Raw genomic sequence first — 69,450 nt, forward strand, 5'->3', positions numbered from 1 at the left:
TTTGACTGGCCCAGCCCCCAGGGTCAAGAAGAAACACATGTGGCTTTTCCTCTGCGAGAGGGGGCGACCCCATGGATGTCTGTGTGGGTTTGGGGGCAGCACCTGGACAGAAGCCCACAGGCCTCCTACAGGCCAGACTTCGGGGGGTCGGGGCTCGTGAGCAGGAGGGAGCCTTCGTGGGGAGGTTTACGGGAGCCTTAGCTCAGCTGGGGTTGGCAGACACCCCCCATCCCACCCCTAGCCCCTGGATGCCTGCGCCCTGCTGAGCTCTAGGTCTGATTCCCAGCCTGCAGGTCCCAGCCAGCAGCTCACGGGACAGGCCCTGAGCCTGCTTCATCAACAAGTGTGCGCATTTGTGGTGGGGACTGAGGATGGGAGTGGGGGCTCTTTCGGTCCCTGCTCTTCCCCGCTTCTGCCTTTCCCGGTCCTGGGTGGTTCTGTTCTGGGCCAGGGACAAGACCCCAGGGGGTGAATCTGAGCTGACTGCGGGGCCCTCTCCCAGGCCCCTTCCTGTATACTCAGGACACATTGTGCTGAACGGCCCACCAGGCTCCTGCTTTGCGTGGGGTCCCAGCCGTCAGGGCCTGCAGAGGAAGGCCGGGGTTCTGTCCCCTTCTCAGCCTGCGAGCTCTCCAGCCCCACTGAGGGACAGACCCCGTATGGTTGGAATAAATCCACGGAAAGACCTTTCCAGATGAAAGGGAGTGTGGCAGATCAGAGCAGCTAGGAAGACAGACGTGTGAGGGAGGCAGGTGCCCCGTGGACGTGGGGTGCCCCGGTGCCGTCTGCCCGAGGGCAGGACCAAGGTGAACCCCTCCCTCCCCCCCCCCCCCCCACCGCAGTGCGAAGCTTGTGCATCCCCACACATGGCTGGGGCTTGGGCTGGTGGGAGCTTGCTCGTGTGTGAGCAGAGGTCTGGGGGTGGGGAGAGACACCACACACACAGACACACCACACACACACACACACACCCTGAATTGGTCTGGCTCTGAACCGTCCGGCTCCCTGGCAACCCAGAGGCTGTGCAGCCTTTGCACCGAGTGAGGCCCGGATGCTGTTAGAGACGCATGGTGACCGCCACCCCCGCAGTGACACTCAGACAGGGAGTGACACACTGCCAGTGTGGCTGCCGGGACACCTGCCAGGCCATGGCAGAAAGACAGGCAGAGGTCGGGTGCACCGGGGGCAGAGCTGCCCCCGCCCAGAGACCCCTTCCTGTCTGTGCTCCTTCCCGCCAAGGGACACTTGCCGAAGCCCCCCCACCCCCCGGGCATGCGGGTTGTGAGGAGTCTGGGCCACCTGCTTCTCTGCCCAGGACCGACACTGCACGTGCTCGGCTTTGCTGGTCACTGGCACCCCTTGTGCCACGGTGAGTCACCCCCGCCGCTGACCCCCGTGCTGCAGAGACCGTGCGTGTGTGGAGGCTGGCACAGGGCAATTTCCTGTCGTTTTCCAGGCGTCACAAAATCTTTGCCTTTTCATTTCCTCTCCTTCCCCCTCCTCCCACTTAATGTCCACATGGTCCTGACTCCCTGTGGCTGCTAGAATAAGGGTGGTGGGCTGCGGGGGCGGGGTGGGGGGAGGCAGGGAGAGCAGGGCAGGGGCAGGCGAAGAGATGGGAAAGCCGGGGCCCCTGATGCGTCTCGCGGCTCTGCCCAGAGCTCAGTGCTCCCTGCTCCCTGCATCCCTTCCCCCGAGGCGCCTTGTCTGGCTCCATCTGAGCATGCCCGCCACCAAGGCCACTTGTGGATTGAAAACCAAAGTGATGGTATGCCCTTGGGGACCACCAAATGGTCCCTTCACCCCTTTCTCAGCCACCTCGAGTGTCTGATTCTCTTTCTACCCAGCAGGGAGAGAGGCAGCAAGAAACTCGAACTTGCTCCTTGTTCCTAGACAAGGTGGAAATTTCAGAGCGTGGGAGTGTGAGCGGGACAGGTCGAGGAGCTGAGGTGTGTGAGGGCAGGAAGCAGCAGGGGTGCTTCCTGGGGGTGGTGGCAGCTTTCAGGGAATACCTGGATGCTTTTATTCCAGCTCCAGGCGTTGCCCTAGCTAGCTTGCCTCACCTTCCCACCTCTGTCAGATTGGCTCTACACAGTGTGGCAGAGAAATGAAAACCCTGCACTTGCTCAGACACCGCTCTAGCCCAGCCCCTTAGGAAGACCCAGGGGCGGTGTGGGTTGGGGGGGCGGGATCTGGGTCATTCCAGCTTCTGCCTCTTCCCTGGGTCTCCCATTTCCTGTCCCTGACTCGGTTTCCCTCTCCCCGCGGCCGCTGCCCGTCGCTCCAGCGCGCATTCCCTCTCCCTGCCCGGAACTGAGCAGTGTGCAGCCACCTGTCTCCCTAGCTCCTCGCACCCCTCACCAGCCTCTGGAGCAGGGCGCCCCAGCCTCACCTGTCTGCCCTCCCCAGTGAACTGCCCGCTGAACCCACCGGCATGGGCTGAGGCCCCGCACTCTCCTTTTCATCCCGGGAGCTGGCGGTGCCCCCATAGCCCGAGTCTCCTGCTCAGCTCATCCACCAGGCAGCCGGACAGCACCGGAATCTCGGACCTGGCTGTGCACCCACCTGTGTGCATCCAAGCCCGCTCGCTCTAATGCCGGAGCCTGAGGCCCCGGTAGCGCTCGTCAGCCAGGTCCCTGCCAGGCTTCCCTGCTCCTGCCCTCTCCTCTCTCTGCCTCCCACTGCTGCCCATGGTGCTGAACCCCCCCCATCCCTCCCTTCCAGCCTTTGTCCCCTCCCTCTTTGTCTCCTCTCCCCGCCCCCCCTCCCCGGAGCTCTCTATACTAGGGCACCTCTTAGGACAGGTGTGTGGATGTCCCGTGTGGAAGGGTTTGGAGCATCACCCGAACCTTGGACCGTCCCTGCCCTCAGCCCTGCACCCCCTGTGTGTAAGACTCAGCTCTGTCAGTGACTTGACTTCTGTCCCCGGCTGGGTGTAGGACCCCAGGCTAAAGAAGGAGAAGATTTGGACCCTCAGTGGGAGCAGGAACATAAGCAGTGAGCCGGAAACAGCCAGGACAGCCCTCAGCAGGCTCTGGGCTCTGCCCTTTATGAGTCTATGCCTCCCAGGGGTTACCGGTGCCCCAGCGGTGCCCCTCTCCCCCTCTTCCTGGAGGCTGATGGGGGTGCCAGCCACCCCCTTTCCTACGTTGGGAGGGAGAGGAGGAAGTGTGGGAGTGGTTTCGTCAAAGAGTGAAGCCAGAGCCAGGGAGGTGCAAACCCCTTTTCCTGGCACCTGGCTGGAATCTGCCTGGCACCGTGCAAGGGGGCAGGGGTGCCAGCAGAGGTGCCCAGTGGGAGAGAGCAGGAGCTGGACCCTGGGTTGTGGACACCATGGAGGGGAAGGGAAGGAGCAGTGCTCCCGCTTGGGAGAAAGAGAAAGGTCAAGAGTGGCGTGATGGAGGATGTGGTGCTCCCCAGGGGTCCCGGGGTGAGCCCCTTCCAGGGCCAGGCCGTCCTGGGCTGGGGTGCTCGGGAAAGGGGCACCAGGAGGAGGCTGGAGGGTCTCGGAGCCTCCCACACGGAGCTGCAGAAGTGATGGAGCTTGGTGAGTCACCGCAGGCACAGGGGTGGGGGATGACGCCCACTTCCTGCGAGAGTGTCACCTCGACTCACGGCCCAGCTGCCCTGGGGCCTTCCACCCGGTGCTGGCCTTGGGGCTGCTGGTGGGGGGCGCAGAGCCCCCAGAATTCAGGCATCTGCCACACGCCCCTCCCTGCCAGCCTCACATCCGGGCCTCTCCACCAGCTGACCTTCAAGTGTTGCTCCTTACCTGGGCCTCGATTTCCCTGCAGGAAATTAGGTGGTCTGGAGGCACATGTCCCATCACATCGCAGAGCTGGGAAGTTCTCCGTTGGGTGCTCTGGGCCGAGAAGCGGGTGCAGCCATCCCCATAGGGTGGGGCAAGGATTCCCCTGGTTGCCACCACCCCCAGGGCCGAGAGGAGGACGGCATGTGTTTTGGGGCCAGTGTCACTGCAGACTTGCGGTGTAACCTTGGGGAAGACACAGCGATCCCTGTGCTCAGCCAGCCCAACTATGGAGGGAGGCTAGTGCTGTTAGCCGCCTCGCAGGTGTGGGGCAGGCGATGGGCAGGAGTGCACGGTTAGTGTCTGAAGGAAAGCTGGCATACGGGCTCCTTCTGGAAATATTGGGGGAACGGGCTCCCTGTAGTTTCTTTTTTCTTTTCTTTTCTTTCTTTCTTTCTTTCTTTTTTTTTTTTTTGGCTTTTTTTTGGGTCACTCCCAGTCATGCACAGAGGTTACTCCTGGCTCTGTACTCAGGAATTACTCCTGGTTGTGATTGAGGGACCATATGGGATGATGAGAATCAAACCCAGGAGGCCGCATGCAAGGCAAATGTCCTACCCGCTGGTGCTATTGCTCCAGCCCTTCTCGCTGTATTTTCTTGCATCAATTTCTGGGTCCCTCCAGAAATAGCTGTGAAGTAGCTGGTTGTTCCTCCCATCCTACAGATAACCACATCGAGGCACAGGAAGACAAATGTCTTACCGGAGTCCCCAAGGCTAAAAACGGTCACATGTTGGTCCTGGAGTCCAGTTACTGAATACATGCCAGGATCTTGTGCTGTGTTGTCCTCAGATCGCTCGAAAATGCAGAAGCTGGTGCCTCCAGGGACGGGTCAGCCCGTGCTCCTCACGGGATGGGAGCACTCCCACCAGACTGCAGGGGCCTGTCCCTGCCCCCAGAGAGAGCCACCAGAGCTGGCAGGGGTGCTGGCGACTGGGATGGGGAGATGCTGGCAGGGCCGGGAGTATGACCCAGGGGACACAATCCTGTGTGTGGCCCCAGGAGGCCCCGTGGGGAGCTGTTGGGCAGGATGGTGACAGGGTGGCTTTAGGGTTGAGGACATCACAGGGGAGGATTCCTGGGAGGTCCTGACTGCTCATGCTGCTCTTCCTGGAGGGACTGTCCAGCTGGGCCTGATGTACCCTGAGTGGGGGGAGCCAGCCTGGCATGGGGTCCTGAGGAGGTACCCCAATCCCTCAGACATCACTGGGGCGCCTGTCCTGTCTGATGTCATTGCCCAGGTGCCTGGTGACAGAGTGAAAGTTGGGGGGGGGGCTCTGATCCCGGTCCCTTTAATCCTGACGGAGTCTCACCTTTGGGTAACCCCACATCACACACGGGGCCTTGTACTGGCACCTTCAGCAGGTTCCTGGGGCACCTGTCTGATGTGGGGGGTTTGTTTTCTGGAGGTGGTCACACCCGCCGATGCTCAGGGGTTATTTTTGTCTCTGTTCTCAGGATCAGTCCTGGCAGGATATGGACTACCAGGGACTGAACCAGGGTCGGGCACAGACAGCCTACCCGCTGTGCTGTTGCTCTCCTCCCTGACATATGCTTATGTACTTGTGGGGACCACATTGGCAATGTTGAGGGTCTCCTGGCTCTGCACTGAGGGGTCACTCCTGGCTGGGTTCTGAGGATTCTCAGGGAACTGAATCTGGTCAGCTGAGTGCAAGGCCGTGTCCTCCCCCCTGTGCTACCTCCCTGGCCCTGAGATGTGTTCATGCATGTCTTACGTATGTCTGCTCTGCGAGTCTCTCTCTGCCTCACAAGCGTGTAAGAGAAGCACAGAGAAGGCGCGAGCAAGAGACACTCTCAGAGCACAAGCCCCTGCCTGACCCTGCAGCCATGCTTGGAAGCTGGAAGCCTCCAACTCCTCCGGGTCGGGTCAGCTTGGGGCTCTCGGGAAGGTTCAAGCAGAGGCCTGGTTTTCGCATACGAGGGTCCCACCCGTCCTTGTGGAGGCTGGCTCGGGGATCTGGGGTGAGGCCTATCCTGCAGGCAGCAGCTCGGTGGAGGCTGGAGTTGCAGAGGTGTTGGAGCCGGCCCTTAGGAGCGAGGACTGCCTGTCCACTCCAGGCTCCGGGCTTGCTCCCAGCTCCTGCCTCCTCTGGCCAGGTGAGGTGTCTCTATCGTCTTGAGGAAGCAAAGGGAAGCTGGGGCCACTGGGGCCGAGGGTCTGGTTTGTGATCGGAACCAGATCAACTGGGTGAGAACCGGGACAATGGAGGTGGCACTGGAATCCTGGAATCACCCACATGTGCTAGACAGAGACCCCCCACCCCTCGACTTCATGCCCGTCAGTCTTGGCCAGAGACTGCCTGGTCGAGCGCCCTGACAGGGTGAGGGGTGGCCGGGTTCCTGCTGCCCAGGCTGGCCGCCCCTGGAAGTGATATAGGTAATGCTGGGCCTGGGGCCCCTGGGCTCGGGGGGTGGGGTGGGAAGGGGATCCTGGCAGGGGGTCTGGAGACTGACCCCAGCACAGGAGACACCGGTCAGCGCCCCGCACCTGAGTTTAGCTCATACCCGAGGCCTTGTTCCACATCTGTGAGCCTAGAGCGGGCAGAGCACGGCCCCTGCCCCCAGCCTGCTCCCGGCTGCTTCTTGTGCTCCTTCTGGGGTGATCACTGCCACCAGCTCATCTGGAGCTGTCAGGAGCTGGGGAGATAGGTGTGCGGGCAGGACCCGAACACAAGGCTGGGCCTCTCGGCAGCTCTGCTGTGTGTGTACTGGGTCCAAGTCAGGGCTTGCAGCCCCTCCTCCCCCTCTCCCCGGACTTGGCCCTTGGGGGTGGGTGGTTGACCCCACACAGGCTGACTTTAGTCTTGGTAGTGATGGACTCGTGGTCGTAACGATCTTTGAATCACTGTGTAGTATTCCAGGGATGGCTGCACGGGGACCTATTAGCAGCACCCGCTTGATGGATGCTTTGCTGCCCCATTTTTTTTTTTCCTGTTGATGCTATTTTAAATGGTGCTGCAGTGAATGGCCTCACACGTGCTGCTTTTGGTACAGGCACAAACATTTCTCTAGGACACGTACCCAGATGCGGTGGTGCTGGCTCAAAGGGAATGTGGGCGCTTGATCCACTTCAGAGGCAGGCTGCGTGCTCCCTCTGGAATGGACCTGAGCGGTCGCCAGCCCCCCACTGGACACGCTGAAACCTATCTCCAGGCTCACCCCGGCCCCCGGGCCCTCCCTCCTCAGGGCTATCGCCCTCCCCATCCTCCTGCAGCCCCCTGCAAACACTCTTCACTGATTTTTCTATGGGTCATAGGGAAAGACTCAGACCTGGAGGTCAGGTGAGCATAGGAGGTGGGTGGACGCAGTCAGCTGAGTCCCGGGCTGCCGTGGGGCGTCTTGGCTCCTGGTGCTGGCTCAGCGATCAGGCCTCCCTGAGTGCTGCCCGCTGCTGAGATGGGCCCTGCCTGAGTCCTGCTACTGGGCAGGGCACGAGGCGCCTTCTGGGCCGGAGACACCGGGATGTCCTCACCAGAGGGCACACACGTGCCAGTGGGGCTCTCACCAGGACGCAGACCCGGGGAGGTCACTGGCTGCCGAGCAAAAGCTGTCTGGACTGTTCTGGGGGCGGCTGGGGGCTGAGTCAGCCAGATCCTTCCGTGCCCCCAGCACCTGGCACCTAGGAGGGGCTTATGCTCATGGGACGGAGAGCACAGACCTGCCAGGGTGAGGAGGGCTGGAGGGGCTCGGAGTCTCCCAAGGGCCCTTTCCGCCCTCACAGAGCTCCTGCTTTGCCTTTCCCCAGCCTGTGAACACGGCGGACTGACCGGGTGCCAGGAGCATCATGGGCCGCGTCGGCCGAGCCTCGCTGGCTGCTGTCCTCCTGCTGCCTCTGGTAAGGCCCTGAACCCTCCCCACGGTCACCTGCACCCCCGCCAGATGTTGCCACCAAGTGGCCCGCCTGGTGCTTCCGTGTAGACCAGGAAGGGCACCCCCTCCTCAGTCCCTGTGCCCGTTTGTGGCCATCCGGGCGGGGGAGGTGCCGGCCACCAAGTCCTGGGAACGGCCTGCACAGCCGCCTGCAGCTCTGGCCAGGGCTGCCCAGGGCTCCTTTGATCTCCGTGCCCAGCCCACCCAGTGAGATCCCAGCCCGGCCCCTGGTGAGTCTCTGAGCTGGGACTAGGGCAGGTCGTGGGCCTCCCCTCTACCGACCGCAGGTGCTGCTGCCCTCAGAGCTGGGACAGTAGCTGGGATGCTGTCCCACCAGGTCACCACATGCAGAAGCCTGCCCATGGGCCCCTCACTGCCCAGTGTCGTCCAAGCGGGATTGAATCCTGCCCACACCCACTGGGGTACCTTCCATGCAACCACCCTACCCAAGTGGAAGGGGCAGGATGTGACTATTACAATGGGCTTTGAAGTCCTTGGTCCAAGCTTTGTGCTGTGTGATCTTGGGCGGGTGTGGAAACTTTCTGAGTCTGTGTCCTCTTTTTTTTTTTTGCAAAATGGCCCTCCCGTTGATCGTCGATTTGCTCGAGCGGGCCCAGTAACGTCTCCATTGGAGACTTTGTTGTTACTGTGTCTGGCATATTGAATACTCTCGGTAGCTTGCCGGGCTCTCCGAGAGGGGCGGAGGAATCGAACTTGGGTCGGCCATGTTGGCCGCTTGTAAGGCGAACGCCCTACCGCTGTGCTATCACTCCAGCAAAATGGGGCAGGTGTAAACAAGCATGAGAGGTGCCCCTCCCCCAGGGGATGCATTGCAGCTGGTCTGCCTTGGAGTCCCCAGAGGAGGGAGGGGGATAATCTGTGTCCCCTCGTTCCCACCTGTGGCTCGACAGACCTCCTGGGTTCGAGTTTGGACTGACAACAATGTCAGGGACCACCGGGCCAGCGGCCTCTGAGCTCAGTGCTCAGTGTCCTGTCTCGAGCTGGAGATAGTGCTGGGGACAGGCACACGTGGTCGGCCTCAGTGCCATCTCTCATACTGTGTGCCCCCCCCCCCCCCCCCGGTACCACCAGGGGCCGTTCCTGAGTGCAGAGCCAGGGCTAGCCCCTGAGCCCCACGGAGTATGACCCTGACATGGTGCCATGCCCATCACGTTCCCCCGATTCTATAAAGCTGCTCTGGGACAGAGCAGCGCGTGCCTGGCAGAGTCACTGATGTTAGAGATGGAGGAGCAGTCCCCGGGGAGGACTGTTCTGCTGGGGGTATCTGAGACAGGACACCTCCCCGCTGCTTCCAGGACACTGCTCTGGAGTCTGGTGGTGGGATTTGGCTGCCGCTCCTGCCCCCTCCCATGCCCTCTGTGCCCCCCACAGGCCGCTGCCATGCACTCGGACTGCATCTTCAAGAAGGAGCAGGCCTCGTGCCTTAAGAAGATTCAGCGGGCAAATGACCTGATGGGCCTCAACGAGTCCTCGCCGGGTGAGTGGGGGGCGTGCGCATTCCCGGGTTGACTGGCCTTGGGCCCTGGAGCTGTCTGCACAGCCGCCGTCCTTGGGCCCAGGCTTCTGGGTGCTTCTCTGGAAGCACCACGCTGGGTGGCAGGAGGCACCCACTTCCGGCACGGGGCTGACCTGGGCTGTGGCTGAGCCTGGCAGTGGCCACTCAGTTGCTGCCCGTGGCTGAGTCTCCGCATGCTCCGTGGGATGGGGGCTTCCTGCAGCCTTGTGGGCAGCTCAGACGGCTGCTGTGTCCTTGTGCTGGACGGTGCCATGTGCTGGAGGACACTCAGCAGCCTTAACTGTCCGCCGTGAGAGCGCCCAGAGTCCCGCATGCCTGGGCTGACCCCCAAAGTGTCCCACAATAGCTCCAGATGTCTCGGGGGGCTGTGAACCCTCTCCCCTTTTCCCTTGCCATGCAGACAGGATGCCGGCATCTTCTCAGCCCCGTGACAACCCCCTTTCTCCCCCACCAGTCCCCCCGGAGGTGTGCATGAATAGCTGGGAACTCCTCGGGACAGGGGACATTCCTGGAGACCATGCAGGCTGCGGGGATCCATGTTCCCCGCCGGGCTTCCCTGCTCCAGGAGCTCATCTGAGCACCATCTGTTTAAACGCCTGAGTAATCTGCAGCCCAGTTAAAAGGAACGGTCCCCCTGGGCCCGGCTCCCTGGCCAGTTAGCGAACATTAACTGGTAATGGAGCTGCTCTGGCCACGCTGGCCTTTTCTTCCAGTGAAGTGGAGCTGAAAGAAGATTCTCTGGAAAGGTGGAAGGGAGCAACACCCTTTCCCTCCCAGGGAGGCATGGCCCTGTAGTTTAACGCATGGTCCATTCACTTTTCTGCTGCAAGCTGCTGGGCTCTGGACTAAGTCCTTTTGCCTCTGGAGCCACGGCCATGCCAGAGAGCAGCTCGTGGGGGGGCAACTCGTGACCTTGGTAGGGCGTGAAGGACGAGCTGGTACCGTCCCCCTTCCCATGAGACTGCAGTTACCCTGTCACTGCCGGCTCATACCTGGCTTTTCAATAAGCTCTGAGGCGGTGGCCACCTTGTATGCGGTCCAGATGCCTTTCTGCCAAAAGCTGCTGGGTTTCTAGATTTGTTTCTGAGTCTCTGGGATCATGGCCATTAATTAGCTTGATCAGGAGCCAGAGAGGCCTTTCGTGAGCGATGACTTGGGGTCACGTTGGGGTGGGGAGGACAAGCCCGACTCCACACCCATCCCGTGAGGCCCTGTGTGTCTCGTCACTGGGGGCCCAAATGTGACTATCCAGTGGCCTCAGAAGGATGGCGGCCACTGGGCCACCAGGGAGAACAGGCCAAGGCACGAAACCTATTCCCACCTGGGTTGGCCCAGCACTGGTAGCCTACTGCAGAGACCGGACGCATTTCTACCTAAAGCCTCTGGGTTCCGAGATTCGTTTCTGAGTCTCTGGGATCATGGCTGTTAAGCAGTTTGATCAGGAACCAGAGAGGCCATGCCTCCAATTATATAGCTGTGCCGGAGGTGGTTTGTAGGTGTGTCTCCCACATACCTAACCTTTGTCCGTTTACTTTCTTGGTAAACTATGCCCCAAGTTTTTGGGGTCTGGCCAAAGGCACAATAGCAATTTTGGGGTATCTGAAAGTCTGACGGTGCCGTCAGGCTGCTGATGCACTCGCTTCACAGGTACAGATTGACCTGCTGGCAGCACCATACCCCCAAGAAGTCCAGATCCTTGGGTCTCAGACCTGGCTGCCTACCTGAATCACTGGCTTAAGACAAATTTCTCCAAGCTGTATTCCAAACCCATTTAGTTAGGAGCTTGGTCAGTTTTGTCACCTTGATTGGAATTCACCCTTCTCGCCCTGCCCCCGTCATTCCCAGGAGAAGACAGATTGAGAACCCCTGAGTGGGTGCTCAAGTGGGTACTGGATAAACAAATGACAACTGAAGATGGATGAATGCAAAGAACATTCTGGACTGAGGGGACTGTGGGGCAAGAGATGGAGGCACTGGACCTGACTCTGGGTAGGGAGAGACATTTTCCTGCATTCCCCCCTGAATTGCAGAGGGTGGGGTGGCCTCAGAACATGGCGAGGGAGAGGTTGCGCCTCAGAACAGGTTGTTGGTTCCCTCTGCTCTGGAGCTGGAAGACAGGACAGCACCAGCATGGCATGGTCCACTGAGTGAGCTGGTGACCCTCAGCTTCCCTCGGGGCGCCACCTGTCTCTCCTCTAGTGCTGACTCACCCCAGAACATGAGCCCAAGTTAAGGACTTTTGGCCTTTGGAAAAGTCACTTGCCCACTCACATGCTCACCCATTCATTAACCCTCTCACACTCACTCACCCTCTCCTCTACTCACCCCCTCATTCGCTCACTCACCCTCTCATCCACTCACCCACTCATCCACTCACTCGCTCACTCATCCACTCACTCACTCAGTAACTCATTCACCCTCTCACACTCACTCTCTCATTCACTCACCTACTCATTCACTTACCCACTCAACCACTCGCTCACTCATCTACTCATTCGCTCGCTAACTCCCTCGTTCACCCTTTCACACTCACTCAACCTCTTATCCACTCTTTCACCCTCTCATCTATTCACTCACCCACCCTCTCATCCACCCACTCACCCACTCAATCACTCACCCACCCACTCACCCACTCTCACTTGTTCACTCTTACTTCCTCACTTTCACTCACACTCACTCTTACTTGCCCACTCACTCTTACCAACTTTCCCACCCACTCACCTACTCATCTTCTCACTCACTCACTCACTCACTCACTTGCTCGCTCGCTCGCTCGCTCACTCACTTGCCCACTCATTCTCCATCACAGACTCTCAACTTGCTCATTCACTCGCTGGCTGAGCCTCACTCCCTTACTCCCTCTCTCCCTCACTCTCACTCCCTCTCTCTCACCACAGCACTCCCTCACGCCCTTACTCTGCCCGCCCTCCCTCCCTCCCTCCCTCCCTCCCTTCCTCACTCCCTCACTCCATCCCTCCTTCCTTCCTCACTCCTCACTCATCACTCCCTCACTCTTCACTCCCTCACTCCTTTGCTCTTCACTCCATCACTTCCCTCCCTCACTCCCTCACTCTCTCACACCATCCCTCCTTTTCTCCCTCACTCTGTCACTCTTCACTCCCTCACTCTCTTACTCTTCACTCCCTCACTCCCTCACTCTGCCCCCAGCATGCATTGGCAATGAGGCCTTGCCTCTGTGGAGTGAGAGCAGGCCAGAGGCCCCAGAGAGATATTCGCACTCAGAGCCTGGGCTGCAGTTTCCAGAGGTCTGGCAGCAGGGAGAGGCCGGAGCTGAGTGGAGGGCAAAGCATGGCTGGGCTGGATGAGTTCAGGAAGACTGCAGAGAGGAGGGGATCTTCCCACTGTGCCTGAGGAGAGAGGAGAGCAGGGAGGGAAGAGACCTGCCTGGAACAGAGAGGCGCTGTACTGCCCATGACCTGCCGGTGGGTGTTCCCCTTTACTCTCCCTGTTCCCTGTGTGGCGGTGTACAGAGGCAGAAGGCAACCGTACTGTGAAAGGAGGAAGCCGTGTGCCCAACTGGACCCGCTCCTTGGTCCCTTCTTGCTCTCAGCGTCAGAACTTCCTCACCTACACTGTTAACACACCACACGAGTTGAGTTAGATCAGGTACAGCCAATACTGTTGCACGCTGACCAGCAACACAGTTTCCATTGGGTCTGGAGAGGAGAAAGCACCCGTTCTGCCTGGGAGCTACTATCAGTGGGGGCTGCACGCTCTTCCTGTGTCTGCTGGTCTTGCCTGGGCACTTGGGCTTCGGCCCCCATCCCAGGGCTGTGCACACGGGTCCACTGACCCATGTCCAACTCTGAGCGAGTGCCCGGTGAGGGTGCAGTGCCATGGGCCGGCCGCGTGTTCCGGCTAGACCTTGTGTTGTAGCCTGAGCCGCAAGTGGTTTGGAAAAGGAATGAATGAATGCAATGAGGCTTGACCGTGACTCGTGGTTGGGGGCTTTAGGTAGAAGGTTGGTGCTGTTTGGTGACCGGAAGTACTCTGTGGAGACTTTTCTTTTGTTTCTATCAATTCAGATTCAGATTGGTTTCTTTCTGCATTGCTGGCCTTGGGTCATTGTTTTCAGGCACCAGTGGTAGCTGCTGAGGCTGAGTGAGGGCTGTTCCTGGTGCTTTGTCCTCCTCTGATGGCAGCAGCCTGGGGCAAGACCTGTGACCACCCCTCTTCAGAAAGGAGAAGGCAGAGCCACAAGGAGATTCTGTATTGGGCTTGAGCCTCGTAAGTGGAGGAGGTGCAAGCTGGAACCAGTCTAAGCCCGGTCACCAGGCTGCCCCGCTTTGCAGAACCACTAGCCCTGAGCGCCAGCCCTGCTCCGAGCCATGTGGCTTCAGGAAGGGCACTCACCTTGGCTTCCTTGTCCGAGGACCGGAGGGAGAAGAGCATCTGCCACCCAGAATGATTCAGGCAAAGCGCGGAGGACGGCGAGCGACATTTGCCAAGTGTACCTTAAGATGCTTTGCAGGTTGGGAGCATGGCCAGGCCTCCCATTTTCTGCTCTCTCTGAGTTCTGGGGAGGTCTAAAGTCAAGCAGGGGGTTTGGAATGATAGTACAGCCGCTAGGCTATTTGCCTTGCACGAGGCCAACCTGGGTTTGATTCCCAGCATCCCATATGGTCGCCCGAGCACCGCCAGGAGTAATTCCTGAGTGCATGAGCCAGGACTAATCCCTGAGCATCACTGGGTGTGATCCAAAAAGAACAAATAAATAAAGTTAAGAAGTTTGGGATTTTCTAGAAGGACTTTCTGGAAACACAGAGCTGGGCTTGGCAACCAGATCTGGGCTCCATGGGGCAGCTGGAGAGACCCAGGGAGGCAGGGGGAGGAAGCAGCAGCAGCTGGGGGTGGTCCCAGAAAAGGAGCCGCGACTGCATGGACAGGAGCCGTGCCCCTGCCAGGGACCAGGTGCTTAATCATGACCCTCAGCTCCCCGTGGCCTGGCCCAGTCCACTTAGACCTTTCCAGCTGGGCCAAGCACAGTTGCCTCCGCCCTACACCCACTTGGCAAATGAGACTGTGCAATTGCTGGTTCCTCTGGGACCTGCCCCATAATCAGGGAGGTGCCCTGGATGGTTCCAGAGTCCTGGTTTACCCACCTCTGGCTTTATGGCCCAATTGAGGAGCTTTCCCTGCCCCTGACTCCCCCATCAGAGAGCCTCGCTTTCCCTGAATGTGAGGATTGCAGTCCTAGGTGGAGGAGGCTGACAGAGGCTGCAGAGACATCTGGAGGGGAATGTGCAGAGGCCTGTACTTTTCGTGGCCTGCACACAGGTCAAAGGGCATTGGCGTGTGTGGAGGCCAGGAGAGCAGAGGCCACAGCGGCTACTGACGCTCCTGGCTGGCTCCAAGGTGGGAGCCGAGACGCGTCAGCAGAGCCCAGGGGACCCGTTCTTGCCAGCCAGGGGGCTCTCTGCACTCCCCTCTGAGGCTCATGTCTGGGAGGCTCTATCCCTGCTGTGGTTCCCTTGACCCAAGCCATGACCCTTTCGGGCCCCCTGGCTTTTTGGCTTCGGAGTGAACCTGCGTCAGCAAAGGGGCCGTCCTCGTCTCTGCGTTAGAGCCCTAGAAACCTCTCAGTGCTGGTGCCCAGGCCCCGGCACGGTCCCAGTCAGCATACGGAGATGCAGGGGGCATGTGGGGGAGTGTGACAAAGCTTCCAGATGATTCTTAAGTGTATCCAAGTGAGAAGCCCTGGTTAGGCCTGAGAAGAAACCCTCACCGGTGCTCACGTCACCCCAGGCCATGACCCCCCTGGGCTGGGGCCGCTGCTCGGCACTCTGGCCCTGTCGGAGTATGAGACTCGGCAGCTGTGGACAGCTGTGTTGGCAGTGGTCCTTCCTGCACCCCTTCTCACCCCTCCATGGCCCAGCGGTCACCTGGTTGCCCTGAGACTGAGAAAAGGAATCGGTTAGCTCATTCCCGTAGCTGTGACTTGTGACTGCAACTCTGCAAGGACTTGTTGCATCCCCGGTGTTCACCTTCTTGCTGTGCATCTCTTTCCTTTTTTGTTTTTGATTTTTTTTGGGGGTCACACCCAGCATTGCACAGGGGTTACTCCTGGCTCATGTACTCAGAAATTACTCCTGGTGGTGCTCGGGGGACCATATGGGATGCTGGGAATTGAACCTGGATCGGCCATGTGCAAGGCAAACGCCCTACCTGCTGTGCAATTGCTCCAGTCCCATCTTGTTTGCATCTCTTTGCCTTTAAATCCAATGAAATGATTGCAGAGGATGCTCAACTCTTAAGAGGAGAGGTGTGTGCTTGGCGCTGGGCCTGGCTGTGTGTGTGTTGGGAGGGTCCCAGGCATGCAGCAGCCGGGGCAGAGGTCACCCCAGGATCCTGGGGAAGAAGGAAGCAGCTCTCTGACCACTTGCTTCAGCCAGGCTGAGCACCACGTTTAGGGAGGAGGCAGGGAGGGCTGAAACTAGATCTCGTGCCTTTGCGTTTCCCCAGAACCCCGAATGCTCCCTGGGACCTAATACAGCACTGACTCCAGCTCTGTTGAAAGACACAGAGGGGGTGGCCGGGGTGACCGGGACTGGCCGAGTCAGTGAGCGCCAGGGCCAGCTCCGGGACGAGACCCAGGGCCTGGCCAGGAGCGCCTTTTGTATTGTGGGCGCTGGTGCCCAGAAGAGGCGGAGCGGGGGCCCCCTGTGCGTGGGAACCACAGTCCCGGCCCATGAGCCGCCCAACCCTGGGGCCAGATGAGCTTCTGGTTGGTGCCTCTCGGCTTCTGGAGACCAAACAGGGTGGGGTGCGGCCTGCAAAACCCCTGCTCCAAGGAACTCCTGCCCCTCGTTTGACACCCTGCGCGCTGTTTGCCTCCAAACTTGTTTTCCTTTATAGCAGTGATTCTCCAACTTGGCCTGGCCTCAGAGCCTTCCCGGAAGGTTCCTAAAGCTGCAGACGGCCGGGCTGATGGTTTGTGCCTCAGTGGGCCTGCCTTCCTGGCCCATCCCTGAACTTCAGAACCACCAACTTCCCCAGAGGGAGCTAGATAACGAATCTGAAGGCTGTGTCCTCCCTCCTTCCCCTGCCCATGGGGCCCGACTTCTGTGCTTGCTTTCCCAGATCAGAAGCAGGCGCTGGAAATGAAATTTCAGGACATGGAATCATTTGTCTCCCCTCCTGGATTGTCTGTGAGTGAGGGGCATGCTCTCACAATACCCAAGCACCCCCAGGCCGCTTCCCTCTGGGAGGATTGGGCCTTTGTCTTGGTCCCTGCGGGGTTTTGAACACAGCAGAACTGGACAAAATCATTGCCATGACAACCTGAGATTCGCTCCTGATTTGGTTCCAGCCCAGACTAATAGCTTCTGCGCTCTCTCCCTCCAACCTGCGCAGTGGACTTCTCCCTCCTGCCGTTAGAGGCCACAGCCTCACAGAGCTGTGCACCTGATGTATGCAGCGTCTTCACAGCACGAGGGCACCCCACCCCTGCCCCCACGCCCCCCTCAGGAGGATGTGATGTGGGGCTGCATCCTATGGAATGGGGGAGGGGGGGAGGGACAAGGTGGACTGGCGATGTGGGGCGTGGGAACAGAGGCCTGGTGGGATTAATAGCAGCGTTTCTGCGGGCGACCGACTTGCAGGTCCTTGAGACGGAAGCTCTCTCGGCCTCGTGACGGCCCCTAGTGTGCTCAGTCAGCGCCTTGGAGCTCTGCCGTGGCGTGGCACTGCCCTGTCATGTGTCTTGTGCTTCTGACCATCCTGCCTCTGTCTTCTGGGCGGGCATCTGCTGAATCCTGGCATTCCTTTAGCACTGGCCTTCTTTTCTCTTCTTCCCTTATCCTTGCCCTCTTGGGGGTGGCCCCGGCCTCGGGGTTGCCATAGCTCCCCGAACTGCCCACTTCCTGTTCTCAGTCCATTTCTGACTTCCCTTCCGGACTCCAGACTTTGGTCTTACTTGCCTGTTTGACATCTGGATCCACTTGGCTCCAAGCACCCGCTTAGAGGAAGCACGTCCCCAGCGAGACTCTGGTGATCCCGTTTGGCTCGTTCTTCCCACCATCTGCCTCGTGTCCAGGCTCACCCCCACCCCCAGCAGCGGAGAATGGCTCAGCCCGACCCGTTCCCCCCCCCCCCCCCGACTGTTCTGTCCCCCTCCCCTTCTCTGTGTTGTGACAGACGAACCTTGTCTTAGACTGATCAGAGGACACTCATTGTGTGTGCACGGCCCAGGCCAGTGGGCTCATAGGCTCGCAGCCAGCCCCAGCCCCTGAGCGTTCATTCAAGGGGACCAGGCAGTTTGCTTAACACTTGCCCCTCGAGATGTGTGGGGAGAGAGAGGAGAAGGCTGTTCCGAGGGATGCTTCAGATATGCACCCGCCCCTGGAAGGAACTCAGGCACGTGGGGTGCTTACCTCCACCAATTGTGGGCACACTCACTGGCCAACTATAGCCAGTCCATCCCAAGCTGGTGAGTCCTGCCCCCGACTCCCATGGGGAATCCCTTCCCGTCTTGGCAGCCAAGATCCAAAGCCTGTCCCAGCCCCCCACTCTGATGGTACTATCCCTCTTTCCCTACTGTTCATCCCATCTCCAGAGCCAAATTGGACCCTGGGAGCTCCTTCTTTTTCTTTTCTTTTTTTTTGCTTTTTAGGTCACATCCGGCAATGCTCAGGGGTTATTCCTGGCTCATGCACTCAGAAATTACTCCTGGCGGTGCTTGGGGAACCATATGGGATGTCAGGGATCTAATCCGGGTCAGCCATGTGCAAGGCAAATATACGCCCACTGTGCTATTGCTCCAGCCCCTCGTGGGAGCTCCTTGTCTTAAATCCATGCACGGGGTCAGAAGAACACCCTCCTCCCAATTTCAGAACCCGTGACTGTTTCTCAACATGGCAGAGGGATTCAGCAAATAGAATTCAGCGACGAATTTTATTTTGGTTGCGGGGGTCCCTAAATCGGGGGCCTGTGAGGATCGGCTCTGCATCTGGCACCATTGGGAATTAAGCCCCTGGCCTGGTGCTGAAATTGGGTGCCTTTGAAACCACCGACCCATCGACCCACCGACCCGGAGAAGGGTTTCAAGATGGGGAGAGTCTCCTGGGTTATTCAGGAGGGTGTGACAGAGTCAGGATCGTTAGAGGAGAAGGAAACAGGCGGGAGGAAAAGGCCACATGAGGATATGATGCCGCTGGCTTGGAAGATGGAGAAAGGCAAACAAGGCATGAGTATGGCAGGAGGCCATGAGTGTGGCGGGAGGATATGAGTGTGGCGGGAGGCCATGAGAGTGGCAGGACGCCATGAATGTGGCAGGAGGCTATGAGTGTGGTAGGGGGCCATGAGTGTGGCAGGAGGGCATGAGAGTGGCGGGAGGGCATGAGAGTGGCGAGAGGCCATGAGTGTGGCGGGAAGGCAGGGAAACCTGCAGTGACAGATGCAGAAGGAATGCAGACCTTGCACACACCTTGATTGGAGCCTGGCGAGACCGCATCATACCCCAACCTCTTGTTTGTCTTGGGGCACACCTGAGCCAGTTTGAGCCACTCATTTATTCTACTACAGTGGGGAAGCCAGACCCCATCCATGCTTGCACCCTGACCTTCAAGCAGGAAAACCCAGATCTGGACCCTGGAGATGGGGCAGGGATCGGGCATATGCAGGGCCCAGATTCCCATCCTGGTTCAGTTCTGGGCACCACAGGGTCCTGGGGCACCAGCAGAGGGACCTTGGGGGGAATTCCAGGCATTGCCTCCTTGGGTTCTCATTGAACTGCCAGCCTGGTTGTCTGAGACTCACCGGTGTTGGCCCTGGCCCCCACCCCTCACAGTAACCCTTCAGAGCTCCCGAAATCCCCCCAAGAAACCCCCAGTCCTTTGGCTGCACATGGGGAAGGCCTGACTCCTGCGCTCCCGCCTCTGACTGTGACTGGTCACTCTAGACAGCATGAGTGCCAGAGGGAGGGAGAGAGGAAAGTTAGGGGGGAAGGGAGGAAGGGAGGATGGGGGAGGAGAGAGGGCAGTTTGAAAGCTTTTGGTCCATAGGCTCTAAACTTGGGCAGGAAGGAGTCTGGAATGTGGGGGATGGAGCGGTGGGAGCAGGAGAAGTCGGTCATTCTCGGGTTGGGGGCCCACAGCTCTCTCCCGAGCACCAGATCCTGCCCTCGGCACTGGGAAAGGGCTCTGAGGATCCGGGCTCTGTGGCTGGTACAGCGAGAGGGACCTGGGTCTGGGGGGCCCTCCCTGCAAGGATTCCATGCAGAGTACGGAATGTTTAAAAGCAGCATTTATTTTAGAAGGTGGAGAAGCAAGCGCCATGTCAGCCTCGTGTCCATTTAAGGAAAAGAGTGTGTAGAAAGACACTCCCATGGGCAAGCGTGGGGATTGGGGCTGCCAGTCTCTCCAGACTTGCTCAGACCCATCTGGACATCCCCCCACTAACTCAGCTCTGGTACCTGCGGTTACCTCGACTCCATGGGCGAGGGCCTCAGTCCTGCAAGTCTTCTCCAACTTTGCATACCCACAGGCCTCCCTCTACTCTGTCTCACTGGGCTGCAGATTGGGGCTCCCTAGGGCCTGAGCTTTGGTAATTTGCCATGAAGGCTCACAGAATTCAGGAAACACATTGACAAGTTTACTAGAAGAGACATTACAAAGGCTGCAAATGAATGAGCCAGGGGAAGAGGCCCAAGGGTGATGTCAGGTGAAGACCGGTCCCTGAGGAGTTGTGGGGTGCACCACCTTCCTGGAACAAGGGTGTGTTCACCAGCCCAGAACCCCCACCCCACCCCCACTGAGTGTTTCCAGATATCTTCATCCAGTGGGAGGGACTGGGACTCACTCAGGTTCTGGCCTTTCAAGGTTTGGGTTGGGGTGAACATTCTCACTCTTGAAATACCAGGTTCGTTTTTTTGGGTCTGGGGCAAAGGGGCCATTAGCATACAGTCAGGTCAAGGGACTTGTGAATACTGAAAGCCTCCTTGATACTCATCGGTCAGGAAATGCGTGCCAGGAACCAGGAAATGAGACCTGGTATCATTAAATAAATATGCATATATTTCTATATGTCATAATGTATGCATCATGGCACTCTGGCGCTGGGCTCGGGGGTCCAGCTGGAGATTTCCTTCCTACTTCCTGGGGTTTCCCCAGATTCTGGAGGGGCTGGGAAGGCAGCCCGGAGTCCCAACTTTGCCACTCAGACTGGAGAGTGACCTTAGCGCTGTCTGAGCTCATCGTGCACGTGGGGAAACTGAGTCAGGACTGGCATGGTGGCGAGGTGCCCAGTGCTGTGGGGAGCCATGGAAGGTCCCAGGGATACACACCCTGTGTGTCCCTTCCCGCCCTGTGGCCCTCCAGGAGAGATGCAGCCCTGGCATGCTGGAATGGAACATGGGGGGGAGGGAGGCTGAAGGAATAGTAAACAGAAGGGCCTCCCTCCCCCTGGGGCTCCTCGTCTCCTCACACCCCAGCCCTACCCTCCCTGCACCCTCCCCTGCCTCTCCGCCCTCAGGACTGTGCTTTCCCTTGGACTGTGCTGACCTTGGGCACGGCTGCTGGCAGGAGCAGCTGAGGTGCCAGGGCCCCGGGGTGCCCTGTGAAGAGAACGCTGTAAGACGCCCCTGACGGCTGCCTTACTATGGGGGACAGGAATGGCCTGGGACCCACTGCTATGTCCCAACAGAGCCCAGGTCCGGCCCTTCTCTGTGTCTCAGTGTGTTACCTTCAGATGCCGGGGACCCGCCCCAGATGAACAGACCCAAAGCAGTGGCGCTGGAAGGGTTAAGAAAAGAAATAAGACAGAAAAAGCCTGGGGCCAGGGCTCCCAGCCTCACCCACCGTCTATCCTCCATGGACAACATTTATTGCTTAGACAGGGATCATCAGAGGGAGAAGAGAAACATCCTTTGGTTTTGTTTTTGTTTTGGGGGGGTGGGGCACACCCGGCGATGCTCAGGGGTTACTCCTGGCTCTGCACTCAGGAATCACTCCTGGTGATGCTTGGGGAACCCTATGGGATGCTGGGGACCGAACTTGTGTTAGGGCCTCTCAGGTGTCTGTTGGACCATTTGCCTGGGTAAGTGCCTACTATCTCTTAGTCTGCAAAGAGCTCATGGCCTGGAGTAGAATCTGTGGCCTGGGGGAATTGTTAACTCCCGATTTTCAGAAAGAGCCTAGGAGTTTGTGGGAATGTTCAAAATGTAGGACTGGACAGCCAGAATGGAGCTGCTCATAGCACTGGCCAGGAGAAACAGAGGCTCCCTCTTCCCTAAGCCCTCAGCTAGGAGGGAGGGAGGGAGGGGCTGCAGAGGGCCACTGTGGAGGGATGGAGCCAGTGAGGTGCCCCAGCATCCCCGTTGAGATGCCGCTTGGGGGTTGGCAGTGCAGCTGGATCTGGGCTAGCTGCAGGGAGGGATTGTTCTGACCCCTTCCCTAGGGAGAGCAGGAGCCGGGCAGGAGCTGTGGGTGTGACCTCTGTCCTGGACTCCGAAGGGTGGGCCAGGGGCCCAGGCAGGGCAGCTGCTGACCCCCACGTGGTCAGGGCACGCCTGGTTGGGCAGAGGCATTTCAGTCGCGGGTTCAGGGTATGACAGGGGGATGCTGAAGCGGGCACAGAGGCTGGCGGGGTTGGGAAGGAGATGGCGCAGCGTGCACAGAGGAGCTCAGGGCTCCCCCAGGGTAAAAGTCTAGGAGACAAGTGTGACAAGATCACCATCTCACAGGCGGTGACACCACTCAGGGTCCTGCTTCCTCGACACCTCCGCTTCCTTCTGCCCCCCCTCCCTCCTGGAGCCCTGACTGTCCAGTCTCTGCAGACAGTGTTCGGCAGCCCTCTGGCCTGTGCGCTGCCCTCCTTGCTTATAGGAAGCTCCTTGGAGCCCAGGGGGTTCTACACTCCCTGCAGGACGCTGAAAGGGAAGCCTGGGAAGGAGGTTTGGGGGCCCCTAGGGGCATCCCCCTGCCTCCATCTCCCCCTGGGGAGCCACTCAGGGCTTCCAGGGCTTCCTCCTGGCTCTGCTCTGGGGGATCCCTCCTGGTGGTGCTTGGGCCTGAGCCCGGCTGCTGTGTGCAAGGGTGTTTTCTCACTCCAGCAACCACTGTTCTTGGAGGTGACAGGGAGCCTCGCCTCACCTCCCCTGGCGTGAAGGGGGGCTGCACCCCGCTCACTCCGGCCCTCCCGCCCACAGGCTGCCCTGGAATGTGGGACAATATCACGTGCTGGAAGCCGGCCCAGGTCGGGGAGATGGTCCTGGTCAGCTGCCCCGAATTCTTCCGCATCGTCAACCCTGACCAGGGTAAGCCCCCACTGTGGGTCCAATTCACCCCACACCCCTTCCCCCTGTGGGTCTAACCTCATCCCACCCCTTCCCCTTGCTGGTCGAACCTTGCCTCCACTTCCTTCTCCTCTGTGGGTCTAACCTCATCACTCCTGGTCTAACCTCACTCCCACTCCCCTCTCCCCTCCTGGTCTAACCTCCTTCCTCATTCCTCTCTCCCCTGTGAGTCTAACCTCAACCCTGCTACTCCTCTAATCTCCTCCCCTCATTCCCCTACCCCGTGGGTCTAACCTCTCCATACTCTCCTCTCCTCCTTGCTGGTCTAACCCTCACCCCCACCCCCCGCCCCAGTCTTGCCTCTCACCACACCCCTGCCCAGACACCAAGGGCGCAGGTCCTGCTGGTGGATGGTCCCAGTTTCCATGTGCCCAGCCCTGGGGAGTGAGGCCACAGGGACCCAGTAGTGCCCTCAAGTGTGGCTCCAGGTTCACAGACAGCTGCACCTCGCCGTGGGCGGTGCAGGGCTCTCAGATGTGCCCCCCTGGGGACCTTGTGTAGGACAATTGGTCCCTCTGTCCCCTCTCCTGGTCTGCCTAGTGGGAGTATGGCCCCGTGACCAGGGGAGTCCCTGCCTGCGTACCGGAACCATCTCAGTGTTCTGTAGTGTCAGGGATGGTCATTCCTAAGAAAGAAAAAGAGAGGGGGAGGGGGGAGAGAGAGAGGGAGAGAGAAAGAGAAGGAAAGGGGGAGAGAAAGGGGACCAGGAGCAGGCTCAGAGGGCATGAGCGTGAGCTCCGCGTGCCTGAGGCCTGGACCGTGGTCCCCCAGCTGCCTCTGGGGGGTCATTCTTGAGCACCACCAGGCATGGCCAACCCTCGCTGCCCCAGAATAAAGAACCTGGGGAAAGGTGCGTCAGCATGTCTGATCCATCCGCGTGACCCTCTCCACCTCCTCCTTTCTCTTTCGATCCTTTATGGAAGCTTCTTCCTGTCTGCTCTGGGCCAGGCGCTGGGCACGGTTGCTGCTGCTTTCAGCCGCGACACGGAAGGGCAAACGAATGAGAGCTCAGGAAGATTCCCCTGGGACTCCATCCCTCCCGACAGCGAGGGAAGGTGTCGCTGACACCCGCTCCTAATGGCTCATTAGGGCAGCGCCTTTCAGCATCTCCGCCACTTGCCTCCGATATTGAGCCGAGAATGAGAGGATGGCATTTCTTCTGGAGCTCCTGGTTCGCAGCCCGAACCTTGTGTTCCTTTGCTTCCCTCGTCCCCCCCTCCCGTCCCCCCCCTCCCCCAGTACTCACCCCTCTCCACGGTGCCCTATTATGAAGCAGAATTCAAGGGGTTTCCAACCTCCTGAGCCCCAACAAGGCCTGTGCAAGTTAGGGAGTGAGCTTGGCAGGGAGGGAGTGACCGGCAGGGCCCAGGGAGGGCAGACCTGACTCCCGTCTTCTCCGTGCTCACCCGCCTTTCCTCTCTCTCTCTGTTTCAGCCTGGGAGACAGGAACCCTCGGTAAGAGGCGCGTGGTGAGATGCTGGAGCTCCGCAACTCAGCTTGCCCGTGGGGTGGGGGTACCATGGGGGCTTATCGGGACCAGGTTCCTATTCCCTCCCCACCTGCCACCCCCTGCACCCCTGCTTGGTTATGTGAGAACACAGGAAGACAGAGAGATGGAAGATGCCCCCTCTTGGCTCTGGAGGACTGGAAAGAAAGCCTGTCCAGCCATGTGCCTTTGCACATGCCAGGGAGCCAGGGAGCCATGTAGCTCATCACGCAGGAGGTCTAGAGGTGGAATGTGTGTGTACTGAGTTCACGTAGCTCATCAGCCCTGAGGTCTGGAGGTGGAATGCATATGTACAAGGTCAGAGGAGGCTGACTCTGCCGCATGTGGGCTGAGGAAGAAGTCAGGGAGACTTGTTGGGAGGGGGTGACTTTTTACTGATACCTAGGAAGCTGGATTTAAAAAAAATATTTATTTTATTGAATCACCGTGAGATATAGTTACAAGCTTTCATGTTTGAGTTTCAGTCATACAATGATCAAACACTCATTTCTTCACCAGTGCATGTTCCCCATCACCAATCTCCCCAGTATACCCCCCATTTCCCACCCTCCCCCTGCCTCCATGGCAGACAATATTCCCCATACTCTCTCTCTACTTTTGGGCATTATGGTCTGCAACACAGATACCAAGAGGCCATCACATTTGGTCCTTTATCTACTTTCAGCACACACCTCCCATCCCGACTGATCCCTCCAACCATCATTTTCTTAGCGATCCCTTCTCTATTCCAGCCGCCTACCCCCCCCACCCCCCCACCCCCACCCCCGGCTCATGAGGCAGGCTTCCAACTATGGAGCAATGGAAGCTGAATTTTTGAGAAACAGTAGGAAAATGGAGAGCCAGTTCTAGCAGCGGATGTAGTCCAAGGGAAAGAAACAGGTGGGAATACAGAGGAGGGATGGAAGGAGAAGACAGGTCTGATTCAGTGTTTGGTGTTCTGAGTCCCTCTGATGGGGGTGCTTTGGAGCGTGGAAAAGGGGCTAACACCCGGGAAGCCAGGATCTGCGCGACTGTCCCTGCAGGGCCTTTGTTTGGAAGAGCTCGTCATCCTGTCCCTTCTCCCTTTCACTCCCACCCACCCTGAGGTGTCTCATTTCTACTTCCTGTGGTCCAGGGAAGAACTGAGTCATGGGCTGTCACCGGAGCCAAGGAGCGTGGGCTCAGGAGGTGTGTGTGTGCTTATGTACGTGTGTGTGTATGAGTGCGTGTGTGTGAGTGCGTGTGTGTGAGTGCGTGTGTGTGAGTGCTTGTTTGTGCACACGTGTGTGCATGTGTGCATGTGTGAGTATGTGCATCCCTGTGTGCATGCGTGAGTGTGCATATATGTGCATGAGTGCGGCTGCATGTGTGCATGTGTGTGTGTGTGTATGCACGTGCGTGTGTGTGCATGTGCACGTGCGTGTGTGTGCATGTGTGTGGGGTGGGCCTGGCTGAAACTCACCCACTCTCGTACCCCAGCCCCAGTAGCCGTGGCCACCTGGGCAGGAATAGCAGGGACAGCTCCCCCGAGAGCTGGTTCCAGCCGCACCCTCTGACTCGCGTCCTGTCTGCTCTGTCTTGCAGGCGAGTACGATGGCTTTGCAGACAGTAGCTCCTTGACTCTCTCAGGTAAGGGATAAGCCGGGAGACTGTGGGTTGGCGGCAGGGACAGGACGGGTCTTTGTTGCTGTGCCTGTTGGGGGCCCTGGCGGGCCGTGGCTGAGTGGTCTCTGCCAGGTCGGTTGGTCAGTTGCCTTCTCTGATGAGGTCATAGACCCTGGCTCTGGGAAGCTGCACTCAGGGGTGCAGACACTTCCACGGTACGCTATTTTGGGGAGTCACAGGTCTCTTGCAGTTGCGCCATGGACTCTGCGTAAAGGGTCCATCAGCCTGTCCATGGCCCCTGCCTGCAGAGCCACCTGCAATGCCCCGACAGTTTCCGACGCAGACCTGTGGAACGGTGCTTCTCACACCTGGATCTTGATCACGGGCACCCATGGGCTGGTTACAATGTGGGCTTCTGGGCTCAGCCTCAGAGAGGGTGGCACAGGCAGGGCGTGGAGAGTGCATTTCTAGCCAGCCCACTCAGAGACCCTCCGCCCTCAGCATCTCTGCCCCCGGAAGCTGCTGGGACCCAGAGGCTGGGTGACAGTGACATGGATAGTCCCCGCAGGCTGAGCAATCTGGACAGGTTCTGGAGATTTCCATGGGGGGGCAATGGAAGGGCACCGGCAGGGGCTGGGTCTGCACCAGAGTCTTACACTTCCCGAACCCACATTGTGTTCAGAAAGGAAGTCGCTTCCACCTCGAGGAAGCAGCGTCCCCTTTGCTCTCCCCGCTGCCCTGATGGACGTTGTAGGGGTGCTGAGCCAGGAGAGTTTAGGCCACAGCCTGAAATGTCCGGGGGATTGGGACGGCGTGGCCAGAGCTGCCGACATTCTTCCTGAAGAAGCGGCATCTGGTATCCCTCAAGCTGGGGGTGGAGTGAGCGCTCGCCACTGCTCTGCGGATGGCCTCCCGGTCCTGTCTGAGTGCTCTGGACCCGAGGACCCGCGGGGTCCCATCTCCCCACTCTGGTCGGAGCATTTTAGATTTGAGAGATTTATTTTGGAGGAGGGCACACCCAACAGTGCTCAACATTGCTCTTGGCTCTGTTCTCAGGGCTTTCTCCTGGCAGTCTCTGGGGCCACACGCAGTGGAGGGATGAGTGGGGGTTGGCTTGGGCAAGGCTGGCTCCTTAACCCCTGTGCTGTCTGTTTGTTTTGGGGCCACATTGACAATGCTCAGGGATTACTCCTGGCTCTGCATGCAGGAATATTCCTGGCAGTGCTCAGGGGACTCTGTGGGATGCTGGGGATCTAACCCGGGTGCCCCGCATGTGAGGCAAACGCCCTCCCTGCTGTACTATCGCTCTGACCCCGTCCGGTCAAAGGTTTCTGATGGCAGCTTCACCGGGCTCTGCACTGCCGCATCTCTGCACACCAGAAGGCCCATTTCTGACTCTCTTGTCTCTGGAACTGGCTCTAGATCTTCCAGCTCCACCCAGCAGCAGGCCCTGGCTGCTGTACAGTTGCGGAGTCACCTCTTCTTCTGCCTGCTGCTTCCGAAGCCCTGCGGATGTGGCCTCGGCCAAGACGGCAGTGGGGTGCTGGCGTGAAGCGGGTTCTTGCTTCACACCGTTTCATACCCCCAGTGAAGGGCTCTCTCGTGTTCTCAACACAGGGCAACTCCCCAAAGCCAGCCTGCCCTGGAGCTGTCAGCTGCCTTGTCCCCCCGTCAGGCATCTGTGGGTAACCCCTAAGGAAGATCTGGTGAGGGCCAGAGCGATAGTCCAGAGGGCAGGGTGTTTGCTTTGCATATGACCAACCCGGGTTCGATCTCCAGCATCCCATAGGGTCCCCAAACACCTCCAGGAGTAATTTCTGAGTGCAGAGCCAGGAGTAACCCCTGAGCACCACCAGATGTGGCCCCTCTCCCCCCATTCCCGACAAAAAAAGAATAGTCTGGGGAGGAGCAGATGAGACTCATAGCATTAAAGGCACAAATAGCCTCTGCTGGGTGCAAAGCAGCAAAAAGAACAGCCCGCAGTCAGCAAAGACTGCCACCCCCCCATGAGTGTGTCCACCAAATGGCCTCTAACTGTCCATCAGAAGAAAGGAAAGTGCATTTGTGATAGGAAACAGACTGCCAGACCTTGAAAGGCGAAGGTTTTTTTATGGAGCTCAGCATCTATCTTAATAAGACGGGATGCAGGTTAATGGCGGTCTGGTCCTTGTTAATTAAACAACCCCGAGTCCCTGGTGAGCGGTGCCTGCTCTGGAGAAAGCGTCCGCTCCACTGAGTTTCTCCTGGCCCAAAGGGAAGGTGCCTCTGCCACCGTCACGGGGCGGGCCGGGAGGGACTGTGGGGGGCCATGTTTAGCGTACTGGGCCCCTCAGGCTTTGTGCAACGGTTTGAGCCGTGTCCCCTCACCCTGATTCTCTGTCAGATCTGCGCCCAGGAAGGCCTAGTGGTCACTGTCTTCAGGGGAACTTTCCAGAACCTTTCGGGAGCTCTGTTTCCCGGATGGACATATGGGTCTCCAGGAATGTCCACTCCAGAAGAGTTTGGGGCCCGACACAGCTCAGGGTAGAGCACCTGGACTGTGTGTGAAGCCCTGGGTTCGATCCCTGGCATTGCAGGGGGAAACCAGAGGAGAGAAGTTTCTTTCTTGTTTGATTCTTTGGGGGTGGGGCGTGGTACTTGGGGCTTACTCCTGACTCTGTGCTTAGGGGTCCCTCCCAGGGATGCTCAGGGGCACCGTGCATGTTGCAGGGATTGAGCCTGGGGGCACTACTTGCAAGACTACCCTACCCCTCAGAGTCTCTTGGACCCCCAGAGAGCTTTGAATGAGGAGTTGGGGTGCTTGGAGAGCTGTTCCGGGGGCCTCATTGGGTTTCGCTTTGCCGCAGATGTGGGCGTGGTGAGCCGGAACTGCACGGAGGATGGCTGGTCGGAGCCCTACCCCCATTACTTCGATGCGTGTGGGTTCATTGATGATGAATGGGAGACAGGTGACCAGGTGAGCGCCAGCCCCCGAGTGGGGTTCAGGGCTGAGGCTGGGGAGACTGGACGGGGGTGGTGGTGTTCTTGCCAGGGGTCTCTATTCCTGCTGGGAAACAGGAAGTTTGGGTTCCCCTGCAGATGCCGGAGTCACTCAGTCACTGCCCTGGGCTGAGTCTCCCGCCCCTACCCTGTGGTGCCCACCCTCCTGGCTGCTCTGCTGGGACTCCCAGCCTTTCAGTGACCTACGGACAATGACGGGCTAATGCTGGGGCTCTCAGGCTAGGGGCTCAGTGCCCATTGGTCAGATCCTGCATTCAGCCAGCATTCAGCCAGACAAACTCTGCCTGTGCAGCCCAGCGGGGTGTGTTGTGTCAGGGGAGGTGGAGGAGGTGGGCTGGGAAGAAGAGAAGAGGGGGAGAGGGCCTGCAGGCAGCTGGCCCTGGCAGGGGACAGAGGGGCGTGCCTAGAGGGGATCTTGAGTGTCTGTGTCTGGCCCCAGGACTATTACTACCTGTCAGTGAAGGCGCTGTACACGGTGGGCTACAGCACGTCCCTCGTCACGCTCACCACTGCCATGGTCATCCTGTGCCGCTTCCGGTGAGAGCCCAGCCCCTCCGCATGCCCCTGCTGCTGTCTCCGTCCCCAGGCACCCCCGGGTCCACCTTCATCCCTGGTGTGAGCGAGGGAGGTCACGGGCCACAGGGCAGAGGGAAGCCAGGCCTGGAGCTGGAACTGTGGGGTTGAAGGCCTCTCCCCTCCTCCCCCTCCTGCTGGTGCAGGAAGCTGCATTGCACCCGCAACTTCATCCACATGAACCTGTTCGTGTCCTTCATGCTGCGGGCCATCTCGGTCTTCATCAAGGACTGGATCCTCTATGCTGAGCAGGACAGCAACCACTGCTCCATCTCTACTGTGAGTCAGCGCCAGGCCCACCTGCCTTGGCTCGCACCCCTGTCCCTCCCTCCCTGCCCACACTCCCTCCCTCCCTCCCTGCCCGCACTCTGTCCCACCTTCCCTGCCCAGCACCCTGAGTCCTTCCCCGCCTCCTGGCATACCTCCATCCTTTCCTCTCTGCCTGGCACCCCTCCTATCCTCCTGCTGCCCCCCATCCCTCCGTCTGTCCTGGCACCCCCGTCCCTCCATCCTCACTGCTCCCTGAACCTGTCCCACTTCCTTTCTGGCACCCCACCATCCGCCTGGGGTTTGCCTAGAGGATGAGGCATTGGTGAGGCCAAGGGGTGACCAGGAGGGTTCATAGTCAGGGAGGGACCCCGAAAGACGGCCCGAGGGGGAGGCCCCGGGAGAGATCTTGTCATTCAGCCTAGCGGGGGCCTGGGGTCCCCAGGTCATCCCCCCAGTCTCATGCTCTGGAGGTCTTCAGAGAGGATGGACTTGGGAGGTGGAGGGCAGAAAGAACAGTCTAGAACATGGTGCTCCGGACGCATCTGGGCTTCTGGGCCTGTAGGATGTCTCTGTCCCCGGGCATCCCCCACGTCCCCGGGCACCCCCCACATCCCCGGGCACCCCGCACCCCACTACTGTTCCGCTGCAGGGACAGGGGCAAGACCAGAAAATGGGGGTAATGTGCACGGGGGGGAGCCCTGAGCATCCCTGGGCCTTGGTGCCCTGTGCAGGCTGACCTGAGTGTGTCAGTGCTCAGAGCTCCTGCCTGACCCTGGGGGCTGCTTCTGCGTGCTCAGGCAGCGGACAGGCCTTGGCTGCATCCAGGTGCCCCACCCTGAGCTCGAACTCTGCACCCGTCTGCCGTGTTCCACTCGTTCAGCCCAGGAAGGACGGGTCTGCCAGCCTCGAGGGTTTGGGCCTATTCCTCCGAGCACATGGGGCTGGTTGCAGGCCTCCTGGGGCCACGGGGAGGCGGCCCGGCATCCCTCCGCAGCTGGGCTCCCTGCAGGTGGAGTGCAAGGCGGTAATGGTGTTCTTCCACTACTGCGTCGTCTCCAACTACTTCTGGCTGTTCATCGAGGGCCTGTACCTCTTCACCCTGCTGGTGGAAACCTTCTTCCCTGAGCGGACGTACTTCTACTGGTACACCATCATCGGCTGGGGTAGGTCACAGACTGGGCCTGGGCAGGCGTGACCTTGCCATCAGGTGTGTGCTGGGCAGGGCAAGGACTGTTTCTCATTCCTGATCCATGAAGCCAGAGAGGAGGGAGGGCCAGGTGGGGAGAGAGAGACAGAGACAGAGACAGAGACAGAGAGAGACAGAGAGAGAGAGGAGATGGAGAGACAGAGAGAGAGAGACAGAGACAGAGACAGAGAGAGGAGATGAAGTGTGGAGACAGAGAGAGACAGAGACAGAGAGAAGAGATGGAGAGAGGGGACGAAGAGAGACAGAGATAGAGGAGAAGGAGAGAGGAGGTGGAGGGAGACAGACAGAGATAGAGAGATCGAGAAAGGAGAGGGAACAGAGGGAGTCTGGAGAGACTGTCTCTTGTGTTCCGGGTCTGGAAGGATGCATACCCACGCCTCACGTCTGAGGTGGCATGGGGCCCTGGAGTCGGGTCTGAGAGAGACCGGGGGTCGCTGGCTTTCTCCTGTCTGGCCCTGTAGGGACCCCCACGGTGTGTGTGACGGTGTGGGCTGTGCTGCGGCTCTACTGCGACAACACAGGGTGAGTGTCCTCGAGACCCCACCTGGGCCCTGGGGTCTGCTCTGCCTCCACCACGCCCCCCACAGCAGCCTGGCCCCTCACTCAGTCCCCAGCCCAGGGCTGACCACAGCAATCCACATGGGCACCAGCCCACTCGTGCGTGTGTTTGGCACGTGGGTAGCCAGGGAGGAGTCCTGGGCGAGTCAGGGGCTCCCTGTCTGCTTTTGTTTGTCGGTGATTTGGGCTTGGGGGCCACAGCTGGTGGTTCTGGGGGGCCACTCCAGCCTGTGCTCAGGGGTTGCTCCCGGCTGTGCTCTGGGGACCATGTGGTGCTGGGGGTCAAACAAGACCTCCTGACCCTACTCCTGGTGGTCCATCTCTTGGGCTTAGGAGCGCTAGATATGAGGGGGGGCTTGGCCCTTTGCTTGGGGCTGTGGTTGGCCCCCTGGCTCGCGGGCTCTGAGTCCCCTCCTGACAGGGAAGTATGGGTAGTTCTGCTCTCACTAGAAGCTGCAGAGTCAGCTGCATCCTTGGGGACTGTAGGGGGGCCCAGGGACTCTGTGTTCAGATGTGCTGGGAGTAACTTCACTTCTTTCTTGTAGCTGCTGGGATATGAACGACAACACAGCCCTCTGGTGGGTGATCAAAGGCCCTGTTGTTGGTTCCATCATGGTGAGTGTCCATGGGCAGAGATGGGCCCGGGCAGACAGGCATGAAGGGGATGAAAGAAGGAACTCACTGCACAAACCAACCTCCTCCTTTTTCTTGGCAGCATTATATTTTGCCCTTTGTGTGCTGTTTTGATCACAGTTTTGTACCTGTGTGAAAATTCCCTGAGACAGACTCCCTAGAAGTAGAATTCTGGAGTCACAAAGGGTGTGCTCCAGTCATTTTCTGCACTTGCAGTATCATTTCACAGTTTGCTCAGTCTTAGAGGAGATGATGGCAGTTCTCTTTGTCTTTATGCACATCTTTTTTGCACATATAGTGCCGTGAAATATTCTTTCAGACATTAGTTGGCAGTTTTTTTTTATTTCTACTTATTTCTTGCTACCCGTGATGTATTCGATATGCCAAACACAGTAACAACAAGTAACAACACAATGGAGATGTAACTGGGTCCGCTCGAGCAAATCGATGAACAGTGGGAGGACAGTGCTACTAATTTCTTGTTTATTTATTATTTGCCATTTTCCTAGCCCAATCTATTAGACATGTTGAAATTGTATATCTAAGATTTTGAGATTTTTGTATAGACAAAAATTGGGTTTAACAAAATGGATTCTAAGCTTTGTTTCTTGTTTTTGGATGCCCTGTGCAAATTAATACATAAAAGTATTCTAGGCCGGATTTATAGCACAACGGGTTGGGATTTGCCTTGCACATGGCTGACCTGTGTTTGATCCCCAGCATTCCAGAGGTTCCCTGTGTACTGCCAGGAGTAATTCCTGAGTGCAGATCCAGGGGTAACCCCTGAACACCACTGGGTGTGGCCCAAAAGTGTTTGAAAAGTATATAAAAATATTATTTTGAAATATTTTATGGACTGGATTATTATATATCACTTTTTTTTCTCTTTTTGCTTTTTGGGCCACATTTACTAGTGGGTTACTACTAATCTGTAGGGAACTTATTCCTTATGTGTATTTTTTTTCTTTTCTTGTTTACCTTTCTAAATTTTCTTATCCTTATCCCTTTACTCTTGGATTACATGTGGACTTTCTAGGCAGAAATTGCATAATCCATAAACGAAGAGAGTTTGACCTCTTTCCTTTCAACATACCTGGAATTTATTCCTTGGTTTTGCTGAGGATGATTATTTGCTAATGTCTGTTGCAGCCTTCCTACACTACATTTGGGAAGTTTCTATTGCCAGCTCCTTTCAGTGTCAGAAACTGGTGTGAATTTTTAGCAGAGATATTTTGGAAACATTTACTGAAGTGACCGTTCTTAGTGGTGGACATTTCTAGAATTCCTATTTTTCCTTATCATGATGAATGGTAAAATGAGTAAACTTCTGGGCGTTTGTTCAGCCTCTGAGCGTGCATGAATGTCTTTAAGTGCCTAGAATAGGAATTTCCGGAGCAAAGAGGGTCTACATTTGTTTTATTCTTACATAGCAAATTGCCCTCCCCTACAGAGTAGAGGACAGACACCCTCAGTCTCCACGTCTTTGTTGATGTTTCTCTTGGTGAACTCTCTTTTGCGCCATGATTATAGCTTATTTTTTTATCTATTAATATAACAACTTTTTTTGGTCACATCCGGAGTTGCAGAGGGGTTACTTACTCCTGGCTCATGCACTCAGGAATTACTACTGTCAGGGCTCGGGGGACCATATGGGATGCTGAGAATCGAACCCGGGTCAGCTGCATGCAAGGCAAATGCCCTACCTGCTGTGCTATCACTTCAATATAACAGATTTACATTTTCTTCTGTGTTCCTGGCATCCAGCATTTATGGCCACCAGGGCTGGCATGCAGCTCCCTGATCAAGGACACACTTTGCATGTATGAGGTCCTGGGTTTGGTCTCTACTCCTAACATCACTCCCCTCCCCTGTGCCCGCCCTCAGCACCAAAGGGAAAAAAAAAAGAGAAAACCAAATGAAACTTGGAGGTATAATGCCAAGGGTAGGGCGCTTTTCTTTCTTGTAACTGATCCCAGTTCAATTCCTGACACTGTACATTATCCCCTGAGCCCTGCCAGAAGTGATTTCTGTGCACAGAATCAAGCCAGAAGTAAGCTTTGCGCACTGCTGGTTGTGGTCCCCAAAAATAAGAAACAAAAAAAAAAAAAGAAAAGAAGTGCTGCCCTTATGCCACCTCCTGGGGGTATATATTTCTCTCTGTTACTTTATGGGACTTTCTGCTCCTCTCTCATTACTTTCCTTTTTCCTAAATAAAATGTATCTACTTCACTAAAAACAACCCCCAAAAGCAAACAGACCGACTCCCTAAAAAATCCCCAAGAAGTAAAGAAACTGAAATCTAAAAAGAAATTGTTTATGGCCGTTGTTATCATCTATTTTTTTTTTATTTTATTTTATTTTTTTTTATTTTTTTTTATTTATTGAATCACCCTGGGAAAGGTTACAAAGCTTTCAGGTCTAGGTCTCAGTCATGCAAATATCAAACACATTTCCCTTTACCAACACTTCTTTTTTTACCATGAAGAACCCCAATAAAACCCCACCCCCCACCCCTCCCAGTCCCTGTGGGGCAGATGAATTCTAGTTAACACTCTATCTGCTTTGATTAGATTCATTGTTTCAATAAAAGATTCACCACTATAATTTAGAGTTTACCCCCCCCCCAAATCAGACATGCTGAAAAAGCATTGTGACGTGATTTGCTTTCTACAGCTGGGTTCAAGAATTAAATGTTGGTTTTGGATTTCTGCTATTTTACTTATTGACCCTGGAAGTATTTATACTGAAAGTCAGATAGTTAAGAAATTGGTTTCTGTGCTCTGGAGTCGTGGCCGTGCTGGAGAGCCGCTAGTGGGGGGCAACCGGTGGCCTCGGTAGGGCGTGAAGGGCGGACCGAAACACCCCCTTCCCATGAGGTTTTAGTCGCCCCCCCACTCCCCCGGCTCATACCTGCTGTCCACAAGGCTCCCATGCGGCCACCATCTTTCTTTCCAGAGAGGAGAAGGCGACTGGGGCAACACCCTTTCCCCTCCGGACAGACATGATGGCCTGGATTAACGCATAGTCCTTTCACTTTTCTGCTCCAAGCTGCCGGGTTCTGCATTAAGTCCCTGTGCTTCTGGGGCTGTGGCGTGCTGGAGAGCCGCTCGCGGGGGGCAACTGGTGACCTCGGTAGGGTGTGAAGGACGGACCGGAACGCCCCCCTTCCCATGAGGTTTTAGTCGCCCCCACACCCCCGGCTCATACCTGCTGTCCACAAGGCTCCCATGTGGCCGCCACCTTTCTTTCCAGAGGGAGGAGGGCGGAAGGGACCAACACCCTTTCCCCTCCGGGCAGACATGATGGCCTGGATTAACGCATAGTCCTTTCACTTTTCTGCTCCAAGCTGCTGGGTTCTGCATTAAGTCCTTGTGCTTCTGGGGCTGTGGCCGTGCTGGAGAGCCGCTCGTGGGGGGCAACTGGTGACCTCGGTAGGGCGTGAAGGACGGACCGGAACGCCCCCCTTCCCATGAGGTTTTAGTTGCCCCCACACCCCCGGCTCATACCTGCTGTCCACAAGGCTCCCATGCGGCCGCCATCCTTCTTTCCAGAGAAGAGAGGGCGAATGGGGCAACACCCTTTCCCCTCTGGCAGACTTGATGGCCTGGATTAACGCATAGTCCTTTCACTTTTCTGCTCCAAGCTGCTGGGTTCTGCATTAAGTCCTTGTGCTTCTGGGGCTGTGGCCGTGCTGGAGAGCCGCTCGTGGGGGGCAACTGGTGGCCTCGGTAGGGTGTGAAGGACGGACCGGAACGCCCCCCTTCCCATGAGGTTTTAGTCGCCCCCACTCCCCCGGCTCATGCCTGCTGTCCACAAGGCTCCCATGTGGCCGCCATCTTTCTTTCCAGAGAGGAGAGGGCGAATGGGGCAACACCCTTTCCCCTCCAGCAGATTTGATGGCCTGGATTAACGCATAGTCCGTTCACTTTTCTGCTCCAAGCTGTTGGGTTCTGCATTAAATCCTTGTGTTTCTGGGGCTGTGGCCGTGCTGGAGAGCCACTCGTGTGGGGCAACTGGTGGCCTCGGTAGGGCGTGAAGGACGGACCGGAACGCCCCCCTTCCCATGAGGTTTTAGTCGCCCCCACACCCCTGGCTCATACCTGCTGTCCACAAGGCTCCCATGTGGCCGCCACCTTTCTTTCCAGAGGGAGGAGGGCGGAAGGGACCAACACCCTTTCCCCTCCGGGCAGACATGATGGCCTGGATTAACGCATAGTCCTTTCACTTTTCTGCTCCAAGCTGCTGGGTTCTGCATTAAGTCCTTGTGCTTCTGGGGCTGTGGCCGTGCTGGAGAGCCGCTCGTGGGGGGCAACTGGTGACCTCGGTAGGGCGTGAAGGACGGACCGGAACGCCCCCCTTCCCATGAGGTTTTAGTCGCCCCCGCTCCCCCGGCTCATGCCTGCTGTCCACAAGGCTCCCATGTGGCCGCCATCTTTCTTTCCAGAGAGGAGAGGGCGAATGGGGCAACACCCTTTCCCCTCCAGCAGATTTGATGGCCTGGATTAACGCATAGTCCGTTCACTTTTCTGCTCCAAGCTGTTGGGTTCTGCATTAAGTCCTTGTGCTTCTGGGGCTGTGGCCGTGCTGGAGAGCCGCTCGTGGGGGGCAACTGGTGGCCTCGGTAGGGCGTGAAGGACGGACCGGAACGCCCCCCTTCCCATGAGGTTTTAGTCGCCCCCACACCCCCGGCTCATACCTGCTGTCCACAAGGCTCCCATGTGGCCGCCACCTTTCTTTCCAGAGGGAGGAGGGCGGAAGGGACCAACACCCTTTCCCCTCTGGCAGACTTGATGGCCTGGGTTAACACATAACCCGTTCACTTTTCTGCTCCAAGCTGCTGGGTTATGCATTAAGTACTTGTGTTTCTGGGGCTGTGGCCGTGCTCAAAGCTTAACTATGATTTTCAGAGAGAAACGTTAGGTGGTTTACTTCCTAGGATCACTTTGTATATAGAGAGATGTCGCGCGGCCGCATAAGCGGCCGCGCGGTTTTGAGGAAAGGTCCTAGTTCCCGCATACTCGAGCTGTGCTTGTAGAGGTTTCTGGTCACCGGGGTTCCATCTGGGGGAGGCGGGATGCGGTACCTACCCCATCTGGGACTTTCCGATGATCTCGGCTCTTTTTGGAACCTGTTTTTTTTTTTTTTTTCCTTCGGGATCTGTGGATCCCGCCCTCCATGTTGTCCTTCTCTTCGGCTAAATGCTGTCAAGATGGCGCTGGGGGGCGGGCTCTGGGCGTGACTTCTGGAATCTGAGGTTACCTGGGAGTTGTAGTCCCGGCATTTTTTTTTTTTCCCCTTTATTTTATTTTATTTTTTTTAAAGTTGTAGATTTACAATTTTTTGTGCTTTGGTTTCAATTATACAATGATCAGATACCCATCCCTCCACCAGTGCCCATTTTCCGCCACCATGGATAATATCCCTCCCACCCCCATCCCCCCATCCCCCCGTCTCTGTGGCAGGGCAATCCCCTGTGTTCTCTCTCTCCTTTTGGGTGTTGTGGTCTGCAAAAGAGGCATTGAGTGGCAAACATGTTCAGTCCATAGTTTACTTTCGACATGCATCTCCCCTCCTGGGAGGATCCTCCAAACATCCTTTATTTGGTGCTCCCTTCTCTATCTGAATAGCCCTTTCCTCTAGGATACCCGGCTGGCCTCTAAGTTATGGAGTAATCCTCCTGGTGCTGATCTCAGCTATTCTTGGGTATTAATCTCATACTTTGTTACTTTATATCCCCCAGATGAATGCAATCTTTCTATGTCTATCCCTCTCTTTCTGACTCATTTCGCTTAGCATGATACTTTCCATATTGTACCACTTGTATGTAAATTTCATGACTTCATCTTTTCTAAGAGCTACATAGTACTCCATTGTGTAGATGTACCAAAGTTTCTTTAACCAGTCATCTGTTCTTGGGCATTCAGGTTTCTTCCAGTTTCTGGCTATTGTAAAGAGGGCTGCAATGAACAAACAAGTGCAGATGTCACTTCGACTATACATTTTTGCCTCTCTGGGATATATTCCCAGGAGTGGTATTGCTGGGTCAAATGGGAGCTCAATTTCTAATTTTTTGAGAATTGTCCATACTGTTTTCCAGAAGGGCTGAACCAGTGGACATTCCCACCAACAGTGAAGGAGTGTCCCTTTCTCGCCACATCCACGCCAGCATCGGTTGCTTTTGTTCTTTTTGATGTGGGCCAGTCTCTGAGGTGTGAGATGGTATCTCATTGTGGTTTTGATCTGCATCTCCCTGATGATTAATGATGTAGAGCATTTTCTCATGTGCTTTTTTGCCATTCGGATTTCTTCTTTGAGAAAGTTTCTGTTCATTTCATTGCCCCATTTTTGGATGGGGTTGGATGTTTTCTTCTTGTGGAGTTTAACCAGTATTTTGTATATCCTCGATATCAACCCCTTGTCAGATGTGTATTCGGTGAATATCCTTTCCCATTCTGTAGACTGTCTTTGTATTTTGGTCACTGTTTCTTTGGAGGTGCAGAAGCTTCTTAGTTTAAGATAGTCCCATTTATCTATCTCTGTTTTCACTTGCTCGGCCAGTGGCGTGGCATCTTTGAAGATACCATTAGCTTCAATGTCATGGAGGGTTTTGCCAACTTTATCTTCAATGTACCTTATGGTTTCTGGTCTGATGTTGAGGTCTTTAATCCATTTTGATCTTACTTTTGTACATGGTGTTAGGCAGAGTTCTGAGCCTATTTTTTTGCATGTAGCCGTCCAGTGATGCCAACACAATTTATTAAAGAGGCTTTCCTTACTCCACTTCACATTACTTGCACCTTTATCAAAGATTAGATGAGCATATGATTGAGGAGAGATGTCAGTGTATTCAACCCTGTTCCATTGGTCTGCAGTTCTGCCTTTGTTCCAGTACCATGCTGTTTTAATTATTACTGCTTTGTAGTACAGTTTGAAGTTCGGGAGGTTGATTCCTCCCATTTTCTTTTTCCCAAGAATTGCTTTAGCTATTCGTGGGGGCTTATTGTTCCATATAAATTTCAAGAGTGTTTGCTCCATTTCTTTGAAGAATGTCATGGGTATCCTTATAGGGATTGCATTGAATTTATACAATGCTTTCGGTAGTATTGCCATTTTGACAATGTTAAGTCTCCCGACCCATGAGCAGGGGATATTTTTCCATTTCCTCATGTCCTCTTTTATTTCCTGAAGTAGCATTTTGTAGTTTTCTTTGTACAGGTCCTTTACTTCCTTAGTTAAGCTGATTCCTAGGTACTTGATTTTCTGGGGCACAATTGTGAACGGGATTGTTTTTTTCATGTCGCTTTCTTCTCTCTCACTGTTTGCGTATAGGAAAGCCATGGACTTTTGGGTATTGATTTTAATAGCCTGCAACTTTACTATACAAGTCTATTGTTTCTAGGAGTTTTTTGGTGGAGGTTATTGGGTTCTCTAAGTATAGTATCATATCATCTGCAAATAGTGAGAGCTTGATTTCTTCCTTTCCTACCTGAATGCCCTTAATATCTTTTTCTTGCCTAATCGCTATTGCAAGTATTTCCAGTACTATATTGAACAGCAGTGGAGATAGTGGGCATCCTTGTCTCGTCCCTGATCTTAGAGGGAAGGCTCTCAGTTTTTCCCCATTGAGGATGATGCTTGCTGTAGGCTTGTGGTAGATGGCTTTAATTATGTTGAGGAAAGTCCCCTCTATACCCATTTTGGCTAGGGTTTTCATCATAAAGGGGTGCTGGATCTTGTCAAATGCTTTCTCTGCATCTATTGATATAATCATATGCTTTTTATCTTTTCTTTTCTTGATATGATGGATTATGTTGATTGATTTCCGAATGTTAAACCATCCTTGCATCCCTGGGATTAATCCTACTTGGTCATGGTGTATGATCTTCTTGATGAGTAGTTGGATTCTATTTGCTAATAGTTTGTTGAGGATCTTTGCATCTGTGTTCATCAGGGATATCAGTCTGTAATTCTCTTTCTTTGTGGTATCTCTGTCTGCTTTTGGTATCAGTGTGATATTTGCTTTGTAGAAACTGTTCGGAAGTGTTTTTGAAATTTCAATTTCATGGAAAAGTTTAAAGAGGATTGGGAGTAAATCCTCTTTAAAGATTTGGAAGAATTCACTAGTGAATCCATCCAGGCCAGGACTTTAGTGCTTGGGGAAACTTTTTATTACCATTTCAATTTCCTTGATGGTGATAGGTCTGTTCAGGTATTCCAGGTCTTCTTGGTTCAGCCTTGGAAGTCTGTAGGAGTCTAGGAATTTATCCATTTCCTCGAAGTTTTGATGTTCCGTGGCATAAAGCTTCTCAAAGTACTCCCTGAGGATCCTTTGAATTTCTGTAGTTTCTGTTGTAATGACCCCCTTTTCATTTTTGATTTGGTTTATTAGGGTTTTCTCTCTCCCTTTCTTTGTGAGTTTTGCTAGAGGCTTATCGATCTTGTTAATTATCTCGAAGAACCAGCTCTTGGTTTCATTGATCTTTTGGATTGTTTTTTGGGTTTCCATCTCGTTAATCTCTGCTCTGAGTTTTATTATTTCCTTTCTCCTGTTCGGGTTGTTATCCTTTTTTTGGTCCTTTTCCAAGTTCTTAAGCTGTGAGGTTAGGTTACTTATGTGTGCTCGCTCCTCCTTCCTGAGGAATGCTTGTAGAGCTATAAACTTTCGTCTTAACACAGCTTTTGCTGTGTCCCATAAGTTTTGGTAACTCGTGTTCTCATTTTCATTCGTTTCTAGGAATCTTTTGATTTCCTCTTTGATTTCCTTTCTAAGCCACCGTTGTTCAATAGCGCACTGTTTAATTTCCAGGTGTTTGATTTAGTTTTCTGTTTGTGTGTGTGATTTACTTCTAATTTCAGCGCATTATGGTCTGAGAAGATTGTTGACACAATCTCTATCTTCTTAATTTTATGGAGGCATGTTTTGTGGCTCAGCACGTGGTCTATCTTGGAGAATGTTCCATGTACGCTTGAGAAGAATGTGTATTCAGCTTTTTGTGGATGAAGTGTCCTGTATATATCTACCAAGTCCCTTTCTTCCATTGTTTCCCTCAGATGAAGTATGTCCTTGCTAAGCTTGAGTCTGGTTGATCTATCAAGAGGTGACAAAGCGGTGTTGAAGTCTCCCACTAGTATTGTGTTGCTATTGATGTCTTTTTCCAAATCTATGAGTAGTTGTTTTAAGTACTTTGCTGGTCTCTCATTAGGTGCATATACATTTATTATTGTAAGTTCTTCCTGTTGTACAGATCCTTTGATCAATAAGAAATGGCCTTCACTGTCTCTTATGACCTTCCTCACTCTGAAATCGATGTGGTCTGATATTAGGATGGCTACCCCAGCTTTTTTATGGGAGCTGTTTGCCTGTAGGATTGTTTTCCAGCCTTTGACTCTGAGTCTGTGTTTGCTTTGACTATTGAGATGTGTTTCTTGCAGGCAGCAGAATGTTGGGTTCAATTTTCTAATCCATCCTGCTACTCTATGTCTTTTAATTGGTGCGTTTAGCCCATTGACATTGAGAGAGATTATTGTTATGGGATTTTGCCCCATTGTTCTGTTGAAATTTGGTTTATTTGAGGGGCCTTTCTTGCCTTAAAGTAGCCCATTTAGTTCTTGTAACCATGGTTTTGAGTCTATGAAGTTCCTGAGCTGTAGTTTGTGAAACTGTGTGTTGTTCCTTCTATTATGAATGACAGTCTCGCTGGGTAAAGTAGTTTTGGGGAGGCATTTATTTCATTGAGTTTTTTCACTATGTTCCACCACTGTTTTCGGGCCATGAGGGTTTCATCAGAAAAATCAGCTGTGAATTTTAAGGATGCTCCTTTATAAGAGATTTCTTTCTTTGATCTTGCTGCTTTCAGAATTTTGTCTCTGTCTAAGGCTTTGGTCATTTTGATCAGAATGTGTCTTGGGGTATTTTTGTTCGGATTTCTTCTAGCTGGTACCCTTCGGGCCTCCTGAATGTGGTCACAAGTTTTCTTCAGCTCTGGAAACGTTGTAGCAATGATGTCTTTGACAGTTTCTTCTTCATCAAGGTTTTCTTCCTGTCCCTCTAGGACTCCAATAATTCTTACATTAGCCCTCTTGGCTTCATCACGATCTTCTCTTGCCATCTGTTCCCGAATAGTGAGTCTCTTTTCCATTTTCTGTTCGTTCCTGGAGAGTCTCTGAACTTCATCTTTGAGCTCACTGATTATGTTCTCAGCGGCTGTTACTCTGCTTCTGAGGCCTTCCACTGAGTTTTTCAATTCGCCTACCAGGTTTTTCAGGTCTGACATTTCCGATTGCATTTTCCTCATTTCTACAAATCCTCTTTTCTTTTATTGGCATTGCTTTCCATTGTTTCTTTTAGTTCCCTAAGCATCCTAAGTAGCTCCCTTCTGAATTCCTTGTCAGAGAGGTTGTCTAACACTACAGTACTGTTGATGTCTTCTGGGCTAGCCTCTTCAATAAGAAAGTTTGGTGGGCTTTTGTGTTGCTTTACCATTGTGAGACGTGTGGTTTAATCCTTCATGTTCACTGTTACTATTCTGCTTGATATGCAGTGTGAGTTGAGATAGGCTTATCAGTTATTGGCTACTGAGTTTCTAGTGGCTGAGCTAAAATAGAGAAGATTCCATCTAAGAAGGTAGCTTATGGTTCCTAGGGCATATGTAGTGAGAGAATATTTCACGGCCGCATTAGCAGCTGCAGCTCTGGAAAGGGTCCCTGCGCTGGTCCCCCGCAGATCAGGGGAAAAAACCGGCTAGATCAAGCTAGCTGCGCATGCCCAGAGAAAGTCCCAGGGCTTGGGGGCGGGCTGTACCTGAATGGAAGGGGAGAGAGTTCAGTTCGCAGAGACCTTCAGCTTTGTTGCTGGGAGGTGGGCTCGGTTCCTGTCCCGCGCAGATCAGGGGAAAAAACAGGCTGTCCTATGAGATCGAGCTAGCTGCGCATGCCCAGAGAAAGTCCCAGACCTTGGGGGCGGGCTGTACCTGAATGGAAGGGGCGCTGTTTTCCTTCTATGTTGCTCTCCTTTTATTTTCCCCCTTCTGAGCACTGTTTCAGCGGCACCCAGACAGTGTTGCTGAATGGTCCTTTCATTAACTCTCATTTCTATTTATTTGCTTCTTTTCCTCATCCTTTATCAGAGTACACAAGCTTCCCACTTTGTTTGGAGAGTGTTTGTCCCTGATCTTTATCTGCAGGCCACTGGTGTGGCTGCTGTTTCCCAGGCAGCCCTTTAATTAATGAGGTTTATGATTGTCCCTTCCAGTTTCCCATAGTCCGTGCCATTGAACTTGGAGTCTTTCCAGAGGACAGCTCTCTGCATCTGCAGTAGCCTCTACTCTACCTATTTGGGGTCACAAGTATTTTCCATCACCTTGACCCACTTTGCTTTTTTCTCTTCTGGACATGGCTCACTTTCCTGGCTCACTTATGATACTCTTTCCTGTTTCCCAGTACTCAAGTGCAATAATTCTCTCTCTTCTGCTAGTGCAAGGGATCCGGGTGAAGACTGGAGAGAGGATCAGTGAGTAGCCTTATGCTGCCATCTTGGTCTACAAGTCCACATGGAAATTTTTTATTTGTAATTGAATCACCGGGAGATACACAGTACAAGGTTGTTCATGATAGGGTTTCGGTCATATAATGTTCCAACACCGTTCCTTCACCAGTGCACACTTCCCATCACCCACGTCCCCAGTTCCACGTGGGACCTTGAATGACTGGGGAGCAGGGAGGAGTCTGGGTATCTGCAAGGAGTCTGGTCTCTGTTCCTACCACCATTACCACCTGCCTTGTCTGTGTTCTCTCTTAGGTTAACTTTGTGCTCTTCATTGGCATCATTGTCATCCTGGTGCAGAAACTTCAGTCTCCGGACATGGGAGGAAACGAGTCCAGCATCTACTTGTAAGTACCCTTGGGTGAACACATGCTGTGGGCCCCTTCCACAGCTCTGTGCCCCCTCCCCCACCCTCCATTGGCTCTCAGGAGGAGAAGGTCTGGGCTTGCTGATGGGGTTCCCTAGCAGGAACATTTGCAAGACACATTTTTTTCCGATTAAAATTCTTTTCCAACATAGTTGCCCTCCCATCCTTCAGCCACCTTAGGGGCATCCCTATCATCTGAGGAATAACAGGATTTGGACAGCACCAGATGCCCTAGGTAGTCAGGGTCTCAGGTGAACAGAAGCTGCATTTCCTTTGGGGATCCCCTTTGGGGATTGTGGAAGAAAGTTCCTGAATACACTTGGGGCACGGCTTGGCCTGCCACCTCCTTCCTCTCTTCCTCCTTCCACTAATTCTGGCTAGTCTGGATGTGGGAGATGGGGATGCCTTCTCTCCTGCTGAGCACGGCTGTACTCTTGCTCCTGCAGCTCTCTGCTCCCACAGAGGAATGCTTGCTGTGCCTCCTGGGGTCACTTGCCCAGGGCAGCCTCGCACTGTTGAATGGAGGGTTTTCTCCACTTCTGTGTCTCTCTACAAGTTGCTCCCCAGGCCTGTTTTCCACCTCCCCTCCCTGCTGGCTCTCTTTCCAGCATCCACCCTTTCTGAAACCATGTTGGACACCTTCCACCTCTCCGTTCTTGCCCTGCAGACCAGAGCGTGGCTGTCTGCTGCTGCAGAGGAAAGTCAGTCCCTCGGGGCAAGTCAGTCCCAAGTGGGCACAGAGAACCTGCAAGTCTGTAGACTCATCTCTGGCCAGACAGATGCCATAGGCTTTCCGTGGTTCTCAGCTTCTTCAGAAAGGAATGAGCTAGAAGGTGTGGGGCTATTTTCTTAGCATCCTTGGGATCTTAGGCTGTCCTTCCCCAGAGACCAGCCCACTGTGGTCCAGAACCTTGATGGCTGCCCAGTGCCCAATTGAGAAGGCAGAGAACCTTCTCAGAGTGCTCCCTGCCTGCTGTTTCCCCCAGAGAGTGGGAAAACAGGAAGCAACTTTCTCCCATTCCCGCGGCCCCGGACTTCCCCTGGGAGCAGCACTTGCCCTCTGCTCAGCCAGGACACCTGCCCTGTGGGATCCCCGCCTGGGGTTGGGACATTGGCCCAGGAACTGGCTTGGGTCAACTTCGATTTCTCTATTTAACAAACAGTTTGCTATGTCAGAAAAGACCTTCTCTCTTTTTTTGCCAGCTGGTAGTTATCTTTTACTATTTTTACATTTTTATTTCTCAGCAACCCCCTACTTTTTAAAGAGGTACCCCCAAAACTTTGCATTCAAGAGTCATAAAGTGCCCATACCTCAGTGGGGCCAGTGGCATGGGGGGGGGTACTCTGCGAGGAGCTGTCTGCAGGTCCCCCTGCTTGGGTCCAGGGACCCAGCAAGCGGGACCTGACTGTTCCCGTCATTTCCTGTCCCACGTGAGGGATCAGGAGCTTGGGCTGGGCCCTAGTTTCTCTTGCTGGAGTGGGGTTCGTTTTCAGCGTGATCCCAGAGGTTACGGTTTGTGGATTGCTACATCTGCCTCATGCTCCGTTCAGCCCCTACATCTCCTCACTTGCCTCTTCTCGGGAGCAGGGTCTGTTTCCTCTGAGGGGCTCTGGTCCTTTCTCTAGGGCCCTGCTGCTTCCTTCTGCTTCGCCCACAGAGGGATGCACACACGGGGACTCAAAGGCTAAATTAGGTCCCTCCTCTGGCCCCAGAGTGCATGTCACTGGCTCAGGCACTCGGTCCCAGCTGGGCAAGACTCTAGGGCCGGTGGGGAGGAGCATGGGGTTGGACAGGTGGATGCTGTAGTGTCCTGTCAGGCCTTCCTGGTGATTGTTAAGAACCACTGGTAATCAGCACATGGTTTGCACATAGACAAGAACAGTTTCTCATTAGCCTATGGATTTCACACTTACCCACAAGCTCAGGACCAAGTCAGAATCAGAATCATTTACCATCATCCCCTTGCAGTCTCAGTAAATCCTTACTAGAGAGAAAGCTCTGCTAGTTTTGAGCCTCCAGCATCAGAACTCTGATGGATATGGGCAGCAGGGCAGGATAAGAAATCAGCTTGACTGCACTAAATTCTCCAGAGTATTGGGGTCAGGAGACCCCTGGGTCCAAGGCATGTGCCAGGGGCTGGGAGCCGTAGTCAGAGTGACGGGACAGTGCCTGCACGGTGACCTTGCAGGCTGGGCACTGCATGGTAAATACAGCAGAGGGACACAGTGGCCAGAGTAGATTGGGCTGTGGGAAGGAAGCCGGGTCACCGTCTGTCCTCAGGGACCTCAGGGGACAGGAAGAGCTCACCCCAGCTCATGAATGAGGCTTCCCGGGGCCTCCTCCAGGGCTGAGCGTGAGCTCTTCAAACAGAAGCAGCACTGCTTCTGAACACTGCTGGGAGCAGCCCTCAGCACTGAGTCGGAAGCAGCCCCCAGCACTGGCAGGTGTTGCTCCCTAAATGAAGTCATGATAAACAGGGGCGCCAGTCCTGTGTGGCCTGCCCTGAGCAGCGGTGTCCAGGGGACAAGAGGGAGGTGGAGACATCCCAGGGTATTGTGGGGAGGAAGATTCTGGGACAGTGTCTGAAGCCCTTAGTGCCCCCAAGTTATGTGCTAACCAAGAGGCCCCCGCGCATCTGCCCACAACAGCTTTTGGTTTTTTCCTCTGTTTCCAGAACAAACTTAAACCCAGGAGCCCCCAAGAAAGCCCGAGAGGAGCCCCCGCCTGTGCCCTCAGAGCAGCATTCACTCCCTTTCCTGTAGGTCGCTCACCAGGGCTGTCCTCTGTGGACGAGAACGGTGCTCTCGAGCCAGCCTCAAAGGATGTGTAGGCGACGGTGGCACCCAGCCCCCCACACTGCCCGCTGGATGCTGCTAGTGGAGTGTGTGGCTGGGCTGGGCCACGGGCCATGGGCCAGGGATCATGGCCACAGGTCATGGGTCAGGGACCATGGCCATGGCCATGGGTCATGGGTCAGGGACCATGGCCATGGCCATGGGTCATGGGTCAGGGACCATGGCCATGGCCATGGGTCATGGGTCAGGGACCAGGGCTATGGCCATAGCCATGGGTCATGAGCCAGGGACAGCCATGGGTCATGGGTTAGGGACCACGGCCATGGGTCACAGGTCAGGAACCACGGCCACGGGTCAGGGACTATGGCCACAGCCACGGGTCATGGATCAGGGACTAGAGCTATGGCCATCGCCATGGGTCATGGGTCAGGGACCATGGCCATGGGCCATGGGTCAGGGTCCACGACCACAACTATGGGTCACGGGTTACAGGTCAGGGACCGTGGCCGCGGGTCGCTGGTCAGGGACGGCCATGGGTCATGGGTTTGGGACCACCGCCATGGGTCACAGGTCAGGAACCACGGCCACAGGTCATGCGTCAGGGACCATAGCCATGGGTCATGGGTCAGGGACCACGCCATGAGCCACAGGCCACATGCCAATGACCATGGCCATTGTCAGACCTAGAGTGCTGGCTGGGTTGGGATCAGCCTGTGGGGTCGACTTGGAGGGGCTGGGTTACAGTTAGGGCTAGCCAGCCTTTTCCTGAGGGTCTGTTGGTTCAGAAATGACTGACTCTGATTTGCTGGGAACCCCATAGCCCAACTCTGCAGAAGTGACCTCATTCATTCCCAGTAGGACCCTCCTGTCCCCCCCCCCCCCCCACCCTCCCCCACACACACACTGCCAGCTGAACACTGGGAGTTGCACCTGGCAGGCGGTCAGGAAGTCTATCTGTATCCAGGTCTCCAGTGTCCTGCAGGGTAAAGGGCGAGCTGGTGATGTCACAGTCTAACCCAGCGCAGCCTCTGTCCAGCTGTTCAGCCCCTTGTCTTCCACTTCATCTCCACCTTCCAGGGCTAGCCCACCTCCTGCCCAGGGATTGGCAGCATGGCCTGGTTCCCTCCACTTTTCAGATGCAGATACTGAGCTCAGAGAAGGACCGTGATGGCCCATGAGAATCCAGCATATCAGTGGCCAGTGAACGCCTTGAGCACAGGGCTACCCTGGGTGGGGGGTGAGGGAGGAGGACGGCACGAACCCCACAGCGCTGGGCTGAAGCGGGTGCCCTGGGCATGGGGCTGGGTGCTGGGGTGCACAGGGTCAGGGAGCCTTGTGAACACTGCTCAGACCATCCTGCCACCGGAGCCCCTGTGAGCCCAGTGTCCTGCAAACACCAGGATCCCAGCGTGGGGTGGGGAACTCCCCAGGGACTCCCCTGCTGGCTGACTTGAGTTTCAGGGGCTCTGACCCGGGCAGCAAGTACAAAGCGAGACCAGGGTTTGGCCTGAGGCCAGGCAGGGACTGAAGAAATCTCAGGAACCTGGAACCGCTGCCTGAGCTGGCGGGGGTGCAGAGACCTGCAGTGCTTTGCCCATCCTGCGGCATTGGCAAGGCATTGGCAGCAGGGCCTGAGGCTGAGCCACTCCTGCTGCAGGTGAGGCTCTGGGTGCTGGGTCGCTGCCGCCGCCAGGGGCGTCTCGTGTTCTCTTGACCCGAGTCGCCTTGAGCTGCCCAGAGGTCTCCCCGCGCTGCCTGGCTTCTCTCAGGTGCTGCTGTTTCTCATGCCCGGGTCTAGCTCTCCTGCCACCCTCCGTGTTTCCTTCCACCAGGCTCTTCGGCTCAGAGTTAGCAAGGGGTTGGGGATGGGGAGTGTTTAGAAGAAGAGAAGAACTTTGTCCTACCAGCTCTCTAAGCTCTAAACTTCCCCCAGTGTCTCTCCAGCATCCCACTAAATGACTGTTAGAATGCTTGGGAGAAGTCACAAAAGTCGATTTACTCTCCAGGACCTGAGAAGGCAAGAACAGAGGAAGGTGGAGAGGAAACTCTTCCAATACCCCACGGGGATGTCTAGGTTGGCAGATAATCATCCACACATCAGACAGGTTCAGATTTCTCACCAAACCCACTTCATGGTGGACATTGCTTTAAGGCCAGTGACTCAAGAGGCCAGGGTTGATGCAGAAAATAAAAGCAAAGTTGTTTTTATTCGGGTGATTGCAAGTAAGCTGAGAAGCTGGTGGACCTCTTGTCTCCCCCAATCTGTCTTACTCTCAGGCTAGGGCTTGGTGGGGAACATAAGTCGGAAACAATGGATGGGTCATGAGGTCAGGGTTCAGGGAGCCTTGAGGCCACGTGGGCATCCCTGTGGAGGGTGCTTGTTCCTTGTGAAGCTGTGAGGTTGAACAACATCCACGACTAGCCCCAAGAGTCTTTTCAGGAGCCCTGGGGTTTGCTCTGCTCCCTTTATTCGTCGCTGGACCTGGTTTAACAGGAAGCCGACAATGCTTGCAGCCTCTCTGGAGGCGAGGCTAAGTTGGGGGCAATGAGAGCTTTGAAGGACCCAGGCGAGGGGTGAGGTGGAGTTTCTCAGTCATTACTCGCAGGCTGAGAGGACAAAGAAAACAGTTCACTGTAACGGGTTTGCCTTTGCCCACCTTCGAGCGGAGACTCCCCGTGAGTCAGAGGAACTTAATACAGTGGCCTTAACAGTGATTTAACTGTCTGCAGTTGGAGAGAAAGGTCAGTTGGAGCGCAGGTCAGCAGGGAAGGCGGGTGGGGCTGCCTTGATTGACTTAGGGGAATTTGCATTTCGACACATCACCGGCTCTGAAGAAAGGACATCCTCTCTGCCCCCCACCCAGCCCTCCCAACCCTCCAGTGAAACATTCTTATGTCGGGACATCTTTGCAAGCTCAAGGCTGCCGACAGCAGTTTTTGTTGTTGCTGTTTCTTTGTTTTGTTTTGGGGCCACATCCAACCATGCTCAGCAGCAGTGCTCTGGAGTTACTTCTGTCTCTGTAGTCAGGAATTACACCTGGCGGTGCTTTGGGGATCGAACCTGGGTTGACTGCATGCAAGGAAAGCGCCCTCCCCTCTGTGCCATCACTCCAGCCCCCTGCCTGCAGCAGTTTGTGGGCTCCAGGAAGCACAGTCTAGAGAAGAGCTGCAGCTCTAGATCAGGGCTGGGGGTTTTAGCCTCACAGAGAGATGACATTTGCAGTTCGGGATGGGCCTCCTGGTTCCTGATTTCTGCTTCTTGCTCAGGGTCTGGGGTCAGGCCTAGGAGAGAGGTCAGCTAAGCTTTGTAAGGGCTCAGAAGGCCATTTCCACACACCTGGGGTTCTTCAAAGGTTGGACAAGCAAATGGAAAAAGACCAAATTTAACAAGGTCTGCCTGGTGAGTTTGCATAATTGGCTGTAAATTCTAGTGTAAATGGGACAGTCTGGCTGGTTCTCTGCTCTGCCAGGAATTGGTGGTGAGGTCAAGGAGAGGAGGGGTTTCCTATAGTGAGGAGGGGGTGACTGCCTCGGGGAAATGCTGCCTCGGTGCTGTCAGATAGGTTTTGAGGATTCCAAGTTTGTTTCTGGAGCTACCCCTAAAGCTAGGAAGTCTGGGTTCTTTTTGTTTGTTTTGTTTTGTTTTGGGGTCACAGCCGGTGATGCTTAGGGGTTACTTCTGGCTCAGCACCCATGAATTATTATTTTTTTTTTGTGTGGTGCTCAGAGGACCCTAGGGGATGCTGGGGATTGAACCCAGGTCAGCTGCACGCAATGCAAATGCCCTCCCCGCTGTGCTATCGCTCCAGTCCATGTTCTTTAGCTGCTGGTAGTGTCTGCTGAGGCCCACGGGATCCACTGGCTGCAGTTCCACCTCCACTGAGACACGTATTGCAAGACCACTCTGGGCGGCTTGCAAAAAGCTTGCCAGAGTATTTTTATTGGGGGAAACACGTCTACCCTTCTAACCTGGGCAAGATAGCAAAGAGACATGAAGATGAGAAGGACTTCCATTCTCCAACAGAGGATGTTCGTCACGGGCCAAGCTGAGTTCATGAGGATGCATTTCTCCGTGTCCATTGCTTTCTCTCTAGATGAGACAGAACACTGAGTAAGGACCCTCTCAAGCACAGAACTGGAGCAGCCCTTGATGACACAGGGATTATCCTGGGATCTCTGTAGCATCCTGTTGCTGGCCCTCCAGGTCTGGGTAACCCGTGCGCCTGCATCTCTAAGAGACTTTTCATGGTGCCGAGGCTCCTGGCCTGGGTACCACAGACTGGGTACCGCAGTTGATACATCTCACACCCTTTCCCTGGGGCATGGGTGCACAGCACCCCCTTCACCACCTGGTGTGAGTTGAAAGACATCTTTCCTTAAAGGAGAACCACGACGCTGACGGAGGGGTTGAGGCTTCCCCCTCTTGAAGTCTGACTTCACCTTGTTGCCTCTGTGAGATGGTGCCAGCCTCTGCCTCGGACCCTCGATTCCCCCCTCTCCCTTCTGGAGCTGCAGCAGTGGGTCTGTGAATGCTGGAGGGCAGCTTTCTGCTGTCAGTCTGTCCTGGGGGCCCTTGGTGGCTTGCTGAGTCCCCTGAGGGTACCAGGAGCTCAGCCTCACCGTGGTCTGCGGAGGACTTGGGCAGGAAGCCACTGTGAAGATGACACACGGCTTCTGAGTCATCTCTGAGGGGCTGCCAGGGAAGAAAAGGGTGTGGGTGCAACTCGTTCCCACCTGAAGTGCTCGGAGACTGGAAGGCAGGCCAAGCCTGTCTCTGCGGAGGTGGCCACTCTGGGCCTCGGCTATGGAAAGCAGGGCTGGCGGGGTTCCCCTGGACACCCCCTTCCATGGGTGCTCTGCGACTGTGTCCCAAAGGCCACACACTGAGCTTCGAGCTGACCCTGGGCACAGCTTCTGGGCACCCTGCATGCGGCTGCCTGGCCCTCTGACACACACCACGCCACCCTCCGGGCTGAGCATACGTGTGTCCGCAGGACTCCTGCGGGGTGGTGTCTGTGTCAGGCGCTGACCCCATCTTGGCCCCTGGCTTCCTGTTCTCCTCCGTGCCAGCCCCAACCCCGGCCCTGTCTCTACACACCCCGTTTCCCCTGCCCTCCCCGCGAGCCCGGGGGACCCTCCCCCATGTCGCTCTCAGTCCCACCCCGGTTTCCTCATTGCCCGATGGCCCCCCGCTGACGTCAGTGCTGATCTTGTCACACCCAGCAGCTGCGTGCAGAAATGCTACTGCAAGCCACAGCGGGCTCAGCAGCACTCTTGCAAGATGTCAGAACTGTCCACCATTACTCTGTAAGTGTGCGTGGCGTGGCTGTGGCCGGGAGCCCAGAGGGAGGGGGCCGCATGACGCTGCTGCCTGGTGCTTGCGCCCCACGGGCTGTGCCTCCAGCCCCGAGCCCGCCCGCCCGCCCGCCCACCCACCCACCCACCCACCCAGCCCTGGCTGTTGCATGTGGACGTCTGTGTCTGGTGACTCCCTCTCCCGTGCAGCCTCATGGCCCAGGGTGAGCTGGGCCGTGTCGGGGAGGAGGCACCTCAGCTGGCGTTGCTGTGGTTGCCTCTGGGTCCCCCATCGTTCCCCCCAACTTCTCTGTGTTGTGTCTGTGTAGCTCGTCTCTGAGCTGCGGGCAGGGACCGCCCTCACACCCCCATTTCCACTTCATGTGCTGCAGAATGACAGCCCGTGAGGCGGGTCATGGACGGGAAGGCAGAAGCACACACTCGGGCCGTGCAGTCGCAGGCGCGGACAGGGGCCCAGGGACTCTGGCTGGACCAGGGTGGCCTCCTCGTAGTGGAGTGTCCATGGTCATTTGGGTAGTTCTGGACACTGGAAGCTTCTAGAGTTTCTCACAGGATTCGTGTGCTCATTGATGCTTCCTTGGGAGGGAGGACGGGGGCTCGGGCAGACCCGTGTCTCTGCCGTACTGCCTTAAAAGATCAAGAGGGGTCCCGGGCCTGCCCTGAGGCCTTTGGACGGCTCTGTGGAGCAGGTTAGATGCTGGCCTGCTCTGACTGGACTGTTCAGGCTATTTAGCACCTGCTGTAGCCTCTGGGTTCCCAGGGAGGGAGGCACCGTCTTTGGATGTCACTGTGGGACACCTGGCTGCCACTCGCCACGCCATCCGGAGCTGGACAGGGCCTTTGTTCACGCCTGACCCCTCCCTCCGGGCCCCTGATGCTGGGCCCTTGGCTTCTCAGGACACTTGGCAATCTGAGTAAGAGCCCCCGGAGACAGATGCATCTGTGGGCAAGGAGGCAGGCGGGGGTCACAGGCCCGACCCCCGCCCGTTACACAGAGCTGGTAACTAGAACTGGAGGGTCAGGGTGGGGGCCCATCCAGTCCAGCCCCTACCTGTTACACAGAGCTGGTGCTTTATAGAGCCCTTCTTGGTGAGCAGCGGGGCCAGAGATGGCCTCACCCTTGGCCACTGTCCTCTGCTATTTTGGACTTGCATTCTTCAAACTGCCCACTGCCTCCTCGAGCCAGGCTCTGGGCATCCCAAGATGGTCACGCCCTTTGACCCCCATGCAGCCATTCCATACCCCCCGAGTCCCGGATATGAATGCTGACCCCAGGATGTTCCCAGCCAGGAAGCCTCGAGCTGAGAGAAGGCCGTAGGCAGAGCAGGGATGGGATGAGGGACTGGACCACCCCTGGGCTGCATCTGGACTGAAAGAAGGGATCACCCAGACTGTCTCGGCCCCTGCACTAACCCCGGTGGCCCAGGTCCCGCAGAAGGCACTGCCTGAGCATAGGGGAGGAGCGTGGAGATACTGAAGCCTCCGGTCTCTCTTCTGGGACAGAGGCTTGGTAGAGTAGGCTTGCCGAGCCCCTGCCCTGTGCTCTGGGCAGGGAGGTGGCAGTGGGTGCTGCACCTGTCCCACCCTGCCTGTCACCTCCACAGGGTGCCACGCTGGGCTCTGCGGGTGGGGGGGGGGAGGGGAAGAGCTCAAACTCCTCTCTACCCCTCAGCGCCTCCGGCTTTTTGTGAGGTTGGCTAGTGTGCTGTGGGCGCACACTGGGCAGACCCCTCCCCTCCACAGTGCCCACGAGTGCTGATGCTCGGCCCACTCCCGCCGCCGTGCCCCCCGTCCCAGGAGCCCCGACCCTCCTCTTCCCCGGCTAGTCCAGCAGTCACATCTGCTCAGGGCTGGTCCCACACACCCAGAGGTGGGCAGTTCTTCCGTGGAACCCTTGCAGTGGTCTCCCTCTGTGGGGCCTCCGCCTGCCCCACCCCTACCTGCCTGTTGTCGGTGCCCCACACCTCCGGCCACCTGTGGTCCTGACTCTCCAAGCATCTCGTCCCCGGAACCCCCCCCCCCCACCAAGGGGTTAGCGACCTCCAGAGAACTTCCACCCTGTCCTTGCGTGGCTTCTCAGGACACTTGGCTCTAAAGAAGGCTGACCCAGGCTGGGCCGGGGGGGCCGAGAACCTCGGGGTTCTGCATCAGTGCTGGGCGCCCGCTCCGAGGGGGCCTCTGCCCCGAGCAGCCCCGAGCACCCCACTCTGCCCCACAGACGGCTGGCCCGCTCCACGCTGCTGCTCATCCCGCTCTTCGGCATCCACTACTCCGTGTTCGCCTTCTCCCCAGAGAGCGTCAGCAAGAGGGAGAGACTCGTGTTCGAGCTGGGGCTGGGATCCTTCCAGGTGGGTGAGGCTCTGGCCCAGCGACCTGGTCGGGAACCTGCTGGTGGGTCTAGAACCTTCCGTCATCCAGGCCTTCCGTGCTCCCTGCTCTGAGACGGGGATTCTAGCGTAGAAGGGCCCCTTCTTAGAAGCTGCCCCTCCTCAGGGCTTTGTGGAAGGACTCCCTGAGCCCAGCACGCTCCACCATCACCTCAGCTAGAAGTGGGCTCAGGTGGCCTCTGTGTCCACAGCTTGCCTCCAGCCAACTCAACACGCACCCACGGTTGAGCCTGAAATGTGGTCCCCACCCAGTACAGAGAGTTGGGGGGGTGTCACTGCACAAGAGGGGTGTGCAGGAAGATTGGCAGAGAAGGTGGTGGGGTGAGCACATCATCCAGGGACCACAGTGAGGAAGCAGCAGACAGCTTGGGGAGGTGAGTGAAGGAGGACGTGGTGGATGCAGGGAGGCGTGGGCAGTGAGGAGACAGGCAGGTTAGAGTAGGGTGGGGTGAAGACAGAGCTCCCCTCAAATGCACCCAGACCCAGCCAGTGCGGCAAGAGTTTGGCCTGGGGACCAGAGTCGCTGTGAGTACCTGGCTTCCATCTGGCCTGCCCCAGTTCTTGGCCTCTTCCCCACTGTTGGGCCTTAGCCCGGGGAGCACAGCTGCGGCTGCAGCCTCTGCAGGAGAGGGAGGAAAGGGACTGGATGAGTGGTTCAGCATCTGATCCAGCCACAGCACTCCCACACGTGGTGTTTGCATGTGCTAGACACGGGAAAGGCCCATGGAGGCCAGAGTGGGAGGCGGTGGGGAGGAAGATATAGATCCTGCCTGGAGGATGTGGCCCTGGCCTCGGGGCCTGGAGGTGACGGGCAGTTCAGAGAACACTCTGGGGTCTTCGGGAAGGGCTTGCAGAAAATTGCTGCTGGGAATGGAGGCTGTGTGCATGGAGGGGGAGGGGGCACCCCAGTTGGAGTGTGTCTTTGGGAGGGGACACTGCCACCAGCTTTGGGGTGACCACTGTGAGGGGCCAGGACTTGTCTTGCTCATGTTCTGGCCAGGTGGGTGGTCGCCGGTCCCGTCCTCTGGTATTCCCGTGTCCCCCTCCCCCCACCCGACGCTCTGGCCTTCATAGTCGTCACATTTGCTCTCCCTTTAGGGCTTCGTGGTGGCTATTCTCTACTGCTTTCTCAACGGGGAGGTAAGACCCTTGGCGTTCGTTCATAGCGGCGTGTGGAGCTGTTTGGGGGGGGGGCAGTCAGGCTGTCCGCAGCTACCCCAGTTCTTCAGGGGCTCCAAAGTCAAGCAGGGGCAGGATGCTGCCTGCCGTGAGCCCCAGCCTCTGGGCAGAGTCTTCCAAAGGGCAGAGCCGCCCAGCCAGACCCTACTGGGGACCTCTCAGATGCCCCACACAGTGAGGAAGAACTGACGGTGAGGACAGACAGATGGATGGATGGACAAGACTCAGGCACAGGCCGGGATGGGCAGAGGGTTGAGCTCAGCTGTCCAGGATCTGCCTGGACTGACCATCTCCTGGAACAGAGGCTCTCAGGCTTATTTGCCTATTCTTTTCATAAAGAACTTTTAATATATATTTTTTCCTCAGTTCTCCCCTGGAAATTAAGCATCTGTAAGCTAACTGAGGGCACCCCTCAATTGTACTGTAGGTCCCTACAGCCTCCCCTGGAAGATTCCAGCAATCCAGGGGATAGACTGCCCACCTTGGGACCACCGCCCTATAGAGCAGGGACTGTGCAGCCTGAGAGAGATGCCAGGAAAGGCCTGGAACTTTCCAGAACGCTCCTTTCCAGACTGATGGTCTTGGGGCCTCTCGCTCTAGCCTGGTAGGAGGCTTTTGAGCAGAGTCTGGAAGAGAAGTGCTTGGATGGGGACAGGACGAAGGGTGGCAGGAAACCCCAGGATATTGGTCTTAGTGACCTCCACAAGCCCCTCCCCCCATTTGTGAGGAACCCAAGGATGTGACCATCAAGACACCTTAGCATGGGTGGGCTCAGAGTAGGGAAGAAAGAGAGAGCTTTGCAGGTGTGGTAGGGGGAGCCTGAAGTAGGAGTTTGTCAAGGGCCTGCAGCCTGAGTGGTCACTAGAACTGGAGGGTCAGTGTGGGGGCCCGTCCAGTTGCACAGTCTGTGCACTACACAAAGGGGCTGTGTGCAGGCGGAGACAAGGCTCGTCCATGGTCATCCTGCTGAGAGTAGTGTGGGGCCGGGCAGGGGGTTGCCCAGAGGGCTGTGCTCCCCAGGGGTTCTCAGCCTGACTCCACAGTGGGCTGGATTCCAGGACATGTATGGTCAGGCAGATGCCAACACAGAGATGCTGACTCACAGTCTTGGGGGAGTGACTGGGTACTTGGAGTTTGTAAAGGTCTTCAGGTCCCTCTGAGTTAACAGTTAGAGCCCCCCCACGCCCCGCCACCTCCGTCCATTGTGGAAAGATTCCCTGCAAGATCCAGAAGTCTCAGGTGTGGGATGCCCTGAGATCCACAGACCCTGGCCATGAGTGAGGGGCATCGTGTTGTGCCCTGGAGAAGGGTTAAGGGAAGCTCCTGGGTCATGCTTCCCTATCCCTGGGGGGTGCAAGCTGCACTGGAGAGACGGTACTGGTGGGGCCCCAAGTAGCCTTGGCGGCAGCCAGTCACAGCAGCTGGAGGTGGGGGGCATTCACCTGGGGCAGCAGCAGGGGTGCAGCTGCAGGAGCTGAAAGTCAGGTAGGGCTTCAGGGTGGCTGCAGGGGTGGTGAGCAGGGGGTTTTGCTGGTGGGATGGGGGGCGCTGGATTGGGGGGGACATGTGTGGGTGTGTGGTGGGGGGGGTCAACAGGGCTGGGGGTGGGGGATGGCCTGCAGAGGCGGGTATGGGCGTGGCCAGTGGGGGTGGGGCAGCTTCAGGGGTGGCCGAGATAGTGGGGGATGCTGCAGGGGTGGCCGCGGGGCGGTGGCCACAGGGGTGGGGGGCCATCAGGAGGCACAGCCTGTGCAGTGACGCCCCATCACCCCCCTGGCAGGTGCAGGCAGAGATCAAGCGCAAGTGGCGCAGCTGGAAGGTGAACCGCTACTTCGCTGTGGACTTCAAGCACCGGCATCCGTCCCTGGCCAGCAGCGGGGCGAACGGGGGCACCCAGCTCTCCATCCTGAGCAAGAGCAGCTCCCAGATCCGCATGTCCGGCCTCCCGGCCGACAACCTGGCCACTTGAGCACCCCCTCCGACCCGGGGCGGGCTGCAGCGGTTGGGGGGGGCCCTGCATGTCCCGCTGTCCCCCGCGCCCCGGCGGGCACTGGACAGCGGCGAGGCTCCCCGGGCGGGAGATGGGCGGGGAAGCAGGGGTGTTAGCGGGCGTGGCTCTCGCTGTGCGGCTGCCCCCCACCCCGGCTGTCCGGCCGACCTCCACGTGTAAATAACGCTCCGGTCCGGCCCCGGAGCCGCCCTCTCCTGCGCCTGTGCTCCTGCTCGCCCAAGGTCCGGCTTGCCTTCCTGTGTCCACCAGCCGCCGTCACTTAGCCCTGGCCGGAAGCTGGGTGCAGCTTGCTGGACAGTCCCCCCCGGTGTCCGACCCCACGCGGCCCTGTGGTCAGCTGGAGCGTCCCCCCACGCTGGCCAGCGCAGACCTCACCCTGGGCGGAGGCACAGCTGCAGGTCCTCTTTGATCAGAGACTGGGTCTGGACTTTGGATGTGGAGTTGCCATCAAAGGGCAGTCCTGGTGCTTCTGACCGGGCCCACGAAGACGTGCCGGGAGCCGGGAGAGTGGCCGGGACTGGAGGGCAGGGGAGGAACTGCAGCGTCGCGTGACTCGCCGTTGAGCACGGTGGGTCCCCTACCCACTCGCCCCTTCCTTCAGCCGCTGCGCCCCCCCCCCACCCCACCGCCAACCTTGCCGGGAGCTGCGAATCGCCCCCACCCCTCCCCTTTAAGTGAAAGCCATGACTGGGATGAACCTGTGCCATGCCAGTGTGACCCCCCCACCCACGGTCCGTGCATCCCAACCCAGGGCACCCCCTCCCCAGGCAGAGTGCAAGTCTGCAGAGACCCCCACTTCTGTGTGCTTTTCCCCAGGGTGCCAGGTGGCCTCGCCAATGAGGAGGGTCACCACGTCCACCCTGTCTGTTAGCAGAAATTGCTGATGGAGGAGGAGCAGCTGGTCATCCTGGCCTGGTCCTGACTTCCCAGAGCCACTTCAGGAAGGGGTGGGCGAGGAGAGGGCGGGGCCGAGCGGGGAGGGGCGTGGTCAAGGGAGTGTGTGGGGCCGAGCCAGGGGGTGGAGCTTGCGAGAGCCAAGGCTACAGGTGGAAGGAACCCCATTCTCTCCGTCCCTGGGTTCCTTGGTCCTTCCATCCTTGTGCGTTTGCAGACTTGTTCCATGAGCACGTTCTGGAAGGCTTGGGGAACTGGGTGGTGGCAGGTGTATGCTCAGCTGGGTTCTGTAAGGAGGAGGGCCTGGAGTGTTTGGGAGAAATGCATCTGGAGAGGCCTCTGCATGGCTGGAGAAGGGCCCAGTGCCTGGATTCCAACTCAGGCTCCGAGTCCTAGGCAGGAGACGCACTGACAGTCCTGGCTCTTGCGTCCTGGGCCTGCTGTTCCCTGCAGTTGCACGGCCGCTCTTCTCTTCCACCCCTAGCCCCCTCCTGCCTGCTCAGGGAACCCTGTGTGTTCCCTCACCCAAGGACACCTGGCACTTTGGACCCCCTGGGAGAGCCCGGGCTGCTTTCTAAGAAAGAGCCTCGAAGTAGACTTGAGAGAAGCAGAACCTGATAGTGGGCTGGAATTGCTAAGACTGGGCAGAGAGAGTCTCTGGGGCCTCAGTCGCCTGTGGTGGGCTGACTCCAAAAGTCCTCTATGCTCTGCATGCCTGTCTTCTGCAGTTGGGACGCAGGGAGGCTCAGCTCGTGTGTCACTGTCACATGTGTCCTTGTCTGTCTGGAGGGAGGAGTTGCGTTGAATGTGGCAATGGAGTCTGGGGCCTGGAGAGAAGGGTGGGTGGTGGACAGATGTCCAGGGGCTTAGGGTGTGACCCTGGGTGAGCTGCACTCCCTGGAAGCTCCCAGGATTGGTCCTGAGTGTGACTTCATTCCTGCCTGCCTCTAGGGAGGAGGCTGTCTACATGCCATCGCCAAACTGCAAAACTGCTGGTGGAGGGTCCCACTGGGGGTCCCCTCTGCATGCGGTGCTGGTGTCTTGTGAGCCGGGGCCCCCGTGTCTCCTGAATATTTCAGCAGGATGTCCACAGTCCCGGGCAGTGGGGGAGAGCATGAGGTCAGGGTGAACGCCTCTCCCCGCAAGGTGCTTGTTTTGCAAGGCCTAGATTCCTTCCTCAGCACCCTAGTGAGTGAGGGCCAGGAGTAAGCCCAGAGCACAGTGGGTGTGGCCCACACTCCATCCCCCAAACGAAATCAGAGGCAAATGTCCCCTTGCTTTCACATCTACAAAGTGGGCAGCAGCCCGTGGGGAGCTGGGGTACCCTGGTACCCGGGAACTCTAGCAAGTACCAGCTGTTCTTGGGACTGTGCATGGCCAGCACGGGGGATGCCCCTCGCCTGCTGCAGGTGGGCAGTGAGGAGCAGGATCCCATGACTGGCTCTCTCTAAAACACAGCCTTGCCTGAACTCTCCTCCCCATGGCCTCTTCCTGCCTGTGTCCTTCCTGTGCCCCAGCCCCCTACCTGCTGCCTTGAGTCTCATACTGTGCCGTCCTGTTCATGCGATGTCCATCCGTGGTCCCCTTGGAGTAACCTGGGGCCCGTGACCCAGCTGAGGACACTGGTCTAGACAGTCACCACCAGCAAGGCAATCTGACTCACCCGAGAGGGCCCTGAGAATATGCAGCCTCCCGGCCCTGGGGACTGGCCCCACTACAGACCAGGAAGCAACAGGAGAGGGTCCCCGGTCCTGCGGGGCAGCAGCACTCATGGGAGCTGAGGCTCCAGGAAGCCTGTGAGAGAGAGCTCAGGCTGTGGGGTGGAGGCTCAGGGTCGTCAGCTCGGGGGGCGTCCTCAAGGGTGCCCCCTTCTGCCGAGGTGGTTGTGTTTCTGTGTCTGCGCAGGTCCCGTGCAGGGGGGCACGGCGATCCCTTCGCTACCTGCCGCACCTCTCGAAGCCTCTTGGGTGTCCAGACCTCCACCCCGAGTGCTGCCCTGCCCCTCGGCCCTGCCTTTCCCAGAGGAAGACTGGAAAGGGCTTCGTTGTTCCATGTACCCCCTCCCCCTGTACCCCATGGCCTTCCGCAGACCTCACAGGGCGGTGTGAGCTGACCGCTGGGCTCTCCCTATACTGCCCTTGGCTCTGTCTGGCCCTGCTCTGGGGTTCCCTGGGGAGTTGCACAGCATCTCCAAAGCATCCACTGGGCTGATGAGTGAAGAGGTGGACGAGGAGAGCACCCAGCCCACGTCGGGCTCAAATGAACTTTTCAAACCCGGGCATGGAAATGAACCAGCACAGGCCTGGGCCTGCTTGTGAGCCGTGAGTGGACCCTGGTCCGGCCTTTGTAGGGACACACTGCATCTGGGGGGATGGCTTGGGTCCAGCTTGCCCTGAGCTCAGTCACTGACTCAGAGTGGCAGGATCCTTGCGTCCCATGGGGGAGGGGGCTCTGGGTGGCGGGGAAGCAGGGGGTTGCATGGCATGGGGACGCCTGTGCCCCAGCCGGGTGTCACCCCGACTCTGGGGTCCGGGCCCTCCCTCCTATCTGAGGCATGGCAGGGAGGAGCTGTAGAAGGATGCCTTGTATATGTGACTCTTCTCTGGAAACAGCCATGGGCTGGCTCCCGGGGCGAAGACCCCCACAGGGGACCCTGCGCTGCCTGTCTCCAGCTTTGACCCCTCCTGGCTTCGCCTCTGCCCCACTTGACCAACCACCAGCACTGGGCAAGGATGAGGCTGGGGGGGCCTGATGGACACACAATTCCTTGCTTAGCTCTGGCAGCTGCTACCGCGTGTCCTTGAGATTGGGGGGCGGGGAGGGCTCCCCGGAAGGGGCGGCATGGGAGAGAAGGGCCAGCACTGACCTCCTCCCACCTCCCCGTGCCCCCCCCCCCACCCCCTGGAATCCTTCCTGAGCCTGGTGTGGCCGGGTGGCCGGCCCTTCACTTCCTCCTGAACTTCAAGTCCCGGCACGTGTTTGTGCTCGACTCTGTGTCTAGCTTCCTGTCTGTCTCCTGTGGCTTTGCCCTGTGAGGGCCGAGGGGGCACAGCTCCTGGCACCCGGGCGTGGCTGCCAGCCCACTTTGGGGGTGTTGAGCCTGTCTGGGCTCCACGTCCCGTGATAAAGACAAACGCCTGCCGCCTTGTGCCCGCTGCTGCCCTCTCCTCCGCTCACCTCGTCCGGGATTGTAAGGATGTCAAGTCGCTGTAGATGATTCAATAAATGTCTTCTCACTTTTCCTGTGACTGTCACTTGGCGGGAGCAGAGGACCTGGGGCGGGGAGGGGGGCGCACAGGAGGGAGCTTCCCTGAACTCTGTTCGTTCAGAGTGACCCCCAGTTTTCCCAAGTTGCCGCGTCCTTTTGGGCTCCCAGGAAGAGAAGACTGAGGGAGCGGGCCTGGCTTATGGTGGACCTGGCAGGGTCTACTCCTCCTGGGCTGTGAGGGGGCCTGTACTGGCCATGCAGGCGGATGGCCCCCACATTGTGCATGCTTTGGGGCCCTGGACATGGAAGCAACGCACCCAAGTCTGCTTTCCGGGAGGGATCTTTGGACAGCCCCCAAGCTGCCTCCAGCAAGCGTTTCACTCCAGGGGACCCCAGAGTGCCCTCCTCCAATGCGCCTGGAAGCTCAGAGTGACCAGGTCATCAGCCCCTGCTAGCCCAGATAGGCAGTTCCTGGGAATCCTCCCTTTTTATTTATTTATTTATTTATTTTGATGCACAGGGGTTACTCCTAGCTCATGCACTCAGGAATTACCCCGGCGGTGCTTCGGAGACCATATGGGATGCTGGAAATCAAACCCGGGTCAGGCTCGTGCAAGGCAAATGCCCTACCTGCTCTGCTGTCACTCCAGCCCCTGGAATTTTTTTTCTTAAAGGTTCTATTGATCATCACCATTGATCATCACCGCCTCCAGCACCTGTTGTTGGTCGCTAGACAGAGATGAGGTGTGAGAAAGGCTGTCTCCTGCCCCTCCCCCACGCCACAACTGTCACAGCTGCTGCTGTCACTCTCCCAGGGGCAGCCCTGTCAGAGGCTGCTCTGGGAAGCAGAGAGCTGGCTGGCAGCCCAGCAGGAGCCCACGCAGCCTCTGGCTCATACTCTGCCCATTGGCCTCTGCCAGGGCTGAGGTCAGGGGAGCTGCCACTGGCCATTCAGGGTTCTGGCCTGGGGAAGTCAGCTTTGCAAGGCTGGCAGACCCCTTAACTTAGCAACCACATTAGAAAATTCTGGAATAGGGGCTGGAGCGATATCACCATGGGTAGGGCGTTTGCTTTGCACACGACTGACCCAGGTTCAATTCCCAGCAGCCCATATGGTCCCCTGAGCACTGCCAGGAGTGATTCCTGAGTGCAAAGCTAGGAATAATCCCTGTGCATCACTGGTGTGACCCAAAAAGCAAAAAAAAAAAAAAATTCTGGAATAGCACATGGTAGTGGGTTTCCGTTGGTTTACACTGGTAGCCCTTCTAGGGCTCAGATGCCACTCTGAAGGAGTCACATTGGTGCCAAGATAAAGCCCCACCCAACAGCCCATGAGCCACAGGATCAGAGAAGCCCCTGGCCCAGGAGTTGGAGGCAGGGGGTCTATCTTTCTGGCCTGCCTGCAGAGGAGACCCTCCTTTCCTACCCCCGCTCTTTCAGTCCTACAGTGGGAGGCCCAGAGGCCCTGTTGCCCCTTCCAGCAACCACCGGAGGCACTCTGCTGACGGCTCCCACAGACGTGCTTTGGGTTTAGAAAAATCTCACTGTGTGACCATAGAGAAGCAAGTTACCAAGGAGCAAGACGAGGGGAAAGGCCAGAGTCCATGCAGACTGGGGTCTCCATTGAGATGTCCAAGTGGGTCTGGTTCTCTCCTCTCTCCACCCCGCACTGAGAGCTCCGCCCGCTTCCCCCCCCTCCAATCCCTCAGAAGGTGCCTCTGCCTTGGGTGCTCTTGCTGATGAGACTGTGCAGAAACGTGGGTGCTTGCCTTGAAATGTGTGTCCCACTACCTAGGAATGGTCAGAACTCAGGGTACTGGCCCAGCCCGTGGTCTCCTCTCCAAAGGGGCTGAGGTGGGGCCTGATAACTTGCATTTCTGGGCACGTCCTGGGCGTACAGCAGACCTGGAGCTGCTGTGTGAGGAGGAACATGCTCTGGGCAAGCAGAATGGCTGGACTAGACTCTGGGCGGGAATCCCAACCGAATGCAGCCTCGTTGGTGGCAGGTAGAAGACAAGCGAGGACACCAGCTGGCTGAGCACCAGGGACAGCAGCGGGAAGGCCAAGAGGAAATCAGCCCAGGACGCTCACTTTGTCTCCATCAAAGTGAGGAAGGAAACTATCTCTGGCTGAATTACGATCCACTCCAGTTCGCTCTAAAAGGAAAAAGGTCAATGAGAAGCAGTTTAGGGGGTTGGAGATCTAAAGAGTACAGGAGATAAGGCACTTGCATTCCATGAGACCCACCCTAGTTCAACCCCCAGCACCACAAATGGCCTCCTGAGCACAGATTTAGAAATAGCCCCTGAGCACTGCTGGATGTGACTCCAAAACCAAAAAGAAAACCAAGAGGGGCTTGAGAGATACCACAGGGGTGAAGGCACTTGCCTTGCATGCTGAGGATCCTGCTTCTATTTCTGGCACCTCATATGGCCCAATGGTTCCCTGAGGGAGGAGTGAGCCCTGAGTACAGGACCAGGAGTCAGCCCTGAGCCAGAGCCGGGAGTGAGCCCTGAACACAGAGCCAGGAGTCATCCCTGAGCACAGAGCCGAGAGTGAACCCTGAGACAGAGCCAGGAGTGATCCCTGACCTGAGCACAGAGCTAGGATGAACCCTGAGCACAGAGCCGGGAGTGATCTCTGACCTGAGCACAGAGTCGGGAGTGATCCCTGAGCACAGAGCCAGGAGTCATCCCTGAGCACAGAGCCGAGAGTGAACCCTGAGACAGAGCCAGGAGTCATCCCTGAGCACAGAGTCAAGAGTGAGCCCTGAGCACAGAGTCAAGAGTGAGCCCTGAGCACAGAGCAGGAATGATTCCTGAGCACAGAGCCAGGAGTGATTCCTGAACACAGAGTTGGAAGTGAACCCTGAGAATAGAGCCAGGAGTGAGCTCTGAATCACTGCGGGGTGTGGAAAAACAAACATTGGTCTGAAGAAGCAGAAAGTTAATTCTCTCCTCAAAGAGCTTCGGCAGCTGCGCTCCAGAATGCACACACTGGCCCTGCGGTCCCTTTAAGTACTCAGGCCTCCCCCTTTCTGCCCCAGCATGAAGGTCACACCAAGGTGATTGCTGGAGCTCAGGAAGCCCCCAGGCTGGGGTTGGGGGAGGGGGACGAGAGAAGGCTAGCGCCTCCCTCCATCTTTTGTCTAAGAGCTCCCACATCTATTTCTTTGACAAACGTTTGGACGTGTGGCTGCACTCAGGCCTGTACATAGAGACTGGACAGTGGTTAGGCCTGAGTTCCAATGCTCTGACCCCTGGAAGGATGAGGCCTCTGAGCAAAGCCCCGCTTGAGAAAAACCAGAGGCTCCTGGATTCCACCCAGACCCCATGCTACCCCGCTGGGGACCAGCAGGGGGATGCGTCCCCGCCTGGCTGCAGAGCGCCCCATGGCCAGGAGGAAGACACTGCTGCCCGCTGCCCTGGCCTGGGGTGGCCTCCCGAGTCCTCCCTTCTTGCTTTCTCACGGCTGCACCTCCCGAGGGGCCCTTTTCCCTCGTGATTTCTGTAGTGTTTAATCTCCTTGATTTGGGGGATGATCAGAGTAGCAATGCAGTTATGCAGCTCACTTTTTTTGGGTCTTTTTATATCTGTCAATTGCCCTCAAGTGAACTCCGTTTGGAAGCCGCCAATTTAGGGATACTGCCCCCTGGTGGGAGCCCATTGCAGGTGTTGTGGTTTGAACACAGGCTGGTTCTCGGGTCCCCTGGATGCTGATGTGAAACTCAGTCAGCATGGGTTCTTCTCACTTTTAAGTGAGATTGTGTCAATGTTTGTGTAGAGAGATTTTTCCTTGGCTCCTAAAATAGCCCCCCTCCAAGAATTTCTGGAAGGAGTGGTTTAGAGATGTGATTTTTTGGGGGATGGGTGGGCAGCATATGTGTCTAATGTTTAAATTTTCAAAAAATATTTTTAGGCCAGAGTATGTGCCTAATTTTTAAGTTTTTAAAAAGCATTTTAAAGCCAGTGTATGTGCTATTTTTAAAAATTTATTTAAAAAAACCTGGTATGTCTTTAGCCCTCCCCCATTTTGGGGAGGGGGCACATCCAGCAATGCTCAGGGCTTACTCCTGGAGGGCTTGAGGGACCATGTGGGTTGCTGGGGATCAAACCCAGGTCAGTTGCATGCAAGGCAGACACACTACCCACTGTACTATGGCTCCAGCCTCTCTAATTCTGTAACAAAGGAGTATTTCCCTAATGCCCACGGTGTGCCTGGAACTTGTCTGTCTCCAGTGAGCATGGCAGACGAGGGCTGTGCTCTCAGGAACTTACATCTGAGTCAGAAAGAAATGACTCAGAAAGGAAGTGCCAGCGTGAATCCAGCGAGAGGAAACTCGTAAAGAAAATAAAGCGGTTGTCAATTGAAGGCAAGGAATGGGGTGGGTTGTTCTGAGTTGGGCACCGAAGACCATCAGTCTAGGGCGCAAATACTCAGACGCTTCAGCTTGGAACATTCTGTCTCTGCCTCATGAGTCTGCCTCCTTGGAGTCCCTGCAGAGACTCGGGGAGTGGGGAGAGCGTTCCTTGGAGAGGAAATAGCGAGAGTTGATGCACAGAGGCATGAAATGAACAGACACGCTCAAGGACGGTGTGCTTGTACTGAGGGAAGACATTACTGGCCGCTGAAGGATGGCTGGTTTATAGCAATAGAAATGGACTGTCTCTCTGCTGCCAAGGCCAAAGCCGGAGCCATGGTGTCAGAATAGCAAGCTCTCTGCAGACCCTGGGACAGAATCTCTCAGCTCCTGGCATGCCTGGTGGTTTCTGATGCTCCTTGGTGTGCAGATGTGTCCAGAGTCTTCTGCCCGTCAGTGATTTCGGTCTACGAAGTTGACTCTGTCTGGGTCTTTTCTACCTAGAAAGACACCAGTCACCTTGGATTTAGGACCCACTCCGAGCCAGTGTGACCTCATTGTCATACTGAAAAGGTTCGATATTCAAGAAGGATGACATTCTCTGACTTCTGGTTAGGAATTCCACAGGTATTTAAAAAAAATTGGCCATACCTGGCAGTGCTCAGGGCTGATCCCTGGCTTTACTTGGGGGACCAAATGGGGGTGCTGGGAATTGAACCTGGGTGAGCCATGTGCAAGGCAAGCTCCCTACCCACTGGATTATTGCTCTGGTCCCTTCCATAGGTATTTTTGAGGGATATAAACCAACACTAATGGAGGGTAAGAAAGTTTGATACTTCAGAAGCTCAACTGGTAGGTTGCTTTGACTTGGACTATTTGGAAGAACTGGAAGTGAATTGTAAACATGCAGGGCCAGATGTTACTAGAGTCCACTCTACCCACAGTCACCTGCCAGTACAATGACTGCATGCAACTGGGGCCAGCCCCGACTCACATTGGCCCTTGGAGGGTCTATTGAGAGCATTTCTCAGGGGAGTGTTTTGCTCCTAAGCTTCCACTGCCAGACAGGACCCCACTCTCATCTCAGCCCCCTCAACCTTAGAAGACCCAGTCTCAGCTGGTGAATATAAATACAATCCAGCCACTGATATGCTCTCATTGTCCAAACAGCCCAATGCCCAGACTGAGAGCCCATTTCAAAGCAAACTCACAAAACCAATATCACTCTATGCTGCTTTATCTACTCATGAAGTTCAGAAGAATCAACCCAAGCCATTGTTCACATCTATTCCTATGCCAAGTGGTTCTCACAGGGAAACACTGGGCGTGAAGCCCCAGTATTAGCCTGTCTTCCTCCACCAATTTGATGGGAAGGATCTTTTTTTTTTTTTGGTCACACCTGGTGATACACAGGGGATACTCCTGGCTTTGCACTCAGAAATTACTCCTAGCAGTGCTCAGGGGACCATATGGGATGCTGGGAATCAAACCTGGTTGGTTGCGTGCAAGGCAAATGCCCTATCTGCTGTGCCCTATCGCTCCAGCACCGATGGGAAGGATCTTTATTCTGCTCCTAAGCCACCCTCCACTCCCTCTCTCTCTCTTCTCCTTCCAAACACTGCCAACCTCGAGCAAACTCTATTCTCTCCTTCCCATGCCCACAACTCCCCTCTATATCTTTGATCTAGAGGCAGGGGTGGCTCAGAGGAGCATCCCTTCCTGGAGCTGATATTGTTTGTCTTTGGGGGCTCTCTTGATGCTTGGCTGTCATCTGTAGTTTTCTCAATGGTGTCTTGGACATTCTCCCTCCTTATATTTTTCCCTCCTCGTTTTAGCTATTACCCCCCTCGTCAAAGCGTCCCTGTCTCTGACATTAACCTTGACCTCAGTGATAACCCTAGGGCTTCATGTCCAGCACAGTCAGCCGGGACTGGGGCTGTTCTCTAAGCACCATGGAGAGAGCCGAGGAGCTGAGCTTCCAGCACCACAGACAGTTCCCAGAGCCTGAACCTGCTGGAGACCAGATGGGGACAATTCGTGTGTACGAACTGGAGCAGACAGAGGATTTTTATGGCCTGACACTAAAATGTTTAGGGCGGATGGATCTTTAATAAGAAGTTTTAAATCCAATATTAGGTTGGTGATGAGTAATTTATTTTAGAATAAGAAAAAAGACAACTATTAGAAATATTGCCAAATATTTTAAAAAATAGCATATTTACATTCATAGAATATTTGCAGTCATTGCTCTGATATTTGTTACCTTACCCTTTCAGCTGATTGGCCTCTAGTTTTGTCTTTTTTGGACAACAATTTTATTGTATTTTCTATGTGGATAATTGAAATGTAATTCAGTCACATGAATAGTCAACCCATGTATATTGTTATTAGATAGTTTGGTCTTCACCAATGAGAAGAAAATCTTCCACTTAAAATTTTGCATATTTGATGATTAGAAAACTCCTGACCCCTCCCTCACCCAGACTAGTGCCTGGCTTGCTACATGTCAATAATTTTGTTTTGGGGCTGGAGAGATCGTATAGTGAGTGGGTAGGCCTTGCATGTGGCAGACCTGCTTCAATCCCCTGCCAAGAGTGATCCCTGAGCACAGAGCCAGAAGTAAGCTCTGAGCACTGCTGAGTATGCCCCCCTCAACCAAAAGCAACCAAACAAAAACATTTTCTGCCACTGTACACTCAGTGCCAGGCTGACACTTTCTGTGCTCTAGCTAGCCCCTGCCTCTGCTGTGATGCCGAGTTGCCGTGATGCTGAGGTGCCATGATGCTGAGTTGCCAGCATTCCTGGAAGGATGGTGACACCCTTGCCATAATCAAGGAGCAATATGTCACTTTCTTGTAGCCCAACCGAGAGATCTCTATCTTAACTGCTCAGAGCTCAGCTTGACTGACCCAACTGAGGAGATGGCAGAGCAGAGGAGAAAATGGGTGGGTAGAAACCTTTTAATAAACAATTGGGGGAGTAGAGCAATAGCGCAGCATGTCGGGCATTTTTTTTTTTGTACACGGCTGACCCAGACTCAATCCTCAGCACTCCATATGGTCCTATGAACTCCACCAGGCATGATCTGTGATTGCAGAGCCAGGAGTATGCTCTGAGCACTGAGGGGTGTACTTCCCCAAAATCATCAGGAAAAAAAAATCCCACAACAAGAAGAAAAAACCTTCAAAACCCAAACACCAAATACCTAGCTTTGACAAAAAATTTTAGATTTAAGACCTTGTGAAAATATTTCTTGGATCTAAACAAGTGAGAGGTACAGACACAGAGGAAGGCGTGTGACTCAGGCTGTTTCTGTTCCTCATTGGTGGAGGCCCTCATTCTATGGGTAGCAACATGAGGATCTCTCCAAAAAGTAGGAATATAATTTATACACAACCCCGAGATAGCACTCCTTGCTGTCTGTCTTCCAAACACTTGAAAATCAATTCAAAGGGAAATATGTACACGCATGTCCATCACCGCACAGTCCAACAGTCCAGGTATGAAAGG

General features: G+C 56.0%; 1 protein-coding gene across 3 annotated transcripts; it reads left to right on the forward strand.

The window, feature by feature from the left end:
* The first annotated feature begins 7,598 nt into the window (after positions 1-7,598).
* On the forward strand, positions 7,599-57,525 carry ADCYAP1R1 (ADCYAP receptor type I). Of its 3 annotated transcripts, none has more exons than XM_056118086.1 (16): positions 7,599-7,664; positions 9,092-9,197; positions 22,402-22,509; positions 23,983-24,003; positions 25,619-25,663; positions 28,486-28,595; positions 29,079-29,176; positions 29,359-29,491; positions 30,492-30,645; positions 31,151-31,211; positions 31,793-31,862; positions 43,678-43,769; positions 51,809-51,892; positions 54,120-54,249; positions 55,387-55,428; positions 57,248-57,525. In XM_056118086.1, exons 1-16 carry the CDS (start codon positions 7,614-7,616, stop codon positions 57,434-57,436), a joined length of 1,494 nt encoding a protein of 497 aa, XP_055974061.1. In that variant the 5' UTR covers positions 7,599-7,613; the 3' UTR covers positions 57,437-57,525. The 3 variants fall into 3 exon arrangements, with proteins under 3 accessions (XP_055974061.1, XP_055974062.1, XP_055974063.1); XM_056118087.1 differs by having other exon boundaries at positions 51,812-51,892; XM_056118088.1 differs by lacking the exon at positions 51,809-51,892.
* The last annotated feature ends 11,925 nt before the right edge of the window (positions 57,526-69,450 follow it).

This window comes from Sorex fumeus, unplaced genomic scaffold, assembly GCF_029834395.1.
Source record: "Sorex fumeus unplaced genomic scaffold, SorFum_2.1 ptg000037l, whole genome shotgun sequence".
Classification (NCBI taxonomy): Eukaryota; Metazoa; Chordata; class Mammalia; order Eulipotyphla; family Soricidae; genus Sorex; species Sorex fumeus.

Coding starts and splice junctions, on each gene's coding strand:
- ADCYAP1R1 (XM_056118086.1), top strand. CDS start 7,614: ATGGGCCGCGTCGGCCGAGCCTCGCTGGCTGCTGTCCTCCTGCTGCCT. Junction 29,177..29,358: donor GTCATCCTGTGCCGCTTCCG/GTGAGAGCCCAG, acceptor CTGCTGGTGCAG/GAAGCTGCATTGCACCCGCA. Junction 55,429..57,247: donor ACTGCTTTCTCAACGGGGAG/GTAAGACCCTTG, acceptor CCCCCCTGGCAG/GTGCAGGCAGAGATCAAGCG.